This window comes from Eutrema salsugineum, unplaced genomic scaffold (assembly GCF_000478725.1).
Source record: "Eutrema salsugineum unplaced genomic scaffold, Eutsalg1_0 scaffold_20, whole genome shotgun sequence".
NCBI lineage: Eukaryota > Viridiplantae > Streptophyta > Magnoliopsida > Brassicales > Brassicaceae > Eutrema > Eutrema salsugineum.
The window spans coordinates 62,935-126,193 of record NW_006256828.1 but is presented as its reverse complement, the minus strand read 5'-3'; the positions used below and the strand labels follow the sequence as shown (position 1 = coordinate 126,193).

At 36.2% G+C, this 63,259-nt stretch overlaps 13 protein-coding genes across 17 annotated transcripts; 7 read left to right on the top strand and 6 right to left on the bottom strand.

Moving 5' to 3' along the window:
- Positions 1–1,247: 1,247 nt before the first annotated feature.
- Positions 1,248–3,936, bottom strand: LOC18016123 (vacuolar protein sorting-associated protein 2 homolog 2). Its single transcript, XM_006398006.2, has 10 exons — positions 3,720–3,936; positions 3,363–3,407; positions 2,726–2,760; positions 2,599–2,649; positions 2,397–2,501; positions 2,232–2,303; positions 2,077–2,148; positions 1,796–1,912; positions 1,606–1,682; positions 1,248–1,515 (listed from the first exon to the last, which is right to left on the bottom strand). The coding sequence occupies exons 1-10, from the start codon at positions 3,751–3,753 to the stop codon at positions 1,455–1,457; spliced, it is 669 nt and encodes a 222-aa protein (XP_006398069.1). The 5' UTR covers positions 3,754–3,936; the 3' UTR covers positions 1,248–1,454.
- Positions 3,937–4,664: 728 nt separating this feature from the next.
- Positions 4,665–6,713, top strand: LOC18016122 (protein LSD1). 2 transcript variants are annotated; one of them, XM_006398005.2, is made up of 8 exons: positions 4,665–4,801; positions 4,912–4,977; positions 5,127–5,252; positions 5,448–5,558; positions 5,860–5,975; positions 6,055–6,135; positions 6,234–6,293; positions 6,392–6,713. In XM_006398005.2, the coding sequence occupies exons 3-8, from the start codon at positions 5,132–5,134 to the stop codon at positions 6,434–6,436; spliced, it is 534 nt and encodes a 177-aa protein (XP_006398068.1). In that variant the 5' UTR covers positions 4,665–4,801; positions 4,912–4,977; positions 5,127–5,131; the 3' UTR covers positions 6,437–6,713. The 2 variants fall into 2 exon arrangements, with proteins under 2 accessions (XP_006398068.1, XP_024011037.1); XM_024155269.1 differs by having other exon boundaries at positions 5,848–5,975.
- Positions 6,714–7,283: 570 nt separating this feature from the next.
- Positions 7,284–9,134, top strand: LOC18016120 (CASP-like protein 1B1). The gene is made up of 3 exons (XM_006398003.2): positions 7,284–7,550; positions 7,655–7,778; positions 8,662–9,134. Exons 1-3 carry the CDS (start codon positions 7,339–7,341, stop codon positions 8,920–8,922), a joined length of 597 nt encoding a protein of 198 aa, XP_006398066.1. The 5' UTR covers positions 7,284–7,338; the 3' UTR covers positions 8,923–9,134.
- A 521-nt stretch (positions 9,135–9,655) lies between these two features.
- On the top strand, positions 9,656–10,170 carry LOC18016121. The gene has a single exon (XM_006398001.2). The coding sequence runs from the start codon at positions 9,697–9,699 to the stop codon at positions 10,045–10,047; it is 351 nt and encodes a 116-aa protein (XP_006398064.1). The 5' UTR covers positions 9,656–9,696; the 3' UTR covers positions 10,048–10,170.
- Positions 10,169–13,742, bottom strand: LOC18016119 (subtilisin-like protease SBT2.3). Its single transcript, XM_006398002.2, has 10 exons — positions 13,265–13,742; positions 13,026–13,188; positions 12,540–12,946; positions 12,366–12,461; positions 12,203–12,275; positions 11,828–12,110; positions 11,419–11,750; positions 11,074–11,344; positions 10,667–10,948; positions 10,169–10,584 (listed from the first exon to the last, which is right to left on the bottom strand). The coding sequence occupies exons 1-10, from the start codon at positions 13,519–13,521 to the stop codon at positions 10,169–10,171; spliced, it is 2,580 nt and encodes an 859-aa protein (XP_006398065.1). The 5' UTR covers positions 13,522–13,742.
- A 400-nt stretch (positions 13,743–14,142) lies between these two features.
- On the top strand, positions 14,143–16,280 carry LOC18016118 (probable ribose-5-phosphate isomerase 4, chloroplastic). 2 transcript variants are annotated; one of them, XM_024155288.1, is made up of 9 exons: positions 14,143–14,389; positions 14,632–14,759; positions 14,932–15,001; positions 15,101–15,208; positions 15,294–15,389; positions 15,468–15,524; positions 15,587–15,725; positions 15,828–15,894; positions 15,969–16,280. In XM_024155288.1, the coding sequence occupies exons 1-9, from the start codon at positions 14,243–14,245 to the stop codon at positions 16,045–16,047; spliced, it is 891 nt and encodes a 296-aa protein (XP_024011056.1). In that variant the 5' UTR covers positions 14,143–14,242; the 3' UTR covers positions 16,048–16,280. The 2 variants fall into 2 exon arrangements, with proteins under 2 accessions (XP_024011056.1, XP_006398063.1); XM_006398000.2 differs by having other exon boundaries at positions 14,175–14,389; positions 15,608–15,725.
- A 184-nt stretch (positions 16,281–16,464) lies between these two features.
- On the top strand, positions 16,465–20,231 carry LOC18016117 (disease resistance protein TAO1). The gene is given in 6 exon segments (XM_024155287.1): positions 16,465–17,084; positions 17,195–17,966; positions 17,968–18,312; positions 18,412–18,449; positions 18,451–18,664; positions 18,789–20,231. Coding segments are annotated over 6 exon segments (3,234 nt in total). The 5' UTR covers positions 16,465–16,521; the 3' UTR covers positions 20,091–20,231.
- An 18-nt stretch (positions 20,232–20,249) lies between these two features.
- Positions 20,250–22,745, bottom strand: LOC18016188 (small nuclear ribonucleoprotein-associated protein B'). Its single transcript, XM_006397997.2, has 3 exons — positions 21,834–22,745; positions 20,773–21,068; positions 20,250–20,372 (listed from the first exon to the last, which is right to left on the bottom strand). The coding sequence occupies exon 1, from the start codon at positions 22,624–22,626 to the stop codon at positions 21,838–21,840; it is 789 nt and encodes a 262-aa protein (XP_006398060.1). The 5' UTR covers positions 22,627–22,745; the 3' UTR covers positions 20,250–20,372; positions 20,773–21,068; positions 21,834–21,837.
- An 8,297-nt stretch (positions 22,746–31,042) lies between these two features.
- Positions 31,043–34,356, bottom strand: LOC18016187 (putative UDP-arabinose 4-epimerase 4). 2 transcript variants are annotated; one of them, XM_006397996.2, is made up of 11 exons: positions 34,126–34,356; positions 33,321–33,492; positions 33,086–33,210; positions 32,890–33,003; positions 32,691–32,798; positions 32,508–32,599; positions 32,280–32,421; positions 32,109–32,203; positions 31,905–32,034; positions 31,666–31,810; positions 31,043–31,448 (listed from the first exon to the last, which is right to left on the bottom strand). In XM_006397996.2, the coding sequence occupies exons 2-11, from the start codon at positions 33,379–33,381 to the stop codon at positions 31,222–31,224; spliced, it is 1,239 nt and encodes a 412-aa protein (XP_006398059.1). In that variant the 5' UTR covers positions 33,382–33,492; positions 34,126–34,356; the 3' UTR covers positions 31,043–31,221. The 2 variants fall into 2 exon arrangements, with proteins under 2 accessions (XP_006398059.1, XP_024010966.1); XM_024155198.1 differs by lacking the exon at positions 34,126–34,356 and adding an exon at positions 33,990–34,103.
- A 3,544-nt stretch (positions 34,357–37,900) lies between these two features.
- Positions 37,901–39,666, bottom strand: LOC18016186 (FBD-associated F-box protein At3g49020). Of its 2 annotated transcripts, none has more exons than XM_024155199.1 (4): positions 39,590–39,666; positions 38,606–39,473; positions 38,401–38,541; positions 37,901–38,296 (listed from the first exon to the last, which is right to left on the bottom strand). In XM_024155199.1, the coding sequence occupies exons 1-3, from the start codon at positions 39,601–39,603 to the stop codon at positions 38,419–38,421; spliced, it is 1,005 nt and encodes a 334-aa protein (XP_024010967.1). In that variant the 5' UTR covers positions 39,604–39,666; the 3' UTR covers positions 37,901–38,296; positions 38,401–38,418. The 2 variants fall into 2 exon arrangements, with proteins under 2 accessions (XP_024010967.1, XP_024010968.1); XM_024155200.1 differs by having other exon boundaries at positions 38,401–38,508.
- Positions 39,667–46,597: 6,931 nt separating this feature from the next.
- On the bottom strand, positions 46,598–47,334 carry LOC18016185 (probable calcium-binding protein CML43). The gene has a single exon (XM_006397994.2). It carries the CDS (start codon positions 47,256–47,258, stop codon positions 46,710–46,712), a length of 549 nt encoding a protein of 182 aa, XP_006398057.1. The 5' UTR covers positions 47,259–47,334; the 3' UTR covers positions 46,598–46,709.
- An 854-nt stretch (positions 47,335–48,188) lies between these two features.
- On the top strand, positions 48,189–50,199 carry LOC18016184 (alpha N-terminal protein methyltransferase 1). The gene is made up of 8 exons (XM_006397993.2): positions 48,189–48,506; positions 48,661–48,811; positions 48,898–48,956; positions 49,046–49,156; positions 49,249–49,350; positions 49,447–49,501; positions 49,585–49,682; positions 49,775–50,199. The coding sequence occupies exons 1-8, from the start codon at positions 48,204–48,206 to the stop codon at positions 49,898–49,900; spliced, it is 1,005 nt and encodes a 334-aa protein (XP_006398056.1). The 5' UTR covers positions 48,189–48,203; the 3' UTR covers positions 49,901–50,199.
- An 859-nt stretch (positions 50,200–51,058) lies between these two features.
- LOC18016183 (berberine bridge enzyme-like 27) lies at positions 51,059–52,865 on the top strand. Its single transcript, XM_006397992.2, has one exon. It carries the CDS (start codon positions 51,185–51,187, stop codon positions 52,805–52,807), a length of 1,623 nt encoding a protein of 540 aa, XP_006398055.1. The 5' UTR covers positions 51,059–51,184; the 3' UTR covers positions 52,808–52,865.
- The last annotated feature ends 10,394 nt before the right edge of the window (positions 52,866–63,259 follow it).

Genomic DNA, 63,259 nt, shown 5'->3' with positions numbered 1-63,259 from the left:
TGTTTCTGAAAACGCCAGAACCTCTCTGTGCCACCGGAGTATATGAAGAGCCTGGTAATAGATTCACCAATATGCTTGAAGGATCCTTTCGCAATCCACTCATAAAATTCCGAATGAAACGGCTCCTATCCTCTTCTGCAGGTTCAACAGCAATTCACATAGTAAGAAACAAATGTATGTAATACAATATGATCCAGGACTATCATATTGGTAGCGGACGGGAGGAAAAATCACCTTTGCAGACGTCGGGAACGAAGCAGTGAAGATTCGCAATAATTTTAATATGTGAGGATGTTCTTTGAGTGCGTAGGAAGACATGGTGAGGTTATTTTGAAAACTAACATGAGTCTTTTTGCAGTGAGGCTTGATCTATGACTACTTAGAAGTTACAAAGTAGTACAATTTTCAATAAGTATGGAATCTCTGTAAGTAGCAGCGTCAAACCAGTGGTAAGCCTTTCAATTCAAGAAGGAAAGCTCTTTATTTAGGACTACTAACCTCTCTGGCAATTGTTTTGGCTATATGCTTATTTCCTGCACGTGCAACCTCATCAAGAAATGATACACCATCCGCCTCAAACACATGATGCAACTGCAGAAACACAAACCTTGGTGTGAGTGAGTTAGAGACAATAAATAGAGAAAGACGATGCTAAATTACAGTAGACTTACAAGTGAAAGGACATTTGCTTTCATTCTAGACATGGAAGCTCTTGTTACGGAACACACATGCAACTTTCACAACATATTTGAACGATGGTGTAGAGCTATCATAATATTAATTATGACAGGTGCAGGATTATGGATTATAATCAAATGACACCGTCCATCAAAGAGAATCAAAACACATATAAAATGAACAATCTACACTTCGAGCAGCAAATGAACTGAATTCAATTATATTTAATATTAAATATGGGTAAGAAATCCAAAAACAAACGGCGATAAAAATAGTCTTATATTATGAAACAAAAAAAAAATCCTTCAAAACTGTTTATATAACGAAACAGAGGGAGTTATTATACTTTTCTACATGGTTGATTTAATAAAATTTAATCAATATTAAAAATAAAATAATTTTTTTAAAAAAACCTACTGAACCAACCGGATATAACCGGTTGGACAGAGTCAGGATTCTATCTAAATAGAAATTTTATAGCTAAATTTAACAAAAATAAGTGAAAATATATTTATTTCAAAAAACATGGTTTATTAAACTAAATCTTAAGTCAAGAAATTTTTGCTGCATGTAAAGAGAACTCTATAGTAATGTAGTATACATGTCTGCTTCTATTTAAAAGTGTTTGGTTTTATGATGACCAAAATCTTATCAAAGCAGTTTTGAGTTTCAGCAGATTTATACAGAGATCACAAGCAAGAAAAACAAAAGGAAGCTGCGTTTATTTTTCTCGCTCTTCATACATGATGCATTTCCCCTGGAAAACTTGCTGAATCTCAGATTCGTCGCAGTGAAGCCAACCTCTTCTCAAGCTCATCCACTTCACTTGATTCAGAGCTGCAAGTTTAAATTTTACAGAAAAAAATTTCTTCATTTCTTCACTACAATTTTCAATGACCAAACATGATTTTCAGACATCGACATTACCTGTTGTTGGTAGTTGCAGTGGAAGCAGGAGGAGCTGCGCTTTTTGTAGCGATTCGGCCTTTTGGAGCTGAAGATAACTGTTCAAAACAAACGAAAGAGAGACACATTTAGTTTCTTACAAAACCAAGAAAATGGAAAGAAGAAGAAAAATGAAAAGAAGAAACTTTTCCCCTTTGCAGAGAAACCTGACCTGAGATGCAACACCAACACCAATCTCATCAAGAACTTGGTTAGTGAGGTCTTCAGTTTCTTCTTCAGCCTCATCTTTGTCAAGTGTTTCATCAATTGCCTCTGACATCATCTCTATCTGCAAAAACAAAATTCAATAAACAAAATCAAATATCAGACAAAGCCAAATCCCTAAAGATAGGTCATTTGAGATTGCCTGAGATAAAATTTGTCAAAAGAATCTAAATCCGTTTGCTAATCAGATGAACTAAGCTCTTGAGATGAAGATAATGTATTGTTTACCGTCATGTCTAGCTGTGCCGACTGCTTCTGGAAATCCTTAATAACTTTGGCTTGTTTTGTTGGTGCCATTTGCTGAAAACATATATATAAAGTAGGAACGAAGTTAAGCGTCACAAATCACAATGATTATCTTGTTCATTACAAACTAACATTACCTTGTTCATTGCAACCATAGCCTTGGTTGCACCTTTCATGCCTGATGAAATCGAAGTGCTGGCATACAAAGCCTATCCAAAGAGAAACGAAGAAGCATTAAGTGATTTAGTATTATTCTAACCGAACTATGAGTTTAGCTAATGATGAATTAGAGGTAGTAAAACCTGTGTGTGAGTCGTTACACCTCTAATTTGAGCACGGCTTCCTTGTAAGTTGGTAATCTGTTGCCTCAATCGAACAAGTTGTCGAGCTAAAATCTTGGTGGCCGCCTATGTAAAATCCACAGTAAGAGAATTATAGAAATGAGTTTTGAGAAATAGCTCGAGGTGAGAAATTTAAAGTTTTTAGATGAACCGATAAACTTGCCTCGTTTCCAGTCTTAGCTGTTTTCTTGATTTCTGCAACTAGTCTCTTTTCCTGATGAACTTAATCTTAGTAAAACCGTAAGAGAACTTATATGAACAAAGAGATCTCGAGGATATATGTTATCTACCTCCAGCTGAAGAGATGAAATCTCGCGTTCGATACCTGCATTGCCATTGGACTCAAAAAGTGAATAAAAGCTTAGCTCTTTTTATGCTGTTTTGGTTTATTTTACACAAACAGAGAGGTTAAGAATTAGCTTGTAAAATTTAGCAACACCGCCACAACAAAGAGCAGGTATTAATCAGAGCTTATTTTCTAGTTTGAACAAGCAAGAGCATGAGAAAATCCCAAAAGCTAGACTCCAGGAACAATAGCAGCAATAAAGGTATATTTGCTCGCATCATTTGGATACTTTTTGGCGAAAAGGAACACAATTCTGGCTTAAAAACAGAAGTAAAAGTCTCAAAGAGACTGAAACCTATACATTCAGTTATTTTACTAGAAGCAATGAAGCTTATGTGATCATATATTTGGTATTTTGACCGCAATTTTTGGATTTTACTGGCAATTTAAACACAAATCTAGCTTGAAAGCAGATTGAAACCTATACAATTCAGTTCTTCTACTAGCAGCAATGAAGTTATAGTTTATCACAATTCTCCGATTCCAATCGCAATTATGGATTTTCTTGGCAATTTAAACACAAAATCTAGCTTAAAAACAGAAAATTTAAAATTCTCAAAGAGATTGGAACTGATATATACCTCGTGTAGCCACAGCCATTTCTCTCTTACTGGTGCGAAGAGCATCTACATCAATTACAATAAAAACTCAAAACATTTCAATAGAATTAAAAGCAGTATTGCAAAAAAAAAGAAAAAAAAAATCAAGCACTGAAAATGACTAAATCTGGGCAGCTAACTAGTTTCCTTTTCCGAGATTTGGCACAATTACACATCTAACTGAGGAATCATATATACCCTTTTATGGAAAATAAGAACCCAGCAAAATTCACACCCACCCACATTCTAAGATTCAATTTTGAGCACGAAGAACAGCTAAAGGTGCCATTTTTCTTCCAGATTTAGGTTGTTAACATCTCAAAGCGACAATAACAGTACCTTTAGGAGTAGTCTTCTTCTTGAAAATGTTCATGGCGATTAACTTCTCACACTTCTCAATTGAGGTAATGTTGTAAGACAAAAAAAATAAAAAAATCACCCTTTCCCTCGGGTTTATGAAAAGCCTAATCAAAGAAAAGTGATCTGAAGATGTGTGAGGTGAGAAGAGGCAAAAAAGTTGTGTGCTTTACTGCTTTTTCTTCTCTCTCTTTGAGTGCAGATGTGTATGGAAGAGCGTGCTTAATACAATAATAATCAAACGATACTTTGGAACTAGCCGTTACAGAGTCCAGATCCTGCTAAATATTCCTTCTTTATCCACCGTTATTTCAATTCTTTTTTCAGAAACTATTTTTGTTTTTATTATTTTCTTGTATGTTATGGAACCGACAAAAGCTCTGATTAGTATTAAAAACTTGCTGATAATGTTTAACGAATGGAATAAATGTATATGCAACTGGAGAAAAAAACAAAATGTATTAGGCAATTGCGGTTTGTGACTGTGTTAATGGATTTTTTTTTTTTTTTTTGTGGAAGACTGGAATCAGAAAAAAAAAAGAAAACAAACGGCATCTTTCTGAGATTAATGAGAACATTTTGCTAATTTTAGATAGTCATAGTTCAATTTGACAACACCGAACCGAACCAAAACTATCATACCAAAATAGAGCAATATGGGTTGGTTTGGTTGTATCATAGTAAACCATATGGACACAAGGCAAATCGCAGCGGACTGAAAACGCAGCCGCAGAAAATTAAATCGGAAGAGACAATGAGAGACAGAGAGAGATTCAAAAGCGCGTTTTGACAATCGCGGATCGAATCAGCCCCACGCTTTTGACAAAAAGGAGCCTAAGCAAAATCCCTGAAAGTGACCTAAAGAGAGACACGACAATGTTTCAAGCTCAATAATCCTAAAAAAAAAAAAAATCAATTTGTTTATTTCGATTCAAAAAGAAAAAGAAAAAGAAAACAAAGTGAGAGATAATTCGCTGGGAGACAAACAAGAGAGGGCAAAATCAAATCTGTTGTTTTTTCCTTTGTCGATTTCCCAAAACTGTGCTTACTTTTCCTAAGTTAAGGTTTGCATCTCTGTAGATTAAAGAACAAAATTCTCTCAGTTTATCTGCGGAATTTGTGATTTCGATTATTAGTTTCACCAATTTGGCTTCGATTTTTTATTTGGTTGCAGAAGTTTCTGGAATTCGATTCAAAAAGGTTGCTTTTTGTCGTCTCTCTCTGTTCCAAACTTTATCAGGTGAGTTTTCTGGGGAATTAGCACATGCATATACAGAACATGATTGAGTAAAGAAAAATTATGTTTTTTTTTTTGGCTGCAAAATTTTGATTTTTTTGCTGTAAAGGAGAGATTTTTGAACCAATTGTGTTCTTTGGTATATGAATCAGAGAAAATGCAGGACCAGTTGGTATGTCATGGATGTAGAAATGTGTTAATGTATCCACGAGGAGCATCAAATGTGCGTTGTGCTTTGTGTAGCACAATCAGTTTGGTTCCTCATTCTTCTCCTCAAGGTATCTTTATCTTATGATCTCTTAGGTTTTTGTGGGATCTTGTTATGTTTTAGTTATCTATTAATATGATTGGGAAATAGAAACTCTTGAATTGATCCAAAAAACATTGGAGGGATTTAAGTTTATCTTATCTGGGGAAAAGAAGGTTTGAGAGTTACGAGTTAGATAAAGCTTTTAATGGTAACTTTGGTGTAGGTATGGACATGGCTCACATTATATGTGGAGGTTGCGGAATCATGCTTATGTATACACGTGGTGCGAGTAGCGTTAGGTGTTCTTGTTGTCAGACTTTGAATCTTGTACCAGGTAAAAACATTATCTGGAGATCTGAAAGAATCGTTTCTAGTTTCCTCTCAAAGTTGTTGTTGAAAGTTTTTGTTCTTAAGAACTTAATCAGCATTGTTCTCTCTGGAGATGCCCATACGAATATGAGATTGTGGCTTACGGATAAGAGAGTTCAAGTGTGGCTATTTTGTTAACCATTATGCTAACCTCTGAGATATAGTTCTACTTAATTTAGTTTTGAAACTGTAGTCATTTGAAATGTTTTTACTCTGTGTAATCTCATTGTCTGAAACCACTCTTATCTCTTTAGCTCCACACGCAGCACCACCGAATCAAACCGCGCATATCAATTGTGGGCATTGTCGAACAGTACTCATGTATCCTTATGGAGCATCATCTGTTAAATGCGCTGTTTGCCAATTCGTTACTAATGTTAACGTGAGTATTCTTTTCATGATTCTTGATTTCAAAGATCGCTGTCTTGAAGCTTGGTCTCTGATTTACTCTTCCACTGTAGATGAGCAATGGAAGGGCTCCTCTCTCGATGAACCGGCCTAATGGAGCAGTTTCTCCACCAACAATGCCCTCTACATCAACTGTGAGTTTACTAATTACCGTCACTCAGCTATTAACTTCATAGAAACAAATCAAAAACACCTCAAAACATGGCTTACTCTGTTCATTGTCTTTTCTCAGACTCAGACACAAACCGTTGTTGTAGAGAATCCAATGTCCGTTAATGAAAGTGGAAAATTGGTGAGTATTATTAAGTATTCCTTATCACCATTTCTTTGTATTAAAAAGTATATATTCGAAGAAGGATCTTTGACGAGTGATGTGAAAAACACTTGCAGGTGAGCAATGTCGTGGTTGGAGTAACAACAAACCATAAAAGTTAATCAAAGAGGAGACTCATTTTCTTCCTTCTCTGCGTTTGTTTTTGTGCATATATGATTTACATAGCACTCGGAAACCTTTGGTTTCTTTTTCTTTTAACCCCCAAAAATCGGTATTTCTTTATCTCTGTTTTAACGAGTTTGAGAACAAATGGGTTTGGTTTGCTCTTTTGCTCCAATGGGACTGATCTCTCTTATTGAGTTTAGACTGTTGACCTCACATTGCATTTTCACATTCGTGTATTGTTACTCTGGTTTATTCATTTGTCTCGACCGGTTGAACCGGTTCCAAATTTGGGTTGAATCAATCTGTTCTGTGAAGAGTTGGTTTTCATTAAAAGCTCTAAAATCACAAGCTAGCTCAGTGTAGAAACTTTTTTTCTATCTTAGGCTTTTGATTGTTTATCTTATGTCATCTTGTTGTGTTTGTGTATGCTTTTACATGTACATTAGAAGAATTATAGAAGATTTCACATTTTCAAAATTTAAAATAAGTTAAGCTTTTCATGATATAATTTTGTGATTCTCCATGTAAACGCTTATTTACTAGCGTTTACGATTGCACAAAAATGTACACTAAATATAAATGCAAATATAATCAAATAATTCGACTTTTTATTGGAAAAGAAAATGAAAAGTCAATAAGTTAATACTTGTTTAAGTTTTGGGTAGATTAGATTGTCCCAATGAGTAGTAAGTTAACTTGCCACAAAACTACAAAAACAAAAAGAGAAAAATCAAATCTATTTCACTGAATCTTCACAACCACCAAAACCTAAAATTAACCCTCCAAAGTTAGATGGTCAGACAAAAGACCAAACACAAACACTCAAACTCACATATATAAACACACACAACACTCTTTGCACATTACTAACACAAAACAACTTCCTCTTCAAAAAAAAATGGCCGTTTCAAAGCTGGTGTTGGCTGCTACGAGTGGTAAAAGCTGCAAAATACTGTTAGGGCTAAGGGTACTTGCCTTCTTGGCTACGTTATCTGCAGCCATTGTAATGGGATTGAACAAAGAGACAAAGACTTTTGTTGTGGGAAATGTTGGAAATACTCCAATTAAAGCTACTTTCACTGCTAAGTTCCAACACACTCCAGCTTTTGTGTAAGTCTTCATTACTTCGATTAGAATTTTGAGATTCCAAATCTTGAATTTTTAGACTAATCTTTTCTTCTTTTTTGATGATTCTTGGTTTGGGAAAAATAAAGGTTTTTTGTAGTGGCTAATGCAATGGTGAGTTTCCACAACATGTTGATGATTGCTCTTCAAATATTTGGAGGCAAAACGGAACTCACTGGTTTTCGTCTTCTCTCCGTCGCCATTCTCGACATGGTAAATAAATACATATCATATACATACATATATTTAGAGATAAAAATATGGATTTAGTGTTCTTAAAGTCCGTATATAGTTGTTAACGACTAGACCGCTAGTTCATTTTTTAAGCTTATTGTGTTGTTTTGAAAATGACATTAGAATAACAAAGCAAGTAATTTAATTGTTTAATCAATAAATTGGTTTTACGGCAATCGATTAATTGTTGTAAGGCTGCTTGATTATGATTATTAATGCTAGAATTTAAAGCGATTGGTTGGTTGATTAATCAATGTAGTGGTTGGCAGTCAGATTAACGGTTTGGTTTTAGTTCGATTTTTTATAAAAAATCGGTATGGTTTCGGATTGAGTTTTGGTTTAGATTGGATATCAGTTTTTAGTTTTTTTTCCTCCTTTCAGTTTTTAGTTTAAAAAACACCTAACGTAAATAGTATATCTAAACAAAGGCTTTCTTAGTATAACTACTAACATATATAATCAAAAACAGAAAATTTGAATGTTTTTGGGTAAATTCGGTCTGGTTATTCTAAAAAAGGCTTTCGGTTTGGTTTTCATTTATTTTTAACTTTGTTTAAATAATAATCAGATTTGATTTAAATTATTTTTTGAATTTAAATATGGTAAAACCTCTATAAATTAAAATACTAGCTTTTCTTAATTTGCATTCGATCAAGTTTTGAATGACTTTCTAGTCAGATCGTTCCTGCGTTGAGTGATATACAAAATTGCTTGAATATATATGGGTTTTTTATTGGTTTAAATAAAGTGCTTTTTTTTTGCTCACTTTTAATGTTTTTTGTAACCTAAGGATCGATTACAATGAGCATATATGTATTGTGCTGACTTGAAAATAATCACTTCCTGATTGTGCAAAATACAGCTGAACGTGACTCTGATCTCGGCGGCAGCAAACTCGGCGGCGTTCATGTCGGAGGTGGGGAAGAATGGGAACAAACACGCAAGATGGGACAAAATCTGTGACAGATTCGCCACATACTGCGATCACGGTGCGGGTGCATTAATCGCTGCCTTTGCCGGCGTAATCCTTATGATCATTATCTCCGCCGTTTCGATCTCTCGTCTAGTCCAGCCTAATAAATGCTCCTCCTCCACCGCCGCATCCACCTCCGTCGTCCCCTGAAAACATTACACACGGTGTCTGTCTCATTCCTCTGTTTTTGTTTTCTCTTCTTTTTTCTTACTTCTTTGCTTTCTTGAGTTTTCTAGAGTGTGTGTACCTCGAGTGATTATCAGATTGTGTAAGCTGCATCGAAGCATTTGCATTTGTTTGTTACTCTGTTAGTAAATTTTCTTTCTTTGCTTTTTGTTCAAATGTGATAATCCGATTTAATTTATCATTTGCCATGCATGCCATGCACCACCAACGCTGGTGAACATTAAAGTTAATTTACTAAATATGTTTTTGTTGGGAGACTATTATCGATGAGATCGACGAAAACCGAATCGAAATGAATAAATATTACAAACCGCGATCAAGATTTAATAATAGAATATTGTCCATATTTGTGAATATTGTCCTTTCACAACATACTTATATTAAAATTAATTTGAGAATATATCATTAAAAATGTATCTAAATGTTTTGGAGGTTTAAATGTTGATAAAAATGTGGTTACATGTGAAATTAGATTCGGATAATACGTCGACGAAAACCTGTATGCATAAACACATAAAAGCATCACTCATAGTCATAGTCATGCTCAAATCATGAAGCTGTAACACGAAAACTGGTTTAGGTGAGAAGTAGAAACCCAACGTAATCAACACTCGTTCTCATCTAACACATCTCTTCTCTCTAAACTCAATATCACCACTTATAAATAAACCCTCCACTAAAACATTAACACATACAATCACAAACAAGAGCTCGATAACACACACACACCAAGCAACAATGTCGAAAATCTCAAATGCTTCTTCTCTCTGTTTACTCCTTCTCGTCTTCGTCCTCCTCAGTTATCAACCTGCACTCTCAATCCGTGGCCCAACAATGCAATCAGAACCAGAATCAGCTGAAACCATAATCGATGGTTCCTCTGCAATGGGCATGATCGACCATGCAAAATCAATGATTGCTGGTTTCTTCAGCCACAAGTTTCCACTAAAGGGCTGGCCTTTCCCAAAGTACCCACCTTTCACAATGGTTAGCCCTAACATCCCAACAAACCCATCTGGAGCTCAAGAGGAAACAGAGAAGCTACCTTCTTCCCCAAGCAACGGCAACAAAGATGGAGGAAACGCTTGAAAAGATTGAAGTTTACTTGTGTTCGAAAAACATTTCTAAGGTTTTACATTTTCATCAAAAATAAAAAATGTATCTTTAACAGTTGAATGATAAGAGAAAGAAGATATCATCTATCTATCTATCAGCTCGAAGCAACTTTCGCTATGACAGATACAGGGATATTAACAATGTGTCCTGTGTTTCCGAACAATCCTATTCTTCCAAAACTAGAACTTGAACTGTTCTTTATTGCCTTGAGGGTTACGCTTAGTACTTGAGTGTCTCCCATGGCTATAGAGAATTGAGTAGGATCAACTTTCATTGAAACGCCATAAGGAGGACTCCAACCAACATTGTATGTCTCATTTCCGCCTATGTTACGCATCGATCTCTGAACAAATTGTGTGCCATTAAGCGTTGATACTGTAATTGATGGCAAATTGAGATCAAAACCGCTCATTGTTTTGTTGTTATCGGAGCAGCTAATCCCTGTGTAGTTAAATACCACCGAATCTGATCCATTGATCCCACAAAGAAATGACATGTAGTCTTCAAAACCTACACAAGAATAACAATACATTATGAATCAAAAAAGTGAAATGTTTTTATCTGTGTTAAGCCAATTTTGATATACACTTACTAGTATCGAAGATTAGGCCAGGATCTAAAGCTGCGGTTGCGTTAACGAAACCGCTTCCCATATCAAACGGTGTTGCGTTAGAGAGGCTTTGATCTGGATTAGAAAAAGTACGTTGAACCATGATTGGACCTCCTTTAATATCGTTAAGAAGAGCGGTTGTTGAAAGTGCAGATGCGATTGCTGAAGGACTAAATTGCGGGTAAGTTTGTTTGATTAGTGCAGCTACACCAGCAACATGAGGAGCAGCCATGCTTGTACCGGACATCATCGCGAATCTCTCACCTAAAACAGAGCAAAAAAGAATGAAACTTTAACCTGAAAGTTACTGACTTTTTTACAGGAATCCTCTGTTTTCACTTGTACAAGAATCCTCTGTTTTTCACTTGTAACAAGAATCCTCTGTTTACCTTTAAACTCGGGTGAGTCGATGGAAGCGGAACTCCAAGCACCCCAAATAGAGTTTCCAGGAGCTACAAGGTTCGGTTTCAATATGTCTGCGTCGTTAAAAGAGTTGTCTTCTGGATCAGGTCCTCTTGCTGAGTAATACATAACCTTAGGAGCTCTATCACTGAAGCTAGCTTTTAAACCGCCTTCAATGGCTGCAAACGCTCCAAATCCAACAATTTCTTTGGTGGTTACATCTCTTTGAACAGAAGAATTATAGTACTTGAGTAAAATCTGCGAGAAACATATCGTTAGATCATTAGAAACGGCGCAAAAAACACAATACAACATTGCTTTCATTCTCTTACTTTGGAATCTTCTGCAGATGGAATTATGATTCCGGGCATATCCATAGGCGTTGGATTGATCTGAAACCCAAGAACGTATGGATCCATATAGAACACAACACCAACCGCTGATAAGTTCTTGGCAACATCTAAAGCTTGTTTTATAGTCGAAAGCCCGAGAATAAAACGAACAGAGTAGCTACACATGAGAAGACTCCCAGAGACAAGTTTTTGATCGAAATTCTCATAATCTTGACATTCACCTACATACATATCTTTATCTACAGAAGTACTATTGTTCAAGGCATGAAAAGCAGAGACCATCTTGTACATCTTTCCATCATCCGTAGGAACTAATAAAAGAAACATATTACAATAGTTACAAGAATTCGAAATTTGTTAGTGTTTGAGGAAGAATTTAAGGACTTACTTGCGAATCCTAGGCCTGGAATAGTTACATTGTTGCCTAGGATTATGGAGTTGGAGTAAACTCTATCATGAGAAGAAGCACCAACTGTGAAAATCCAAGGACTAAAAGAAGACATGCTTTTAGGCGATGGACCGGTGTTTCCTGCTGCTTGGACTACGAAAATCCCAGATTTTACAGCCGAAAGTATGGCCATATCTATAGGATTAAAGAAAGTGGCAACACCAGGAGGTTTTCGATTCGGTGTAATCGATAAACTTAATATATCTACTCCATCTTGAGCTGCCTGAAAAACTCACATATCATTATAAAAAAAATGTCACATATTGTAAGAAAAGTTAAAACCTTTAGTTACATTTAGTTTGTTGGCTTGTAAACCTGATCTATAGCTGCAACTACATCTGCAGCAAAACCTCCAAAGCTCTTGTACAATGCCTTGTAAACAGAAATACTGAGTAACAAGAATAAAAAAACATAAAAAGTTTAAGTTAGGTTTGTGAAGATTTTTTACCAGTGATTCAAGTATTGTTTAGTTACTTACTATGCACGAGGAGCTATTCCACTAGCGTTTCCGAAGTTATGGTTAGAAACTATCACTGGAACTCCATGGTTACCCGCTGCAATCGAAGCTGTGTGTCTGTATATATATCCAAAGTAACAAACTTTAAATTTCAAGCTCTGTTTTCATATGAGATATTCAGTGATTAGTACTTACGTTCCATGGCCATCCCCATCGAATGGAGAAGCATAATCCTCAGATGAGTTAAAGATTCCTCTAGTTATAGCGGATTGTGCAAAATGCCGAGCTCCGATTAGCTTCTTGTTGCAAGATCCGGATGGAAAATCAGGTGTAACCTCACAAACACCTGAGAAATGCTTAGGGGTTGGATATGATGAATGATGTGAGTTGATGTCATTGTCATTGAAACTAGGATGATTCGGATCGATTCCAGTATCGATAAATCCGATAACAATTCCTTCTCCAGCAATCTTGAATCCACCTTCTTTGGCCCATGCTCCTTCTGGTAAACCCATAAACTGTGGAGTATAAGTCGTAGCTGTTCGAACAGAGAAATCCAACACTATGTTTGCTACTTCACTTCTCTTTGAAAGCTTCTCAGCCTTGAAGAAACAAACAAGTACTCAAAATCAAGAAGTCAAGATTATTCCAACAAAGTGATCAAGAAGTCAGGATTTATACCTGTTGTGAGCTAACAAACACGGCAAATCCATTGATTAGATAATTGTAGCTATAAAGCTTTATATACTTCTCTCCTTTTAATGTCTTTCTCAAGAAAGAATCATGAGTTTGAGCAATAGATGGTGGTCTTCTTGACTTCCCATGACGTTTCCTTGAAATGTTCCTATAAGAAAAATCCAAAATCAAACTCAATACAAAAAGGGTTTTGTGAATTTAGTGACTCCGAAATAAAGAATCACCTTGGTTGCAATTGTGGTATGAATTTAGAAGTGTGGCCATGCTTAGACCTTTGGTGTTTCTGTCTAATTTGTTTAAGCTCTTCTTCATCATAAAGATGAACAATAGGAGGTTGTTTAATTGTGACAATGTAGATAGCAGAATCATCATCATCATCACCATCATCATCGCCTTGTTGTTGTCCCAAAGTGTTTGATAAAAACCCAAAAGAGATCACAAGTAATAAAAACCCAAAACTCACCAACATAACTCTACCCATTTTTGTCTCCCTTCTAAATCAAGAAAGTTGAAAAAGATAGGGTTTTTCTTGCGCTTGCCACTAGTTTTTATACAGAGAATGAATGAGTCATGAAACCACACAAAACCCACCAAGAAACACATTAAAGCATTCATGGTGAAGTAGTGGAATTGACAGAAACACACACAAAAAAAGGAGCTGCCTTTTCGTGTCGGAGGTCGGTGAAAGGAGAGTGCGTATTTATATAGAATATACATATACCGTAGAGCATTAGAGAGATAGAGAAATAGATGAAGAAGTGAATAATCACACGAGAATATGAAAATGAAAACTTTTTTTTATTGGGTTCTGGTAAAATTGTGTGCCAATTTGAGTGGCTACCACGTATTTGGTTCCCACATGAATAAAGCAGAGGAAAAGACTCATAATAAGTGCGATCGAACTGAAAAAGACTCCTTTTTGTTTTTGTTTTCTTTTTGTGTTCTTTCCAATTATTCAATGTTTCTTTTACGGTGAATAATTCGGTTTTATCGTTTGAAAACATACCGGATTACAAAGGGTTTTACTTTTAGTTTAGTTTCATTTCTTCAGTTATTATTATTTTTTTTTTCTGGATTGTCAATTAAGAAAATATATTTTGATGGTAATTCAATATCGTCGTATACTCCACCACACACACTTAACGGGATAAGAGCGGCAAAACTACCGAGTCACGACTCGGTGACGCAATTTTTTCTAAAAAATGGTAGTTGCAGCAGCATCAACTCCATTTTCACTCTCGTCCGTGGCTTTCACGCGCCGTCGTGACTTCAGACGTTTTTCATTACCTAGAGCAAGCGCCAGTCTTTCTCAGGAGGCCCCTCCTCTTCTCCGAGCAGCTCACCACACCGTAAGGGTCAAATATTTGAAAGAATATGTTCCTCAAAAGTCAACCAATTCCTATGAATGCGAATGTTTATAATCCAATATTAGGGTATATCACTTCTGGGTATTGTTTGAATTGTGCTGAAATTCGTAAATTTGAAGAAAGGTCGATACTTTGAATACAAGATGATATATGATAAGTTTTCCTAAAATTGAAGAAAGATTGATACCTGAATACAAAAGTTCTCTTCTCTGGTAATTTTTCAGGTGGATGCTTATGTAAAGAGTGGGATGGTTATTGGTTTAGGATCTGGAGAAGCCTCAGATATGGCTATACGTTATTTGGGTCAGCAACTTCGTTCTGGTTCTCTAGAAGATGTTGTTGGTGTACCAATGTGAGTCTTTTCGATTCTGATTCTCCTATTTATCTTCTTTGAATGCAACAAAGTATCAATCTTTTGCTTGTTAAACTGTTGGAAACTTGGAATCTCTCATTCCTTGATTCTTGGTTCATGATCCATCCATCTTCTCCTACGAGCTGAGTTTTTGTCTTGACCTTTTGTTCAGGTCTGCTCGAAGTGCGAGTGAAGCAGCAAAATATGGAATCCCCTTGAAACATTTCCGGGAGGATTTCCAGGTAACCGCATACATCGGTGCATTTCTAAACAAACCGGTTTGATCTGTTTTTTCTTCATATTGGGATGATATTTTGTAGTGTGGCACCTCTCCTTTGTAGATTGATTTTGCGTTTCATGATGCTGATGCTGTAGAAGAGAATACACTTATCGCAGTTATAGGGAGACGAAGAAGATCACAGGAAGATGACTATATTCTGCGACAAAAGGCTAGTGTGGTTTCGTCTAAAAAATGTGTGGTCTTTGAAAATGGTTTAGCTTTAGGCTTTTACAAAGAGAGTTTTTGCGATGCAGTCTATTGTAAAAGCAGCTGATGAGGCAGTCTTCATAATAAAGGAAGAACAGTACAAGGCTGAACTTGAAGGTTCTATCCCTGTTTTAGTTCAATCCGTAAGCGAATTTCAGACAATGAATACTCGGATGTATACATGGAAACTAGAAATGATTGCTTGAACATTGTGGTTGCAGCTTAACTGGTTAGCTATAGCTGAGGAGATAGATGACCTGTATCTAGGGGATGCAGAGGTATGAATCTGGTTTTTTGGCAAATGTTTTCTTGAGGTTTTGGTGACATTGATTGTGTTTAGCCTTGTGCATATGTGGAGAAGGTGTGGAGAAGAGCTTCTGTAGGAGATGCAGGCCCTCTTGGAGGAGACTTTCCTATAGTCACCAGTGATGGTCACAACATTCTTGATGTTATATTCACAACTCCAATTCCAAGCCTTGGTAAAAAAAAAAAAAAAAAAGCTTTTTTACTGCAACCATTGAAACTTGTGCAATGTTCTCTACTGTTGGTAGATGTGTGTTGATCGATGCTAAACTCTGCAGCTAGTGTGGCTAAAAGCCTGGAAACGATCGATGGGGTTGTGGACCATGGACTCATTACAAAAACCAGGTTAGTTACTCCAAACTATTCAAATCTACTGTTTGGTCGGAATTTATAATCCGTCTTATGTTTGAGCATTACAGATGCACGGTAGTGATTGGAGGAAAAAACGAAGTAAGAACTGTTACCTTGCAGACTAGTGCAGTGGAAGGTGGTGTGTGAACTATGGGGAGACTTTTCAGAAGTTGTTAGTTTCCATAGATCCTTAAGAACAGTGAGAGATTGGACCATTGAGGAACCTGTTTTACAGATTATACACTCATTTAGTTGCAAAGTGAGCTTCTCTACGCTTATAAGGTACATATTGATTGATTGTACTCATTATACAACTCAATCAATTTTTCAATATGATTGAAATAAATCTTAAGATCAAGTTAGAAAGGTTCCAAGAAAAATCCATGAATGATGGAGCATACATTATAGGGTCAATGATTTAGCGTATAACAAATGTCCATGAAAATATCATTAAATAATTATATTTGGTGGTAGGAAACTTACATGATCCTTCTTCTTATATAGTCAGTGTCCACATTCTCTGTCAAAAAAGTCAAGTGTTTACATGTACAAAGCCTCTTTGTTAATTCTTCCTCCACATAGCTCTCCAAAAAGCTTCTTGATCTTCTTTCCATCATACTAATGGATTCTTCTTGTTTACTTGGCACTGTCGCTCCTCCAAAAAGCTTGTTCTATAGAAAATTCAGATTCCTTAGAAAAACCAAAAATATTTCTTCTTCTCTATCTCCTTCATATATTCCTTCTTCTTTGTCTCGCAACTGGTCATACCCCGTTTTTCTGAGCTTCCGCGGGGAAGATGTCCGCAGAGGCTTTCTCAGTCACATCAAGAAGGAGTTTCAAAGAAATGGAATCACACCATTCGTTGATAATGAGATCAAGAGAGGAAGATCCATTGGTCCTGAGAATTTACAGGGGATTAGAGGATCTAAGATCACGATCGTCTTGCTCTCGAGAAACTATGGTTCTTCCAATTGGTGTCTTGATGAGTTGGTGGAGATTATGAAATGCAGAGAAGATTTGGGTCAAACAGTGATGACCATTTTCTATGATGTGAGAAAGCAGAGGGGAGACTTTGGGAAGGCTTTTAGAAAAACTTGTATTGGGAGACCAGAGGAGGTGAAGCAGAAATGGAGGCAAGCTTTAGCCAGTGCCGCAAATATACTCGGGGAGGATTCTCGTAATTGGTAGTCTTTCCCTCTCTAAATGCATTTCATGTCATACTCTTCTTGTATACAGATGTAATATATGTTTCGTTGTCTGTGTAAGTTTGATAAAATATAGTTCATTTTTTCAGGGGAAATGAAGCGGATATGATCATTAAAATCTCAAAAGATGTCTCTGATGTGTTGGGTTTTACGCCATCAAAAGATTTTGATGAGTTTGTTGGCATTGAAGCTCATGTCACGGAGATAAACTCGTTGTTACGACTAGATCTTGATGAGGTGAGAATGATAGGGATTTGGGGTCATGCTGGGATTGGCAAGACTACCATCTCCAGAGCTTTATATAACAAACTCTTTCATAACTTTCAACTGAGCGCAATCATGGACAACATCAAACTACGTTACCCAAGACCTTGTCACGATGAGTACAGCGCAAAACTGCAGTTACAGAAAGAATTGTTGTCTCAGATGATCAACCAGAAAGATATGGTGGTTCCTCATTTAGGTGTGGCTCAACAGAGGTTGAAGGACAAGAAAGTTCTTCTTGTTCTTGATGATGTTGATGGGTTAGTACAGCTAGATGCCATGGCGAAAGGTATACGATGGTTTGGTCTAGGAAGCCGCATTGTCGTCGTAACACAAGATCTAAAACTTTTAAAGGCACATGGGATCGAATATATTTACAAAGTTGATTTTCCACCTTCTGATGAGGCTCTTGAAATATTCTGCATGTATGCTTTTGGACAGAAATCACCTAAAGTTGGTTTTGAGGACATTGCTCGAACGGTTACAAACCTTGCTGGTAAACTTCCTCTAGGACTAAGGGTTATGGGCTCGTATTTACGGCGAATGTCGAAGCTGGAGTGGAGGAAAGCACTTCCAAGGTTAAGGACCAGCCTTGACCCGTGATATTGAGAGCATTTTGAAGTTCAGTTACAACTCCTTAGATGAAGAAGAACAAGATTTATTTCTTCACATAGCCTGTGTTTTCAATAAGGAAACGATTGAGATAGTAGAAGATTCTCTTGCAAAGAAGTTTGTGGATGTGAGGCAAGGGCTCCAAATTTTAGCCGATAAATCTCTCATCATGTCTATGAACTTGGGAGATATAATGATGCATAATTTGCTAAAACAACTGGGTAGAGAGATTGTTCGTCATGAGCCTGGGAAACAGTCCATTTGTGAGCCAGGGAAACGCCAGTTTTTGGTTGATGCGAGGGATATTCGTCAAGTACTCACTGATGATACAGTAAGTATTTGACATTTGTACTTCATTATATTGCCTTTATATTCCTCCGTACATATTTGATAGCTAACAATTCTTCTAATTCTTTGGATCCTTTTTCAGGGTACTAGAACTATTATAGGCATAGATCTCGAGTTATCAGGTGAAATTCATAAGATTCCACTACCAATTTGGTGATCATTGTGACGACATATTGTTCTTACCGCAAGGTTTGAACAATATATCTCGAAAACTTATATTACTACAATGGGAACGTTTTCCACTGACATGTTTGCCTTCCAAGTTTAATCCGGAGCTCCTTGTCAAAATAAACATGCGGAACAGCATGCTTGAGAAGCTGTGGGAAGGAAATGAAGTAAGTATAAGTATCATATAGCTTGTCTGTGTGTGTGTCTGTGTGTGTGTGTGCGGCCTTATAATATATACTCTACTAAATATACTTAAATGTATTCATGTTACCTTTATTTTTACGTGTGCAGCACATTGGAAATCTCAAATGTATGGATTTGACTTATTGTGCAAACCTAAAGGAGCTTCCTGATTTCTCAACTGCAACTAAACTCCAAGAACTGAGACTCAGATATTGTCATAGCTTGGTTGAGCTCCCCTCTTCCATCGGGAATGCCACTAATTTATTAGACTTGGATCTTGCTTATTGCTCACGTCTGGTGGAACTCCCCTCCTCTATTGGGAATCTCACGAATCTTAAATATTTGTCTCTCTCTGGTTGTGTGAATCTGGTGAAACTCCCCTTCTCTATTGGGAATCTCACTAGTCTCAAGGAGTTGTGGCTCAGTGATTGCTTAAGTCTGCTGGCCATCCCTTTTACCATAGGATATATCACTAACCTCAAGGAGTTATATGCCTGTAGGTGTTCACGTCTAGTGAGACTCCCTTCCTCTATTCGAAATCTCACTAATCTCAGGAAATTGTTTCTGTCGGATTGCACGAGCCTGGTTGAATTTCCCTCTTTTATCGGGAATTTAACTAGTATCAAGAATTTGTATATGAGTGGATGGTCACGTCTGGTGAAACTCCCCTGTATGGGAAACGCCACTAATCTCCAAAGCTTGTGTCTTAATTACTGCACAGGTCTAGTGGAGCTCCCTTCCTCTATTGGGAATGCCATTAACCTCCAAGTGCTGTCTCTCGATGGATGCTCAAGTCTACTGCAACTCCCCTCATCCGTTGGGAATATCACTAGTCTCAGGCAGTTGCATCTCAAAAGATGCACAAGTCTTGTGGAGCTCCCTTCCTTTGTTGGAAATGCATGTAATCTTGAAATATTGTATCTTGATAATTGTTCGAGTCTGGTGGAGCTCCCTTCCTCCATCTGGAATGCAACTAATCTCTCACACTTAAGTGCCTGTGATTGCTCGAGTTTGGTAAAGCTCAACCTTGTATTGGAACTCAAGCAATGCAGACAACTCGTGTCACACCCAATGCTTCCAGATTCCTTCTCATCCCTAGATGAAGAAAACCGTGAGTCTTTGGTGGAGAGACTGGATTGCTCCTTTCACAATCCAGAGATTATTCTCAATTTCGCTAGCTGCTTCAAAATTAATAAAGAAACGAGTGACCTCATCTTCCAGACATGGACTTGTACAAATGTGGTATTACCGGGTCAACAAGTGCCTGGTTACTTCACATACCGAGGCACTGGTGATTCTCTAACAGTGAAGTTGAACCAGAGGTATCTTCCTACCTCTTTGAGATTTAAGGCTTGCCTCTTGCTAGTTGAGTGTGATAGCAAGGTCTGGTCAAACCAAAAGGACAAGTGATGAGCTGATGCAAGGAACTTCTGGCATCATGGACAAACCAAATCGCCACATTGTTACGCACGTACCAAACCGCTATATTCGACGTCCACTTTCAGGGGAGAATCTCTACACATTCGAAGTTGAGCTAGAGCTGACTTCCAGTGAGTTTGTTTTGGAGTTCAGAGTCAACTTGTACAACAAGTGTGAGATCATAGAATGCGGACTACTCCAACTCCTTTAACTCCCTCATTGCTCATGAGCATTAGCTTCAGAGGTCTCGGTGGAGGCTGTGATTCTGCAGATCTGAGACAAACACTGAAACTGAAAGCTAGGCTACTATATATGTGATGTTGGGGATGTGTCAAATTCAACAATGAAGTCACAATATAAATGTGTTTTTTTAAGAATCAATGTTTCTGTTGTCTTCTCAAATAATTTCACTTGTCTGCTTCCCTCTTTTCTTTTTAACAAAATTCAAGTGGGTACTTTAAAAGAAGCTAACATTATATAAGAAGTATAAATTTGTATATGCTGTTGTTTCTTGAGTATATACATATTACCTAATTCATCAACATCATTTCAAATCAACCGGTCGGGTTTAGCATGTTAGTTGGTCAGTATCTTTTCTCTGATTTTGGTATTACAGATGCACAGTAGTGATAGCAGGAAAAAAAAAAAACTGAAGTAGGAAGTGTTATCTTACAGTTCAGTGCAGTGCAGAGTGGTGTATGAACCACTGAGAGACTTTGCAGAAGTTGTTGTTTACAAAAATAACCTAAAATGGCGATCAAAATTTCCAGTCAATTTATACATCCAGTTCATAAAGCAATGCCGTAACTTCTACAAATTCACTATTTCTAAAATCCGTTGCTTTTCCATGAGATAACCAACGTGAACCCATAGATTTTCGAGTTCCTAGGAGAAAAAAAGGTCAAGCATTCTAGCAGACGTGCATACTCAGTCCTGTGAATGTGAATTTTGCAGATGATGCAGTGACTCCTGCAATCAAGAAAACTGTACTTAGCATCTCTTCTCAAACAAATATAAAACATTTATCTAATTTCATGAGCCAACAGAGAGCTAGGCATCATTCATTATTCTGTTTGGTTGTTGGGCAAGATGCAGATACAAGTTCTTCCACCAGTAAATATAATGGTGAACCCTACAGCAACCACAGCGTTACGAAAAGGTTCAAAAACGAACAACAAACACGGACCAGCGAGGTTTTACTAGTTGGGAAGATTTTAACCGTTCTTGGAGGAAGACTGACAGGTTAACAGTTCTTGGGAAAATAAGTTTTCATGCTACTAACAGTCAGAGTTACGGTTTTATAACTCATCAGAACAGCGTGCAAGAAAAATGCTAAAGTTAAAGGTTCATAGAGGTGATGATTCCACACTTATGTTCACATCCAATGTTCAGGGGCAAATAAGATGATAGTAAAGTCAAAGGGATCGTACTCTAAGGAAAAAAAGGCACTCATCAACAAGCTAAGAACTTTGCAAGCTACCAGACTAGTCAAGATTGCAGCCAAGTGATGAAGTCTAGTTGCTACACATGACCAAGCTGATCTAGACGAGTTCAAATTTCAATCAAACTACAAATGGCAAAGCTACACAAATAACTTTACAAGCTAAGATAACCATCACCAGACAATAAACTTGCAGATGTATTATAAAGCAATAGCTACGCATGAGTCATGACCATGCTCATCGAGACCAGTTCAATCAAACAATTTCTTCAAGAACTCATGAAACAGCTAACCTCATCACTGTTGCTGAGTATGGGGATTCGGAGGAGGAGGCATGCCAGGACGAGGCGGAGCAAAGACAGGAACACCACCACCAGGAGGCGGCGGCATTCCAGGGCGAGGCGGAGGCGGTCCTCTCATCATACCATTAGGCGGAGGAATCATCGGCCTTTGTCCACCATACTGAGGCGGCGGAGGAGGACCAGGAGGATACTGCTGCTGAGTTGGTCTCATACCATAAGGTGGAGGAGGACCTCTTCCCATCATCGGAGGAGGACCTTGACCGGTAAAAGCTGGAGGAGGCGGTGGCATATGACCTGGAGGACGAATAATCGGCGGAGCTAAAAGCTGTGGTGGTCTAGAGATCTGAGGCTGCATCATTCCGGGAGAAGGACCACCGATTCCACGAACAGGACCGGATAATCCAGGCTGAGCTTGAACGAGCGGAGCAGTCGTTACTCCACGGCCAGCAGCACGGCCGAGTCCGGGACCAGAAACGGCGGTTCCGGAGCCTGATTTCGCTCGGGATTCTTCAGGCGGTGGTGGTCCTTCGACTGTCATCGAAATCACTTCTTCGCCTCTAAGCAAAACCAAGCCGAGCGCACGACGGACTTCTCTCTCTTCGTTGGTCTTCTTACCGCCTTTCGCCGGAGGGAGTTTCCGAAACTCCTCGCAGTCGCCGAGAACGAGATTCGTGTGGCGATCGAACGCCATGAATTTCCCAACTAGCTGTCTTCCATCTTGGATCGTCACTCGCATCCTGTAGTTGATGAACTGAAGCATTTTTGAGCTCTTTGATATCGACATTTTTTTCTTCGTCCAAACAAGAAATCGACTGAAGCAGCGTAATCGGCCGGCGAGTATATTCGCCGGAAAATCGAAACGAGCAGATCAAGTAGTCAAATTTTTTGGAGTTTTGGCTGGGGAATCGGGAAGAAGAGGGAAATTTCTAGGGTTAATTTAGAGAAAGACGCTTCCTTTTTTTGGGCTTTATTTCACTTTGGGACCAAACAGGAGAATTGGGCCTAACTAGGGTATAATATAGGTTATAGATCCGTAAAAATGATGATGAGTGACGACGTTTGAGGAGAAACGATTTTGATGTACTTTTTTATTGCAGAACCAATTTGTTTTTTTTTTTTTGTCGTCTTTGTATTAATTTAAAGCCCAAAAGGCATTACATGTATTTTCGATTACAAACCCAACAATAAATTTGGCCCAAGTAACTCAAATTGTTACAAACCACAAAAAGATAAGATAAGTGATAATGCATGATGGCCACGTGTGATACACGTGTGGGTCAAAGAAATTGAAGAGTAGTCACTGCAAACTCGCCGGCGAAAGTAACAGATCGAAATTCCGGTGAAATGCCGATCAATTGTTTATCGAAAACGCCATCCTCCGAAGAGCAGATCCAATCCAGATTCAAGCAGAGAAACTTCACACCACCATAGAATTTTACTGTCGATCATCAAATACACATGACCAAACACCCAACGCCTTGAAAGGCTTCATTAAAGGGTTGAAAGGAGACATAACTCCTGGTCAGGTAGGATGATGCCACCATTAGAGGTAGAAGATTCTACTCTCTGTCATCGGATCTTGGCCTCGCCACTGCTTCATGAAGAAAAGATGAATGGCCAGCTCTAATAGAGGAAAGAGAAAGACAAAAACAAAGTCCGAACTTGAAAAACCTTTTGCTTGATCTTATATATGAAGAATTACTCTTAGCAAGCAAAGGAGATTCAAAACGAACAACAAAAGATCCGGTCTTTGCCAGAAAACCAAATCCGTTAAACGGAAATTATTGATCCGATATTAATCGGAATATACATCAAAGGAGAAAAAGCACTCTCTCTCTGAAAGATGAATATGAGAGAAGAGAGAGAGGCAAAAAACTCCTATTGTAGAACCAATTTGTAATCTGTTGAGAAACCATTTTCGGGTTTATGGCTATGTTTATTGAAAGTGTAAGAAACAGAGTATGTGAATTGGGCTTACAAAGAGACGAAGGCCCAAGACAGAAAGAAGATATTATCAGCCCACGAAAGAAAGAAGTTACAGTGGCACGTGATACTTGTACGAAAAGCAGAAGAAACAATTGCAGAGAAGAAGTAGATGGAGCTAAAAGACAAAGTCGGAGCATGTCGAACTTGAGCTCCACTCCAGTTGTGAGCGTGTGAATGTACTAGTGTCACACGGATATAGAAAGATCTAGAACTAGGGCTTCTTGTGTCTTATGTATATAAAGACATCTAAAACGATTGTAAGAAGCAGTAGAAAACAAAAAGGAAGATACACAAAGTTCTTGTCTTTACAAAGTTGTCTCCTTTTTCTTGTTAAATCCTTTCTACTTCGTGTTTGTGTTAAGGAAAGTGTCATGTCTGAAGTGACTAACATGGTATCAGAGCCAAGAGGAGAGGGTGTGTCCGATCTCTTTCCGTTTCCAACAAACATCAACGTTGGAAGCTTCGTGTCTGTCAAACTCGGTGATGACAACTACCTGGCCTGGAAGACACAGGTCGAGGCGTTACTGAGAAGTCAAAAGCTGCTCTGTTTTGTTGACGGTGGTCAGAAGCAGCCTACGGAGAAGATCCGTGTCAAGTTTCAGAATGAAGTCAGTGAGGTGAGTAATCCTGACTTTGAAGCGTGGTTACAAACAGATCAACTTGTTATGTCTTGGTTGTTTGGAACACTGTCTGAGGGAGCTCTTGGTTACACTTATGGTTGTCGTTCTGCTCGTGATGTGTGGCTCTCTTTGGCTGAAAACTTTAATCAATGTTCTGTTTCTCGAGAATACGATCTCTTGGCAAGTCTTCAGGTTCTCACCAAAGGAAATATGGAGATGCGAGACTATCTGCGTGAGTTCAAGCTCATCTGCGACCAACTGAGCTCCATTGGGAAGCCGGTCTCAGAGAATATGAAGATCTTTCGGCTGCTCCACAGTTTGGGCAAGCCGTACGAGGCTTTTGCTACCTCAATCCAGACCTCGATGCATAAGCCACCTGTTCCAACCTACACTCAAGTTGTCTCTCAACTGATGGCTTTTGACAGTCGCATCAAGGCCTATACTCCTGCTCCTGTGGATGCTCACATGGCCTTTCAAGCCCAAGCTCAATCCTTTGTGCCTCAAACTCAAAACTTTGGCAACAATGGACGTGGAAACTACAATAACCGTGGTCGTGGACGTGGTGGATACAATACTCGTGGTCGTGGCTTCACTCAGCAAGTCTCCAACTGGTCTGGTGGCAATGGAAACTCACAGCAGACTCAACAACAGACTGGAAACCGCCCTGTGTGTCAGATCTGTGGGAGAACTGGTCACATAGCTCTTAAGTGCTGGAATCGTTTTGATCACTCCTACCAGAGCACTGATGTCCCTCAAGCCTTGGCAGCAATGCAGATTTCAGGCTCTTCTGGTCAAGAATGGTTCCCTGACTCGGGTGCCTCATCACACATCACCAACTCTGCAGCAAATCTTGAGACAGCTCAGCCTTATCATGGTGCAGAAACGGTGATGGTGGCTGATGGTAACTACTTACCAATCACTCATGTGGGTTCTACTTCCCTCCCAACACCCTCAGGTAAGTTACCTCTGCAAAATGTCTTGGTCTGTCCCACTATACAGAAACCGTTGCTGTCTGTCTCTAGGTTGTGTGATGATGCTGCATGTGGGGTTTACTTTGACTCTGATTATGTGTGTGTTGTGGACAAATCTACTCAGAAGGTGTTGCACAGGGAAGAAGGCATGACAGTCTCTACCGATTGGAGAATCCTGGAGCATTGGCGTTCTTTTCTTCAAGGCAACAGTTCACCAATGATGATGTCTGGCACCAACGTCTAGGACACCCCAATGCTCAAGTTCTCCATCACCTCAAGAATAATAACTCCATCCGGAGTAGTCGTTGTGGGTCTATCTCTGTGTGTTCGTCGTGTCAGTTAGGAAAAAGCTCACGCTTACCTTTTTCTTCCTCAGAGTCTGTTGCCTTAGAACCTTTGGCCAGGATTCATTGTGATTTGTGGGGTCCTGCTCCTACTTTGTCAGTTCAAGGCTTTAAGTATTATGCTATCTTTGTGGATAATTACTCTCGCTATGGTTGGTTTTATCCTCTGCGGTTTAAATCCGATTTTTATGAAGTCTTTCTTGGTTTCCAAAAGTTGGTTGAGAAACAATTCAACAAGAAAATCAAAGTGTTTCAAAGTGATGGAGGAGGAGAGTTCACTAGCAATCAACTCAAACAACATTTTATAGACCAAGGAATTCAACACTTCATGTCATGTCCACATACACCACAACAGAACGGTTTAGCTGAAAGAAGACATCGTCATTTGACTGAACTGGGTCTTACCATGATCTTTCACAGTCACATACCATTTCGGTATTGGGTTGAGGCATTTTATACGGCAAACTACTTAATCAATCTGTTACCTTCCTCTGCTTTGCGTTTTCAGTCCCCTTTTGAGCTTCTCTTTCAGCAAAAACCACACTATACAGCCCTACGAGTCTTTGGATGTGCGTGTTATCCCTACCTCCGACCATATACTACATCTAAGTTCTCTCCCAAGTCTCTCCAATGCGTTTTTCTTGGGTATAGTGCTCAGTACAAGGGCTATCGCTGTCTACACCCTGCAACTAACCGTGTGTTTACTTGCAGACATGTCATTTTTGATGAGATGTGCTTCCCTTTCAAATTACCATCCCCGTCTCTTCATCAGCCATCTTCTCCGGACCTTTCCTCTCAATGGTATCAACATCTCTCGTCTGATCCGGACACTGTATCTCAGGTACATCCCTCACGATCCACTCCAGCTGCTGAGACACCTGTTGGTCAAGAGATAACTACTTCATTGGGAGATGAGCGTTCTGAGCGTACGGCAAGCATTGATCTTGATCCTATTGGCGACAGCACTCATCTTCTCAATGAAAGGACAGTTATCACTTCCTCCTCACTGTTACCAGTCTCTCTACCTGAGCCATCCTCTCATCCTATGATTACAAGAGCACAACGAGGGATTACTAAACCAAATCAACGATATGTTCTCCTGACTGATACCACGATCCCCAAGATACCTAAAAACATTGCAGAAGCACTAAAACATCCGGGTTGGAAAGCGGCTGCAGATGAAGAGATGAAGAATATCTATGGAAGTCACACGTTTGATCTTGTTGCAGCAACTGACACTATGAATGTTCTGGGGTGCAGATGGATATTTACGGTTAAACTGAAAGCAGATGGTTCTGTTGATCGCCTGAAGGCTCGTTTAGTTGCTAAAGGCTTCTTACAAGAGGAAGTGTGGACTTTACTGAGACTTTTAGTCCTGTGGTTAAAACCTCTACCATACGTATAGTCTTAGCTGTTGCTACTGCAAAGGACTGGCCACTTCAACAATTCGATGTTAAAAACGCCTTTTTACATGGAGACTTGCAGGAAGACGTGTTCATGACACAGCCTCCAGGCTATGAAGATCTCACTTATCCGAATCATGTCTGCAAACTCAAAAAATCTCTCTATGGTCTTCGTCAAGCACCAAGAGCTTGGTTTGACAAGTTTGCTAATTTTTTGCTGGAATTCGGGTTCTTCTGCAGCCCGGCTGATCCCTCACTCTTTATTTATCATCATGAGAAAACAACTATGGTTCTTCTTCTCTATGTTGATGATATGATTCTCACTGGTAGTTGTCCAGACTTACTTACTCGATTCATTGGTCTGCTTCATTCTGAATTCTCAATGAAGGATATGGGTCAGCTGAGTTACTTTTTGGGAATTCAAGCTTCCTTTCATGACTCGGGTCTGTTTCTACATCAGTCTAAGTATACAGAGGAAATACTCTTCACTGCAGGAATGGCCGACTGCAATCCGAGGCCAACCCCTTTACCTCTGCAGCTTGATCACATTCCCAATGGTGATCAGCTCTTTGAGAATCCCACTTATTTTGTAGCATTGCTGGTAAACTTCAGTACCTGACTCTTACAAGGCCAGACATCCAGTTCTCTGTTAATTTCGTCTGTCAACGGATGCATGCTCCAATAGTGGCTGACTTTATCCTGATGAAACGAATCCTACGTTACTTGAGAGGAACAAGTTCACTCGGTATTAATCTTCCCAAGGATGCTGACTTGTCTCTTACTGCCTTCTGTGACAGCGATTGGGCAGGTTGTAAGGACACACGACGGTCAACTACAGGCTTCTGCACCTTACTTGGTTCCCATCTTGTGTCTTGGAGTGCCAAAAAGCAACCGACTGTTTCTCGTTCTTCTACCGAGGCTGAGTATCGAGCTTTAGCATCTACAGCTGCTGAGCTCACTTGGATATCGGCTGTATTACGTGATCTTGGTATCCCTCAGCCTCGCCCTGCTCAACTACTGTGTGATAATTTATCTGCAGTTCATCTCACTGCAAATCCGAAGTTTCATGCCAGAACAAAACATGTGGAAGTTGATTATCACTTTATCCGTGAAAAGGTGGCTCTTGGTCTCATTGAAACATCACACATTCGAGCTCATAGTCAGCTTGCGGACATATTCACGAAATCACTAGCCAAGGAACCATTTCTACGGATTCGTGACAAACTCGGAGTCTGTCTTCCACCACACTCGAGTTTGAGGGGGGATGAAAGTGTAAGAAACAGAGTATGTGAATTGGGCTTACAAAGAGACGAAGGCCCAAGACAGAAAGAAGATATTATCAGCCCACGAAAGAAAGAAGCTACAGTGGCACGTGATACTTGTACGAAAAGCAGAAGAAACAATTGCAGGGAAGAAGTAGATGGAGCTAAAAGACAAAGTCGGAGCATGTCGAACTTGAGCTCCACTCCAGTTGTGAGCGTGTGAATGTACTAGTGTCACACGGATATAGAAAGATCTAGAACTAGGGTTTCTTGTGTCTTATGTATATAAAGACATCTAAAACGATTGTAAGAAGCAGTAGAAAACAAAAAGGAAGATACACAAAGTTCTTGTCTTTACAAAGTTGTCTCCTTTTTCTTGTCAAATCCTTTATACTTCGTGTTTGTGTTAAGGAAAGTGTCATGTCTGAAGTGACTAACATTTATAGCTATGTTTCTTTAAGAAAAACTGGATAACTACTAAGGATTATTAATTTCCTTTTTAGTACAAATTTACTAACAACCTCCCCAAACCCTTTATAGCTTGTGTTTCAATTTGTTTTTTGTTTAACAAGCTTAGAGATTTAAAGAAGTTTCTCATCTTTTGTCTATAAAGAATGCATACAAAGATTTTTAACCCTCTCAAAATAAAACGTTAATAAATTAATTAAACGTCTACAAAAATTATTTTGAAACTAATAATAATATATACTTTTGAAATCAATGATTATCTACATTTGTTTTCCAAAAAAAAAATTCTTCATTCTGTTTTCGAGAAAAAAAAAAAGATCATAGCCAAATAATTACACTGTCGATAAGTCTTCTAAAAAATTGTGCTACAAATGTGATGGAAACTTTTCATACTTTTGTACATATATACTGACATCAAAAGTTATTTTATAGTGAAATTATTTTTAAATTTTTTAACAGATCAGCTAAAGTAAATCATATACCCGCTGAGTGCATCTAATTTTCTAAGAAAAACTTTTGAATCTTGTCATATTGATATGTAAAATGTTGTAATATTTTTATATGCAGATAAGTCTTGAAACCTCATTATTACTATATGATGATAAAGTAGAGTTAAAAGTTTATTTGAAACATTTTTCAGGAAGCAAATGAAATACTGAATAAAATATATTTCATATTGTAAAAGAGAACATTGTGAGAGATATAAAGCAACAACCAGCTAATGTTAGTGTCATAATGTGGTTGTACTGCACAATAGTAGCAAATAAAACAAATTGATCCATAGTATCATGTCTACAAATGGCTTGGATGTTGCTAGTATATTTGTATTATAAGAAAAGATTATGTAGTTTTCTTAGCTATCAAGTGAAAAATTATTGACACCGAAAACTTACCGAAGAATCAAATTCAACCAGTGTATATATGTCAAATGACTATACAACATATGCAAGATGATAGATTTGGTTCATGTACACATACATAATGAATTATATTAAGTTAGAGTTTCATAAGAAAAAATAAACATTTACTAACATAGACAATTACAAAGACAGATCTAAAAGAATCAAATACAACAACTAGTGTGTATATCAAATAACTGAACAACAATATGCAAGAAGATGAATTGAAGAAATAAGATAACATTTTGTGTGAACTATGCAGCACAACTTGGTTTATGCAATTAAGATTAATGTTATTGGCGATGGTGATGACGAGGATAGTAGTTTAGCTTTGCATGAAGATTAATACGTACTATAGTTTTTCATGCTAATTAATATTATAAATATTAACTTGGACTAGTTCTTCAAATGTTTCAAATACAAACTCCACATGAGTTAGTTATTAAATCTTCATTTGAAGATGATTAATAATGTAAGTATTTTCCATGATAAAGTTCCATAATCCTAATCATGATAATGCTAACTTGATATGTATCTTTATATGACATGGTCGCTTCGAGCTTAAAAGAAATATTGGAACTGGTGTGAGAAACAGAAAGACACATTTTGATCTATTATGATGAGCTGAGGCTAGAGATGATGTTTCTTTCTTCCAAATTTGTATTTTTTTAGCTATTCGAAGGATAATCAATACCGATTTGGTGATTTAGCATCTCCGCATCTATGGCACATGATTTTCTAAACATACGAGTCACTAAAGTAGCATCAGAATCGGCTTTCAGCATCAGAGTTTAGATGTTGGCTCCTATATATATAAACTATTTGCATTCAGATAACATTATAATATTACTTTGTATTCGTAAATGGTTACAAATTTTTTCAAAATATTAAATAAATTTTTTAAAAATTTACAAAAACTGTTTTCACAATTACATATAAGTACGAATTAGGTAAGACACTTTAAAAAAAAAATTGACAGTAAAGATGTTATAACGATAGCAAGTAGTTCATAAGTAAAAAAAATTCAAGATCGAGAGATTCAAATATGTTATGAAATAAATAAATAAAACGAAAAGCACATAGAAAATATATATAAAAATTTAAGTGGCAACTTACAAATTGAAAATTTAATAATATTTATGCTGAGGGTATATGTTGATTAGTTAAATTTTCATAAATATTATTAAATTTTCACTTTGTAAATTTGAGTTAAATTTGTTTTTTAACTGAATACGTTTGCCTGGTTGTGTTGATCTCGACTCATGCCATCAGCATTATTCACCATTATGCTTACACTTCCACCATAAGTACATAACCAGCCACGATATCTCTCCTCTACAGGGTATAAGCTCACAAATCCCTCACAAATCCCTCCAAACATAATGATGAATAAATAAAAAAATTTAAAAATATGTTTCCTCTGTTGTCAATAAGAAGCATATCCATGAGGATGAATCTTTTGCCACCTCCAAGCAACTTGAAGACTATCCTGAAGATTAGTGAATCGTGCAGTCCAATTCAAATCTCTCAAAATCTTTGCCGGATCACTGTAAACCTCTGCGTAATCCCCCGGTCGTCGAGGCAAGAAATCTACTTTGATCTCAACTCCTGTCGCCTTCTTACATGCCTCCACAAATTCCTTAACCGATCTTCCTGCTCAACCAAACCAAGAAACGGTTAAAACTCAGCTTGTACCAAAATCTTGCAGTGAAATCAAACAACCAATAGTCATACGGATCCGTTTCTTGATAACTACATAATTTACATGAAAACTATAGACCGCGGAGATTAGTTTGGATTTTGGAAACGCTTGGTTATACGTAGAAGCAAATAATTTTCTTGGAATAGTAAAAATGTTAAAGTCAAAGACCTTTTCCGGTTCCAACGTTGTAGATGCCGACTTTACGAGGCTGAGCTTTCTCGAGAGCCTTCACGTGAGCATCCACGAGGTCAGTAACATCTATATAGTCTCTAATGCAGGTGCCATCCGTTGTTTTGTAATCTGTTCCTTTCACCTATCACAAAGCATATCATTAGGTTTCTTTGCAAAGAAGCAATTATAAAACAAGATGATACGTTATAAATTTGTGAATATAAAAGTCTTTTTACTTGCAGTCCTGGAATGAAACCACGAGCTGCATCGAAACAAGCACCAGAAATTCGTCCTTGCTCACGAAGCTCTGGTCTTGGAGCTTCTCCAAGTCTGCCTTCTGGATCTGAACCAATCACATTGAAGTATCTGCAGGTCATAAGATTCATTAACATTTGCAGTTGTACTCATTGATCATAGACTTGGAGCTCAAGGAATCTAACCGTAAGATCATAACCGCCATGTCAGAGTTCTTGGAAAAATCCAAGATCATATCCTCTGCCATCTTTTTAGCTTTTCCATAAGGATTAATCGGAACCTGGACACAATATTTTCCATTTAAGGAAAAGTTCATATTGAAATGGTTTACTTCAGCGAAATTAAGGCTATTTTACCTGCGGAGTATCTTCAGTAATCGGCATTTTTTCGGGCTCGCCATATGTAGCACAAGTGCTAGAATATATCAGTTTCTTCACTTTATGTTTAGCCATAGCTTCAAGAACTCCTAATGTGTTTGATGTAATGTTATGGTAATATCTGCAACAAGCAAAACATCAAACAATGAGACCGGAAAACAAATTCTTGCAGAGATGTTTAGAAAAATAGAAGAACTAAGACAATACTTTAGAGGATAAAGAGTGCTTTCTCCAACATAAGCAACCGCAGCAAAATGCATCACAGCGTCAAAAGCATTCTCTGAGAAGATTTTATCGACCTGAAAATGTATCGGTTAAAAAAAAAGAAAAAAAAAATCAAAACGTTTATGCTTCAAAAGTTAACAAACTCCAAAGGTTATAAAACCATACAGCTATGGGATCTCCTAAATCAGCATAAATGAATTGGAGTCTTCCGGTTTGCGGGAATAATCGCTGTAAAGTCTTAACCGCGCCAAGATTCCCACGGGAAAGATTGTCCTGTTGATAGATCAAAAGTTCAAATTTCATTAACTATATAGTTCTTGAAAATCTTGAAACTAGTATATACAAGAAATAGAATTTTTGTTACCACAATGGTTACGCGGTATGAATCTTTTAGCAGCCTTAAAGCAGCATGTGACCCGATATAACCAGCACCACCAGTGACTAACACATGAGTCACTCCTTCCTCTCGTTGAGAAAACTGAAAGCAAACGAACCGCAGAAAAACATTAACAAAATGTAAAAGTTATATAAGGTTTTTGCGTATGAGTTGATGGAGATACCACGCTTGGGGATGTGAAACTTGAAGCTTGATTGATCACAATAATGGCTAAGATTACAAGTGAAACTAGTAAGAGAAGCTTTCCCATCAGATTGCTCTTTGTTTTGGGTTCTAAGTAATCCATATCTGCATTTGTTTTTTTTTTTTAAACTAAGAGATCAGAATCCAAAGTTCCTCTTTCTCAGAAACATGATATGATCTAAAGAAAGTTTTGTTTGAGTAATAATCTCTCTTACCTCCTAGAGGCAAAGTTCTTGTGTTTCTTCGTTGACTTCTGACTCCAGACAAACTTAGCATTGAAAGACTTCAAAATGTTCTGTTTCTCAAACAGAGACTTGAGACCAAAAACAAGAAAAAATCCCAATAATCAGTAGCTTGCAACCATGAAGTTTATGTTGCTGGAGATTGCTGCAAAACAAAGGAACCAGTAAAAAATATTATTAAAATTGATTATAAACAGAAGAATACAGGTCAAAGCTACCAAATTCTGCAAACACTTATATAATTATATGCATGGAAAAAAAAGAGAGAAAGACCAAAACATATGTTGGAAGTGGGACCTGAAGCATAAAAGATGAAACAAACCAGAAAAAGTTTAGATTTATTAAAGTTTCATATAAAATAAGAATATTTGACTATTTGTAATGCTCATCTATATATCTTCTAATCATACTTTAGTCAGAAAAAGTAGCATAGAAAGAAGAACCAGAGTTAAAACCAAAAAGAAAAAAGAGGAATAAAGAGTTAAAAAAACTGTAAGATTAAGTCATCAAAATTGACTAAAACTCCGATCAGTTTCAACTTTCAACAAATAATATTATGGTCCGAATTCGATTCCGATCTCGATTTAATATAAAAGAAAAATCAGAGAAAAATGGTCTTAATCAGTAAGACAGAGTGAAAACCAAAAATAGATGATTAGTGATGGTGATCATCTAAATCAGCCTGATGATTCCCCAGAGACGAAACGGATTATTAACATATAATGTTGTCAGAAGATTACAGAGAGAGAGAGAGAGAGAAAGAGAGAGATTTGTGCACCTGATGATTGTGAGAAGACAAGAAACAGAGGAAGGCGTTTAAAGATGGTTAAAAATTAAAATCATAAAATGCGAAACGCGCGATGTTTTGTTAACGTAGTGTGAGAGAAACTCGTGAGGAGAAAACGTAATAGAGAGAAAGAGAACCAGAGAGAGAGAGAGAGAGAGGAAGAAGACGAAGAAGCTTAGAGAGGAAACGTGAATTGCAAAACGAGAGCACGACTATGACCTAGTCGCGACTCTCTTTCTCTATCGCGTCGGTTATGTGTTTTTAATATATCAATATATTTGGTAATTTAGTTTCAAAGTGGAAATAATTTTTAATATTTATCTCCATTTTTGAAAAACATTTTTTTCTATTAACTTAAGGTCTATCTCCTTTTCTTTATCGGTGTTTACTAATTTTTAATAGTTATTTCCTTACATATGCAATTTTTTTTTGTAATCAAACTCCATTTTGGGCTGTATCTTTTTTTTTGGGTACAATTATTAAGTAATTATCATCTAATATGGAAGCATTGAGGCAAAGTGGAAATATTTTCGTTGACTTCAAAACATGACACTGTTAGGTTTTTATTTCATAAATGTGGAAGTAACTTTTAACAAAAAAGCTCCTAGGATTCAACTTTTTAGAATCTACTTATTTTAAATTAGTTATTAAGAAAAAAGCAGTATTTCATTTAATAAAAGGGGAAAAATAGGAAACACTAAAAGAAAGAGAGAATCTTATGTGTTGTTTATTATTATCATGATATAATAATTCTAACAAGAATAATGGCGATGTTTGCAACATGTAATTTTTTATAGTATATATCATTTCCAACGTAATAACATACGTTACATCTAAATATCTAATTAAGGATATGTGGGTTTACAATCCGATATATATTTAATGTTCTTAAAAAACAATTGCTTTTTTTCTGTTCTTGTCGCAATATAGTACCAACTCAAATGGTTTCTTGTGTAGGTTACTAGGTTACCTAACCTAATTTTAAAGGCCGATTATTTAGAATTTAGAAGCCAATGTAGACGACTAACTACCCTATTGTTTAATCAAAGTCAAACAAGAATTATGAACCTTTTCTTGGAAATTTTTAAAATAGTTTAACTACAAGTGAAATATAAAATATATGTAATACAAATAATTGATGATAAAATTAGTTGTAGTGACTGCCCAACTATCTAACGTGTTTAGCCATCGCGGTCAAATCAAATGATTTGATCCTACATTTTGCATTTTCTTGTCAACTATTTTTTGCATTTACTTAACAATTTCACATATATACGTGACTACTAATTTAGATTCAAGTAAAATGTAAACGTATATTCTATTCTTTTAGTGGTAATAAAAACAAATTCTTATCTTTTTACGCTATCAAATGAAAAACAATTCTATTATAGAGTAAAGTTTTTCTTACCTACGGGTCATTCACCTAACTAACAAACTCATGAATATTACATATATTGAAAAAAACGAAAATACAAAGCCCCCTTACTTGCTCTTTAATTGATAAACAAAGAAAATAAATAAAATAAACTTTTCGTCAGTCACCTAATTTTGTTATTAATTACTCTTCCACTCTTTTTACAATTCGAAGCGAACGAAAAGAGGCATGCCAATGTTATAATAAGTCTTACATAACTTAGTTCTTACTTAGGTACTTGTTAGGTAATGCTTAGTAAAACGGTTATCAATTCGTCAATTGCTTCCAATAGCTCGTACCATATTTTAAAATTGTCGTGATTATTGTTTACTTTTTAAAATATGAATAGTTCTTTAGTTATATAGTTAGATCAATCATTATATTGGACCAAAATCGTTATCAATTAACCAAATGCAAAAGGGAAAAAAATATCTAGAAAATTCGGATAAAAAAAATCAGACGTCGAACACAGTTCCAACTATACAAACTTACAAACCCACCATTCTCGGTTGTTTGTTTGACTACAAGAAGTAAGATAAAGTTAAATAAATTCCAAAATTTACAAACTTGCTTTATAAAGATATTTTTAAGACATTTAAAACTCTTTAATAAAAAAAGATATACCTAAAATACATAAAAGATATATCATATTTTTAGGAGATATAATTAAATTATAGCAAATGCAAAACTCACTTATTATTATTTTAACGATTCAAAACTTTAGTTAGAGGAAAATAAGGAAAACGAGGAAACATAAAATAAACAGAAAATCATAGTTTGCATAAAAGGCTAAAAACAAAGAAATTTAAAGGGCAAAAGAGACTTGGCGTTGGCTCATGGTTCGATTTTGGATGTAGGAGAACAAAAAAAGTGATACAGCTTAAAACTCACATTTATATTGACCAAAACGACGCATGTTAGTATACAAAGATCGAGAGGAAGAAAGCTATAGAGAACGGAAAAGTGTTTCTGTTATTCAACTGAATTGTGTTTACATGATTCATATGGTTTTCTTTAACAAAAAAATGATTCATATGGTTTTGTATATGAACCAAATTACATCCGGTTCAATCCTGTTACATATAATATCTGATTTACTTTAATAGGCCATAAGAGATTTGAACTGAGTAGGAAATACCGGCTTCGTGAATACATCGGTCAGCTGCAAATCCGTTTTGACATGAAACAATTTGATTAAACCACTGTCTACTCGATCACAAACCATATGACAATCTAACTCAATGTGTTTCGTCCGTTCGTGAAACACAGAATTTGAAACGATATGAATTGCCGCTGTAGAATCACAGTAAAATGCAATGGAGTGTGACTGAGAAGCATCAAACTCATGAAGCAAATGAACTAACCATTCAACCTCCCTAACGGCAAACTCCACAGCCCTATACCAGCTCTCGTGATGTTGGCTCTTCGCTCTTCCATAATTGGTTCACAACAAGTGGGCTTGTTTGCTAGCTTTGGATACTTTACTATTTCTGACCCCTTCTTTATAAACAATGTCTCTGGCAGGTGTAGAGCGAAAGGAGTTTTATCCGATGTCCTCATGCCTTTCTCTGTACCAGGTAAAGCAAGCCTTAAACTATAAAACAAGTAAATGTTACTAGATTTTCTGTACTAATTCGGAGCTACTTGTGATTGGCCACTTCCATTTACTGAGTTATATTTTGAATAAAGGGTTCTCTCGTAATGGTACGAAGGGATTAGGGAACATGTTGTAGCACCTTGCAAACACATTACCAAAATTGTCATCATCCCCCTCTCATTGGACATATATTGCAATTAGTTTGTTCTTTGCCTAAAACACCTGAAATCAAATAGTCAAGTAGATTAAAAAAATCTCATATGGATCATATGTTCTGCCGGTTTTTTCATGCATAAATATGTGTATAATTTCTTATACATACCTTCACAAAAGTAATTATTTGGTAATACAACTATACCTTTGAGATAATATTGCGTTAAACTAATTAATATAGGTATATTAAAATGAGCTATAAAAATACAAGTTAGTTATAAACATCCTGAGAGGTAATACAATGTTTTTTTGGTCAAGTTTGCATAAACGTGGTCATGGATACTTTTGAATGGATTCAAGCACATGATAGCTAGTTAAACCAAACCCAAGAGTGCTTACATTTCTAGAAAATGCAATTGAAGTGCATCTATGAGCGTGGCTGAAGAGGTACCCATCCAAGTCTAACGGCTAATGCGCCCAACATTTGTATCAACTTGACAATAATTCACTTCACAGAAAAAAAAATCTCTGCTTACTTCGTTTATTAAGATTCCAATTGGTGTCGTATTCTTCTCTTGCTATACCTCTTTGAGAAACTTAAAATAGGTTTTTTATTAAATGCATCTCTTCTCTAAACAGTTTTCTAAATTTAGAAAATAGAAATCCTAACTGGAATCATCCTCATCATCAGAGTAGGTATCAGATTCTAACACGAGGTGACATGAATTTGAAGCCTTGACCACACTAGCCAACTCATTGAGCATCTCACGTCTCTTTTCCAGCTTCTCAAGCTTTTTGCATTCGATGAAATCTGTGGAAAGAGTTGCTTTCTTCAGCCGTCTTGCGTTCTTAAGGATTTATGTAGCCACTTCTTTGTCAGCTTCTCGTTGCCATTGGTATCTTGTCCACACAAATGTCTCAAGATGATACAACAAACATTCCGGTACACATTTCGGTTGATTCCACTTGTGGCAATCTTTAAAACCATACCACCATGACTGAGATCAATGAAATTAACGTAAAATGTTCAGATCATCAAAAAGTATCTCAAAGCAGAGAGCATTGGAAAGAGAAAAGTAGTTTGACTAATGAAATGGCTTACAATTAGCTTGAGGACTTGTTATTTAGGAGAAGCATCAAGCATGTGCAAAAGTAGACTCCACCACTCTTTTTCATTTCTACTCATCAGTTCCAGTTCCAAAGATAGAAGCTGATAGAAGATTTTACCAGTAGGATGCTTAATCTGTATACAAAACAATGTAAGTCCAATTGCAAACCCGTGAAAATTCTTAAGATCTTGAAATTACCTTTAAGGGTGATATGTGTAAGCAAAGACGTTTGGCTGAAGTTATGGATTCGAGAATGTTCTCATTGACTAGATCAGAAACGTCTTTGATTTTTGCCTCCACCAACTCTGGCGCATTCTCAATCAGAAGAAACTCAAGACCAGCGAACCCTGACCCATCAATGTTCAAGTACTTCAAAGAAGGTGTATTTATCACATACCCTCCTTGCCCTTCTACTGCTTGGTCATCATATATGGTTAGCATCTGTAACGATGGCACCGCAATAGTGAAAGTCTCCACATCGAGATTGGTTGTTCGATTCACGACCAAATCTTCAAGAACAGGGCAGCCACTGAAAAGGTTGCAAACAGATGCTTCGTCTCTGAATTGCATATAGTAGAGGTGCAGCTTCCTAAGAGAAAGAAAACAAACCCGAGTAGGAAAGTCTACAAGAATGCAATCCTTGAGTTTCAAGATCTCGAGTATATCATTCCAGCTACATAAAAGACTTGGAAACGTGACCTCTAAGTCAATATCAAGTACCAATCTACGCACATGGCGAGCAAATGCAATCCCAATCCATATTCCAATATCGGAAGCATCAGATTCATCACTGATTGTTAGATGCAAACTCTCCAAAAACGGAGATTTGTGTGAGATAAGAGACCTGTAAACATTCCCTGAAAATGTATGATGATCTTCAGAATCAAACTTGAGCCTTGGCACCATCTTCCAAAGAGACCTCCAACGTTTAGACAAAACACTCGTGGCTATGACATTTTTTGTTGCAAGTGAAGATAGTATCTGCAGAAGCAAAACTTCAGGCAATTCGCTGATTCTGTCCTCATTTACAAGGTTTTGATTTCTCCGATTGTTACCACCGATTTTGCTGTCGAGAATTAGGGAAAAAAAAAACAACCATAACGAATTTTTAGGGTTCAAAGAAGAGTAGAAGACCATAGAAAGGGATTCCAAGCAAAACATAAACCAAGTAAAGAAGCGTACCATTTTTGTTCCATCTTTCATGTTCCAATCGCAATCGCAAAGGCAGCCTAATACAGATGCTTATGGTGAAGACTTGGGTTTGTCGGAAAAAATAATAATAATAAAGAGAATAGCAGGTGACTATTCAGCTTCAATTGTGCTTTAATGGTTTTTGATATACAATAGAATCTCTATAAATTAATAATATTAATATTTTATTAATTTATAATTTTTTTTATAAATTGATAATTATGGATTTCGAAACCAAATACCATATAAAAAATTCATCAAATTCAAAAATATTATAATAATGAATTATTAAAACTGTATGTAAATATATAATTTTAGCAAAAATTATTAAAAACTGTATGTAAATATATAATTTTAATAAATTTTAAAACTGTAAGTATATATAAATTATTATTTTATTGTCAAATAAGTTAATTTAGTGTAATATTAATAAATAATATATTTTTAATTTTTATTTTAATATAAATCCAAAATTTTAAATTTAAATTTAGATTTATTATTGATTTATTTAAATATATATTATATTATTTATCAAAAATCATCAAATAAGTTATCATTATATCTTTACAAAATAATAAACTGAATCTTAATTTAAAATTTAATTTAAATAATTAAATTTAAATAATATTTCTACTACAAAGATAATACATTATTATATATTTTTTATTAAAAGCCATGGTCGTTTGTTCATCTGGATGATCCATTCAGATGATCAAGTCAACTGATCTTCGTTTATGGCATAAAATCATCATCATTTGGATGAATCAACCAACTGGATCATTTAAAGCTATGATCCAATTTTTAATATTAGCTAGCTGATCTGAATTGAACCAACTGAATGAACCAACTGAATGAACCAGCTTTAATCGAAACTTAATAATGACTAAAATACCTTTGAGAAAATAAAAAAATTACAAGAGAAAAACTAAAACCTAAATCTGCTTCTCCTCTCTTCTGCGACTCCTCCATTTCTCCGATTGTTCTTCCTTCGAGCTTTATTTCTCCAGCGAGACAACTCCATTCTCCAGCGTCTTCTTGGCTGCAAGACATCTCCATTCGCCAGCGTCTTCTCGGACTCCTCTCTTGTCCAACACGAGCTCACTCAGTCGACTCGTCTCTCTTTCTCTGAAGAAGCTTCGATCTCTCTCTCATGTTATTCCAAGCTCAAGCTTTGCTTTTTCCGATGATTCTTGTTTTCTCTCTCCGCTGAGATAATATATTTCTAGGTTTGGTTTAGAATTCTAATTTTTCTTCTCTAAACTACAAAACAGCTTTGAACATCATTGAGATTAGCTGCGTTTGTGATTTGCTAGTTAGTGATAACTTCGCTGTTAGCTTCGTTTGCTGTGTCATAGAGGATAATTTATGCTTGCTACTTGTTCTGCTCGCTTCTTGTTGTGTTTTGATTCTCTCTTTATATGGTTTCTGATATTGACTTAGAATTTGATAGTGAATTGAAGATTAGTTTAGATTGTTTATGTTGTGATCTTTGGATCTTTAAGTATCATTGACATGGTCACTAAGCTAGATGGAACATTCAATTAATCGGTTTGATGTCTTTGTAGTGAAGATTTAAGCTTTTTTCTCCTTCCAGCAATGGTAGATATTATGCTGCATCATTCAGTCATGATGACATTGTTGAATGCATTAAAACATCTACAACCGTATTGATTAATAGTATGTGGTAGAAAGTCTGAGACTTTCAGGTTTGGTTACCATCTGGTCGGTCTAGTTGTACTCAAAACTGTTTTTTACCAACATCAGTGTATGTGATCTAATTTTTTTTGAATCTTGAATCGTTGTTGATGTGAGAAGTGGTTTTTGTTGTTTGAGATGAACATAAAGTCATGTTAGGGATTGGTAAAAAGTACATAGACTTAAACGGATCAAATCAATGTTATGGCTGATGGTTAACGAAGTTTGTTTGAGGTCTTGGGTCCCATTATAACAATAAATATGATCAGGTTATAGTAAGAAAAAAGATGTATATTAACACCAGAATGTCTTCTTAACATGCTTTTCTGTGATGAGTGATTGTGGATGAATGGTGCATTTTGGATATTTTTCTTTGAACTAAACACATTTTCTCTCTTTCTAGAGCTCCTTTGGCAATTGTGTTTGGCACTTAAGCGAGAAAGTTATAGCTAATAATTGACCCTTTCTTTTGGTTTCGTGGTGATGCAGAACTTTATTACACATTTCAGCGACTTATAACTCGCCTGCATCGGGTTTGCTGAGCAATTACAAAATCCAGGTTTTTGCCTCTTCTTGTTCTCGTGATTCAAGGGTCTTTAATGTACACTTGTAGCTTTGATAATTTGTTCATCTTTCTGATGCCATTAGCGAGTAGCTTAATGAGGAAAACCTTATAAAGTAGTTGTTAGTTTAATGAGAAAAACCTTAAAGTAGTTTTTTTTTATTATTTGTGTGGTGAGAGTGTTAAATTGGTTTTGTGGTAGCATCAGTTAATTCTGATGTTGCTTCTTGTAGATAGTTTCTGAGCTTCCCACACGTCCCTCTTGTGTCTTCACTTTTCACCACTTCCTTTTTACCACACGTCCATCTTGTGTCTTGCCAGTTAGTGATAACATCGGTTAATTCTGATGTTGCTTCTTGTAGATAGTTTCTGAGTTTTCCACACGTCCCTTTTGTGTCTTTACTTGTAGATAGTTGCTGCATCTTTGTATGTTTGTATGTTTGTATCTTTGTATCTGAGCTTGCTTTGTATGTTTTCTGAGATTGTATATGAGCTTGCTTTGTATGTTTTCTTAATATTTTTTGTTCCTGATTGGTTTTCCCGTATGTGTTTTACGGATGTGTCTTACTATAATGTTCACTCTTCCTTCTTGTAGATAGTTGCTGGCACTTCTTCACAGACACAATGTCATCTATCTGTAATTCTGATGTGAGTATCTTTCCCTCTAAACTCATATATTACTGTTTCAATGTATTTGATTTTTTAGAACCAAGAGTTTCAAACTATTATAAGGTGAAATTATTTTCTTCTGTGTTGTGTGTTTGTTGTTTGGTATAAGAATCTTGTGTTTGTTGTTTGGTCTAAGAATCTTGTGTTTACTGTCTGGTCTAAGAATCTTGTGTTTGTTCCTAGGTCTAAAAATCTTGTGTGGAGTGATGAACAAACTGTGCACGAAGCTGCAAGACAGAAAATTATAGAGAAATTGAGTGAGAGATTTGGGGAAAGACATCCATGGAGGAAATTCAAGATCAAGTTTTCTACTTGCAAGAAACAGTATGAATCTTTCAGAAGACTGACTCACAACAGAACTGGACTTGGATATGATTCTAATAGATACATAGAAATATCTGATGACTGGTAGAATGAGCGAACTAAAGTATACATATGTTCATTTCACTTGTTTTTTTTTCTTTTTTTTCTGAGTATTCAAATGGATTGTTGCTTATACTCACTGCCTTATATCTTTTTATGATTTCAGGAATGGTCGAGAGCTAAGAAACTAAAAAAAAAACCAGTTGCAAACATGGATTTGATGGAACAAGTCTTTGGGGCAATTCATGTTAGTGGGGTCGAAGGTTGGAGTGCTCAGCAATGTAAAGAACATATAGACACATTACATTTTGATCAAGATGTTGAGGCTGATGCTGAGGCTGATTCTGAATCAAGGTGAATCCCTCTTACTCAAGATGTTGATGCTGATGCTGAATCAAGGCAAATTCCTCCTACTCAGGGCAATAATAGCAATGGACCTTCATTTTCTAATATTGGTGATGGTCTCTCATCTAGTAAGCGGAGGACTAATAAAAAAAAAAAAGAGGGTTGTACAAGTAGGACAAGCTGTTGCAGATATGATTAGGGAGAGTGTTCAGTCGCATGATAAGATTCTTTCATACAAGAATCACCTAATTGAGAGCCATCCCGAATTTCCTTGTAGTCAGCGTTGAGCTATGGAGATTCTACATTTGCTGTCTGCTATAAGCATGTGGTCTCCTTTGTATAAGGCAGCAATTCAATATCTGAAACAAGATATTGCCAACCGTCAGACATTCTTGTTTTATGAAGATGATGAGAACAAGGTTCTCTATTTGGAGTTTGCAACAAGTGAAAACAGGAATGCATGAGGATGATTTATGCTTATTATGAACTATGTTTCTTATGAACTCTAGTATCTAGTGTCTTTTAATGTTTCTTATGAACTCTAGTACCTAGTGTCTTTCAATGTTTCTTTTGAACTCTAGTATCTTATTTTGTGTAGGAGAAACAGGTTTATTTTAAGTGTATGAGAATGAATTATCTTATCTTTTTATTTTTTACTAGTTATCAGTTATAATTCTTATTTTTTGAATGAGTGAATATGAATGAATTATCTTATCTTGTATTCTTTGTTGCAGAATGGACTAAGCTTGCAACTGTAAAGAAGATCCTCAGACAAGATGAACAGTAAGGTAATAGTTTTTCTTGGAATATTTAGAACACAACAAGAAAAAGCCTATGCATGCATTTTCATATCTGTCGTATCCGGTATCCTGGTATCCGTCTCTTGCTCAGTGTTTGTGTAGTTCTAGTTTGTAACATTATCTGTCTCTTGAAGATGATGACATGGTATCTGTCTAGTTCTAGTTCTACGTAGTTCTAGTTCTAGTTCTACGTAGTTCTAGTTCTAGTGTTTGCGTAGAAATCGATTCGACACAATAGAGAACAAAGAAATGTAACATTTATCTGTCTAGTTCTACGAAGTTCTAGTTCTAGACAGATACAGTTTGTAACATTTAGGAATAATGGTACAAGCTTAAAGAGAACAAAGAAATGCAAATTTTTGATTTGCTTCAGTGTTTGTGTAGTTCTAGTTCTACGTAGCTTGCAAAAGGTATCCTGGTATCTGTCTCTTGCTTTAGTGTTTGCGTAGTTCTAGCTTGTAACATTATTATCTCTCGTTCGATGAAGAGCTGCTAAAAGTATTTCGTTTTCTATTCTGGTTTTGCAGGAAACATTTAGATTCTTAATTGAAGATGATGACATGGAATTGGTTCTTGAGGAGGAGAAACACATGTATGCTCTTATAGAAGACATGTAAGGAGTGGAGGAAAGAAAAGTTGAGAGACAAATGGTGAACACAAAACGAGGAGAAGGTTGGCAACGTGTGCAGCGATTGATTTTTGAGTCTAAGCTACAATGTTTTGATAGTCTACGCATGCACCAGTCAAGATTTAGGAGTTTGTGTAAGAGGCTATCTGAGCAGTATAAGTTAGAGGAATCTTGTCATATTTATATTGAAGAGAGTGTTGCAATGTTCATAGAAATGGTTACACAAGATCTAACTGTACGAGCCTTATCTGAGCGGTATCAACATTTACTATACTCAGTAAAAAGGAAGCTAGATGATGTTTTAAGTGCTCTTTTAAAACTCGCAGCAGATATAGTGAAACCCGCAAGGGATGAGTTTGCAAGTGCTGATCCTTTTCTAGTAGATTATGACCGGTATATGCCTTATTTTGAGGATTGCATTGGTGCTCTTGATAGCATATATGTGCTAGTTTGTCCTCCATCAGGGAATGTAGAGCCATTTATAGGTCAAAAATCAGAGCCAACTATGTAAGTGCTTGATATATGTTATTTCAGTATGAAATTCATATATGCTTATGTTGGAGTTCCTGAGAGAGCACATGAACAAATGTGCTAAACAAGAAGCTTCTTTTTCACATCCTCCACCTGGAAAGGGTTACTTAATTGATTCAGGTTATCCCACTAAAACTGGTTATCTAGGTCCACATCGCAAAACTAGATATCATCTAGATCAGTTCAACATAGGACCACCAACAAACAGTAGAGAGTTGTTCAACCGCAAGCATTCTGGTTTGAGGTCGAAGATTGAGTGCACATTTGGTGTATGGAAAGCTAAATGGCGGATTCTGGAGAGGAAACACCCTAAGTATAAGCTTAAGAAATGGATAAAGATTGTGACAGCAACAATGGCTTCACAACTTTATCAGAGATTCAAGGTAAAAGGATAGAGACTTTGAATATTGGGAAAATGTGGAGTCACATAAACAGCATGGTGATGAAAATGTTGGACATGTTCCATACTTACCATCAGGTGATAGAGTTATGAAGGCAAAAAGTGATGCCATTACCTTAGAGATATCAAAAGAAACTAGACTTCTATATTGACAAGTATGTGAATATAGAAGGGAGGGTTGGTGGTTTAAGGATTATGTTTTTCTAAAAAAACTCTGTTTTGTATCTTTATAAACATAATATGATATGTTTTTTTTTTTCAATTTAATATTATGTTTTGTATGATGAAACTATAATTCAAGAAGAAGATATTATAGTTTGCTTCACCAATGAGAAAATATTTGTTTTGAATATCTTTATTGGGTATGAATCAACCACTAAATTAATTGTTTTTTAATCAATTGTTATAAAACTTTTTTATAAACAAAACTTTTAATTTCATGAAAAGAAAAATTTTCAAATGTTTAAAATAATCATCTGAAAATTATTTAGTTGTAAAACATTATTTATATTAAAAATTAATAATAATATAGTTAATATTACACTGAAAATATGATTAGATGAAAACATGAATATTTTAGCCTTTTTTAATGGTGTGAAATGATCAAACAAACAAAACTTCATTCAGATGGATCAGCTAAATAAATCAGTTGAATGAATCATAAAATTTTATTAATAAAACGAACATCATTCGGATGGATCTACATGCACCAAATTGAAAACCTCATGTAACCTTGTTTACATTAATTTGCATATTAATAATAAATTACATTTATCGGGACTCGAACTCTAGATCTCTGCATTAATATTAAATTTTAAGTTTATGTTGTAATTTTATAAGTAGATTCGATAAAATCTTAAATGTATTAGTAACCGGTAACCCTAACAAAACTAATGAGACTGATCGGTTTTCTTTGGTTTTAAAATGAACCGAATCCAACATCTTCACAAAATGGCTTAAGTTGAAATGTTAACTGAGCAGTTCATTTTCTCTGCCATTGGCTTTGTTTGATTTAAATCAGAACATAATTTGATTTTTTTTGTAAATAAACCATTACACAAGAGATTATCTTCAGATTGTTTTGCAATTCAAAAGAGAGAAATTTCTTGTCTCAAGATTTAAGAGGAAGGAACAAGAACGGTTTGCATCATGTTCTTGAACTCGAAAAAGTCAACGCGACCATCGTGATTGATATCAACAGAGACAATCATCTTCTCCACTTGTTCGATCTCTCCCGCTTCAGGAAGCCCAAGTTTCTTCAAAACATTTTGCAACTCCACGGCGGAGATAAACCCGTCACCGTCTTCGTCGAACACGTTGAAAGCTTCTTCGAGATCTGATTCCGGAGATCCATCGCACTCGCAGCCTACTCCGAAGAAAGATTCGTCCAAGGTTCTGTGGAGTGCTGCGAAATCGTCGAACCGGAGTCCGGTTTGTTCCGGTTTGATGAATGATTCGACTGTTGATTCGAGCTCGGAGAAATCAACGTCGAGACCGAGTCGTGAAAGGGCTTGACTCAGTTCTTCGACGGTGATGAATCCGTCTCTGTTTTTGTCAAAAAGGTCGAAGATTCTGTGGAGACGAAGAGCGTTTAGACTCGGGCTCCTTAGTCTGAAGGAAGAAAATTGTCTCGAGAGTTTCTTCTTCTCGTTAGTGATGATCTCCATTGTTACTTTTTTCTTTCTTCTTCTTCTTCTTGATACTTGCTCTTTATATAATCGGAGACTGAAGAATCACGCGGCTGAGACTGAAGAATCACGAGGCGGAGACTAAATTACTCTGTTTTTATATAATTAAAGACTTTGAATCACGAGGCGGAAGACTATTTTATAAATCGTCCAATCAGAATTAACACATCATTTTCAGAAAATAAAAACAATCTAAATGATAATTTTAAAAAAAAATCTACAACTTGCAAAAAATAAAAAATAGATCGACCCAAAAATTTTAATTTTTGAATTGCTGATATCCAGTTAAAATATCTGAATTTTTAGTTATCCGATTAGTTGGAGTAAAAAAAATTTGTATTTGTGATCCCTTTAGGTATCTGATTAGTTGAACTAAAACGAACATTTAAACCAAATCTATGTATATTTTTCATTTTGGTTGTTTTTGTGATCTTTTTAACTTTGTTTAGATAGAAAATGTTGATCCAAAAAGCTAAAAGGATCACAAATACAACAGTCATCCAAAATATTCCTTTCATGCCCACACCTTATAATATCTTACATTAGATTTGGGCACTGAAATGATGGAGTAATTACACAGAAAAAGAGATTAAGGAATATATAATTTTTAGGCAGTGTTGACCGTTGACGATTTACAAGTCATAGTATAAGGCACATTATGGTTGGTGTGATATGTTTCACGTTGGTAACGTTCCCATTGGTTCCATCGTGTTCTTCTTTGTTTTAAAATTGAACAGAAAAGACATGTTACTAATGTCAGAGACTCAGAGTTATGGTTAATAAGCTTGATTATAACCAGCAAACAAGTATGGTTTGACTTTGACCCGTTAACATTCGAGAGCGAGTCGGGTTGAATTTGGATAGTCCGAGACTTGGATTTAAATTACAAACCCACGAAACCTTAAAAAGCCCAATAACAAAAAAATGTCACTTTCCTTTTACAGCCCATTTGTTTCCACTGGCCACTTCCATTGCAACCACCAAAACCACATCTCGCCGCCGTCGACGACGACGACGACGTCTGCTTTGTCACCGTCACTGAATCGTCGGAGAAAAGAGAGAAGAAGCGTTTTAACTCGCTCGTTGGATCTGATGGATGTTTGTGGCGTTGATTCCGAAGGGAAGGAGTTTAATAGCGCTCAAGAGATGTGGAGGGAAGAAATTGGAGAAGAAGGAGATGAAACGAAGAAAACTCAATGGTATCGAGACGGAGTTTCTTATTGGGAAGTAAGTTTCCTTTTCTTTGATTAATTTCGATTTTCTGGTCTCAAATCTTAATATTTTTTTGTTCCAAGTAAAGATTCAACACTAAACACGTTTAGTGAGGATTTCTAAAACTCGAAATTGGGTTTTGTATGTGTGTTTATGTTCTTGATTTAAGGGTGTTGAAGCTTCTGTTGATGGAGTATTAGGAGGATATGGTCATGTGAATGATGCTGATATTTTAGGAAGTGAGGTTTTTCTCAAGACTCTTATGCAAGAAAGATTAGTAAATGTAAATGGAGGAACAAATCAGCATCTAGTGGCTCTTGGTAACTCTCCTCTCATTGCTGTTCACTGTTTTTTTTTAATGTTTATTACTTTTGTTTTTCTTACAAATCACACAAACCATTTGCAGATTGTGGATCTGGCATTGGAAGGATCACCAAGAATCTTCTAATACGATACTTTAACGAGGTGAGTGTTTTCTGTGATTCTATAACTTAGATTATGTTCTTCTCTGTTTTATGTCATAATTTGTGATGAACCCTTTTCTTGATCCACAGGTTGATCTTCTTGAGCCTGTAGCACAATTCCTAGATGCAGCGCGTGAAAACTTGGCATCTGCGGGATCAGAAACGCACAAAGCAACTAACTTCTTCTGTGTCCCGCTTCAGGTATAGTTCCTGAAGTGTGTTTTCTGCTTTCTTTAGCTTATCTTTGTTTTCAATTCTCCTTCACCTTTGCTTTGTGGTTTATATGATCATAGGAGTTTACTCCAGCTGCTGGAAGGTATGATGTTATATGGGTTCAATGGTGCATTGGGCATCTCACTGACGATGACTTTGTTTCTTTCTTCAACCGAGCAAAGGTAAAGATGATTACTTTTGCTTCTTTCTTCAACTGATCAAGAAAGAAGAAAATTCGCTGCATAATTTGATGAGATGTTCTTCTTGCTTGATCATAGGGCTGCCTTAAACCTGGTGGGTTTTTTGTTGTGAAAGAGAATCTCTGTAAAAACGGTCTCTTTCGCTCTCTCTTCTACATTCCTATGAAATTTATCTCTGATGCAAAATTTCATATATTAATGTTTTTGGGTGCGCAGGGTTTGTCTTGGATAAAGAGGATCGTAGCATCACCAGATCGGATCCGTATTTCAAACAGCTCTTTCGTCGGTGTGGGTTACATCTCTATCAAACAAAGGTCGAGTTCTTGTCTGTATTTTTATCTTGAGACCGTATCTAAGAACTGATAATTTAGACATTTACAGTCTTTTTCTTGAACTCATCTTCCAGGATCAAAAGGGTCTTCCGCAAGAGTTATTTGCTGTAAAAATGTATGCTTTAACGATTGATACACCACCCAAAGTCCACAGAACCAGATCAAAGACTCGTAGCAACAGACCACAGATTATCAAATGACATGCTTCTGTTTGGTTTTTGTGGAGTCTTCAATCTTTTTGATTGAAGAGAGAAGCTACCAAATGTGTTGTGAGATCTGGTTCAAGGCTTCATTGCTTCAAGGATGGGTTCACAGTTAATCGTCTGATCATTTGTCCGAACTTACACATGAGTTAGAGGATACACTTCAAATGGTGGTTTGTAATTTGAATCTTTGTTGCTTTCAAGAATCATATTTACAGTTGATGAGCCTTTTGTTGAGTTGTTGCATTCGTCTCGAAATTTGAAACATAAGATAAGACATCACATATTAAATTAAAGCTTATTGGTTGCCCATTTGATAAGTAAGACAATAAATTGTAAAAATAAACTTGTACAATCATGTCTGTTTTAATAATATAAAGTTAATAATCATGATACTAACACACATTTAAATTATATGGTTATAGTTTAGTGGGTGAATTAAAAATAATACAAGGAAGCTCTTGCATTCGTGGCCTTGCCCGTATCCATTTGATTTATAGTCACAAGAATGTAAAACATATGGTGTTGAGCCACAAAAATTAATATAAAACATATCACCACGTGTTTTGGTAATATGTAGATGGTTATCACGATGATATACATTTTTTTCAGAGAACATTTTATAAACAAAATCCATACCTACCGAGTTTGTTTTCTTTTCTTTTGCAATTATACATACCATACCTATTACAATTTTTTTAATAATAATGTTTGGACAAATTTTAACCGATCTAAATCGAAATAGTGATGTAAATTCGTGATGACATTGAAGACGGACCATGAGCCAACGAATTAAATCAATGTCGAAAGCAAAAACAAGGCCTACATAAAGAGACAGGACCACCAAGCATGACATGATAAAAAAAAAAGCATGTTGTAACATCCAACTCCAACCGTACGGCAAATTATTGTTTTTTTAAACAGTTCAACTTTAATTAATAATTTTGAAATAAATTCTTTCATTAGTTGGGTAAATCAGTACTTGGCATTCACCATGTTATTAAAAAAAGTTTTGAAGTAAAAGAAAAAATCAATTGTCAGAAATCTCTGAAATCAATCATGTTCTTTAATAATAGAGTACATCATTATTGTAGCTTGTTGCTTAAAACGTGATCTTTTTTTTTGTTCTTTTTTTGTGGTCAAAATCGGCTTTATTTAAGAAGATGATAGAGGCAAGGCAAAAACACTATCCGGCTATGCCTGACTATAACCTTGTAGCCTAAACCCACTTCAGAAACATCTTATCTATATCCTCAAATTCCTCAGTCTCTGCATCAAAAAATGGAGTTTGTGAGCTTTTTGCTTTCTCTCTTTACACATTTTCTTCTGTTGAATCTTTCTCTTGCTCGTTTTGCTTCAATTCCAGCTCATCGGACTAACCACGACGACTTTCTGAGCTGTCTCTCTCGCCGGGTAAACAACTTCACCGGCGAATCTAGAATCATACACACCTCTAGTGACTCTTCCTTTTTCTCAATCTTGAATTCTTCCATACAAAATCCAAGATTCTCGGTTCTTGAAACACCTAAACCGGTCTCAATCATCACTCCGGTTCAAGCCACCGATGTTCAATCCACGATTAAATGCGCACGGCTTCACGATATCCACGTCAGGACTCGGAGTGGTGGTCATGACTACGAGGGCTTCTCGTACATAGCCAAAAGCAGACCGTTCGTTGTCATTGATTTGAGAAATCTCCGGTCTATTACATTAGATGTTGAGAACCAGACCGGTTGGGTTCAAACCGGAGCTACACTTGGGGAATTGTACTACGAGATTGGGAAATTGAGCAAATCATTGGCTTTTCCGGCCGGTCTTTACCCAACCGTTGGCGTCGGAGGACAATTCGGAGGTGGAGGGTACGGTACACTGATGAGAAAATACGGTTTATCAGCAGATAATGTAATTGGCGCTCATATAGTCGATGCAAGCGGAAGGTTTCTTGATCGACAAGGCATGGGTGAGGATTTCTTTTGGGCTATCCGTGGAGGTGGTGGTTCAAGTTTCTGCGTAGTTTTAGCATGGAAGATTAGATTGGTCAGTGTACCATCTCTAGTAACGGTCTTTGACGTCACGAAAACATCGGAGAACAAGGCTATCCAAATCATCAACAAGTGGCAGTATATTGCGGATAAGGTACCTAATGATCTTTTCATTAGAGCTATGTTACAAAGATCAAACAAAACCACGGTTTATGCTTCATTCCCGGGACTTTATCTTGGTCCGGTAAGCGATCTATTGGCGATGATGGATGATAAGTTTCCGGAATTAGGTCTTGAGATTGGAGATTGTAGAGAGATAAGTTGGATTGAGTCTGTTCTCTGGTTTATCAAAGGAGAATCAATGGACACTCTTAGGCAACGGAAACGTACATCTAGATCTTTCAAGGGAAAAGATGATTTTATCCAAAAACCACTACCTAAAACCGCAATTCGAGAGCTTTGGAGACGATTATACGCACCTGAGGCTCGGCTGGCAAAGATCATACTCACTCCATTTGGTGGCAAAATGAGTGAAATTGCTGATTATGAAATACCATTTCCACATCGAGAAGGGAACCTTTATGAGATTCAGTATTTGGCTTATTGGAATGAAGTAGAAGATAAGAACAAGATTGATACAGAGAAGTATTTGAGATGGGTCAAGAGATTATACAATTTTATGACTCCTTATGTTTCCATGTCACCAAGAGGAGCTTATGTTAATTTTAGAGATATTGATTTGGGGACTTATAGTCATGGGATAAATATGAAGACAAAGTACGAAGAAGGAAAGATTTGGGGAGTGAAGTATTTCAAGAACAACTTTGATAGATTGGTGAGAGTGAAGACGAGTATTGATCCAATGGATTTCTTCTGTGATGAACAGAGTATTCCAATTCTGAAATCTGTTGATGATATATAAAAATAATTTAAATTTATTTTATTTCAAATAATCTGTGAGTTTTTTCTTGAGAACCTAATTAATTTGAAGTAAAAAAACACTAATGTCACATTTTAGTATAGTATATATCTTAGTTATATATATATGAAAAAAATTACATAATTATTAATGTATAATATATTGGAATTGTATATTTACGTAGGTTTTTCTAAAAAAAGTAAGTACCTATTATTTTATTACATTTTATTATTTTGTATAGTTTGAAGAAGCATAATTTATTATTTTACTATGGTTATCAATTTATTGAGATTTTAGTGTAGTTCCCAATTAGATGGGAGTGGGATTAATTTTATTTTCGTTTAGAAAATGAAAGTAATGTTTATAAAATGAAAGTCATATAAATAAATGGAAATAATTGACATGTCCCACACTCCCAGCTATAAAAAAGTTTCTGGCGACTAAAATAAATATGCGCCACGAGAGCCTAAACGGCATTTACTGAAATATGTATATTGAGTTACTTTGGTGGTGTCAAATCCAGAGCCTAAGCGGCATTTACTTCAAAAGAGACTAATTATCAGCATTGTTTTTTTCTTACAGAATTTGGCCATAAAGTTTCTGGCCGATTTGCTAGAGGAAGAGAGGTTACGAAGGAAAAATTCGTTAGCCAAATTCTAGTAATGTGGACTAAGCAGTCTGCTTGAGACTACAAAAAAAGAAGAAGCAAGAATGGGGGAGTGAGCCTGGAGTAGACCAAATTTGTGAAAAAGGGTAGGATCTGTTTTCTTGTATATGAATTTTTATTTAGAGGTGGGTACGGATTCAGTATCCAAATTTTTTTTGATATTCCGATTTGGTTTAGAAATAATTAAAATAGTAATATATAAATATGAAAAATAAGATGACAAAGAAAGAATTAATTTGTATTTATGCGTTTGTTTAGTTTGTCAAGATCAGTGTTTCAGTTTGATACACTTATAATTAGTTTTCTTTCTAAAAAAAAAAAAAATATATATATATATATAATATAGGGACACTGAAAAAAGGACTAGTTAATCATTTAAATTTTTAATACCTTAAAAACTAATACATATTTTCAAAAAATTTTAAATTCACATTTACGAAGAATATTTTCATAAAGTGTTAGAACTTAAAATAAAAAATAAAATTTTAAATATATTACATAAACCAGCCAGTCAACTATTGCCAGTCCAAATGACTTCAAGGACTAACATTAACCTTGCTTTTGTAGTTACTATAAGACTATCTATAATAGTGGAAATACTCAACACTTTTTTTTTTTTTCATTTTAACACTCCACATCATCTTCTCTTTCTTCCACTTAATAATTCAACATTCATTCAACTTTATACTCTATAATATTTTTGTTTAATAAAATTCAATACTTTACTCCATTACTTTTATTTTATATTTTTATGTTTTTATTTTTTATTTAATATTAATTGTTAGGATTTGGGTAATCAAAATGATAGTTATTAGAATTTTGGGTGTTAAAAGGATTATTATGATTCATTTCAGTAAATAAAAGATATAACAAGAGTTTATTAGAGGCTAATAGGAAAAATATAGTAAAAAGATGATTTTTTTTTATCCAAATCAAATGAACTAAATTTCTATTTATAGAGTATGAAAAATGATGAATTTTGATAATAATATTTTTTTTTAAAAAAACATTTACGATCAAATAATTGATATCGAATAATCTGGATAAGATAATAAAGTGTAAAATCTTATTCTTGATTCTTGATTCTTAACAACTAATAACAACACAGCAAATGTCTTTATTCTTGATTTTATTCTACGCTATTTTTTTAACCAACATTTATATGCCACATGTTCCTAATTTTTTTCTTCTGCCCAAATCTTCAATTTTTTCCTACTTTTTTCGCTGAGTCAGCAACATTAACTAGTTAAATGGTTTCAACAAAATCCATGTCATTTACAACAATTGTTTCAATGGTTTCAACAAAATTGAACCCACAATATTTTCAACAATTGTTTCAACTCTCCATTACATTAATTAAATTATTCAACTAGCCATTGGAGATTGTTGAAAATGAATAAATATGAATAATTTTACTTTAACTAGAGTAAGGGCATTATAACCCAAATTACAAGACTATAGCAGTATAGCATCTGATGTTGTCATGATATATAAGTTCTTTCATTAACAAACAATTCATCAATTTCTCATAAAATAATATCTGATGCACTTGTAGATCCCTATATATAAGTTTTACCATCATTTTGTCTATTTGTTGGTTGATTTTCCATATTTCTGATCATCTTTAGCTATCTATGCCTCCAACTCCTCTCAACCTATGATAAAAACAAAAAAATCCTCTCAACCTTTCCATATCCTTAACATTAGGGATGGCCAATCCAAGATTTGGGTTGAATTTCTTACGTTTTGGATTGGGTTTAGAGTATTTAATTTAAGATTTATTTGACCAAATTTGATCTACATAGAATTTGGATTAAGTTTTTTAAGTTTTAGATCAAAATTGGGTTATTTGGATCATAAATAATTTGATCCAAAATAGACTTATATCTAATTTTATTTGGATTATTTAAATTTTATATTAGATTTAGTTATTGAATGTTTATAAAAATAATAACATATAAAATAAATTCTTAATGCCAATTGCAATAATTTTTTTTATATAAAATCTAGAAATAAAACAAAATCATTACCTGATATTGTAAATATAAAATCAAGAAATGAAACAAACACATTACTATATGTCAAAGGTGAACGTTATTTGAGTTTTTTTGAATATATTTAATGACCAATCCAAATAACCCAAACCCAAATTAGTAAAATTTATTAGACTTAAATAAGTTTTTATAAAAACCTATATCCAAACTAAATGAGTTTAGTTGGATTAGATTAAGTTGGGTCAGGTGGATTACTTAGATTGGCCACCCCTACTTAACATACTTATGGCAGATGCTGTAAAAAAATTCCCAGTTTTATCTTCTTTTAACATATGATTTATGAGTAATTGATCGATTAAACCAAACATTATATAACGTATTATATATTTTTTTAATTATGTATTATTTCCATCCAACATTTTTCTGATGGAAAAATAATCCACCTGATATTGAAAAAAGCTATACTCCCTCCATTTTAAAATATAAATCATCTTAGTTTGATATTTTGTTTTGAAATATACACTTTTTACATTTTTCAATGCAAATATTTAAGAAAACTTCTACTGCTATCCTTATTCTTACAGCTAATTAATTAGTATGAAAAAATATATAATATATTAGTAAGAGGTAAAATAGAATATTAAACTGTTTTTTAATATGTGTAAAAAAATAAAACAGAGGGAGTAATTTTTTTAATTTTCAGGTCCAATTTTGCTTTCTTATTTAGATATGGGAAACTAGGTGTGGTAGCAACAATCCAAAAGCAAATTAGCTTGATAAAATAACATTATTTTATTGATGAGAAAATACCTCTTATCCCCTCATCACAACAACACGGTAACATATTTTTTGAACGTTAACCAAGACGTTTTATACTTGCTTCTTTTTCTCTGACAAACAGCGTTTTCTCTTTCTTACTTTTTTCAAATTTCGAATTACAAACCCATTTCAACACAGAAGCTTTACTTTTCTTCTCACATTATCGGTTCAAACATTTCTTCTCTCTCATCATTTTTCCCCTTTCTCTGTTTCACATTTTTCCGGCGAGGCAGAGATATTCTTCCGGCGAACCAGAGTCATTTTTTCAGGCGAAGCGGACCATGGGCCCGAATCATTTGCTTCGACGATGATTTGTGGAAGGCAATCTGTCGATTTTCACTTGGATTTAGTTATTTTGCACTTCAATTTTCGCTTTTCGTTTTTTTGCTTTGACAATGAATAGTTGATACCGTCATTGTGCTCCACTGTGTCTTTTTTTCTAGATCTACAATTCTCAGGTTATCCCTTCTTATTTTCGTAGATCCACTATTTCCCGTAGGTTTCGTTCCATCGTTTTCTGCTGCACATTTAGGGAACCCGCACATTTACAGGCTTCTTTAATTCTGAAACCATTTTAGGTTAATAGGCGTCTATTAGTAGTTGACTATATTTTCTTGTTTTTGTCTTCAGTGATATGCGTAATCTCCGACTATCCGAGCCGGACCCCTTTACAAATGAATTGTTTCCTCAGATCCGCGATGCACTGGTTGATATTTTTGAAAGAGTTGCTAGGGAGTCTGCAAAAAACGCTTGCTTGTTTGCTTGTTCATGTAAGTTCCTCAACAAAACTTTCAAGGAACCATCTGTCATTAGGGTTCTAAACCTTAGTGCCTTCGTCCAAAAACCCAGTTTGATGAAGCAGTACCCTATGTTTCTTGAGGCGGCGATTAGTTCCGGTAATCCGACATCATTGTACCTCCGCAGCATGACCAAGATTACAGTTGATAACGATATCGAGGGTTCCGTTACATTTTTTAGCAAAGCGTCTAAAGCTGGAGTCGATACTGCGACTTTAATGCTTGCAATTTGCGGCACTGCATATGGTCTGTATGAGAGAGGGCTGGTAATCCTTGACCGTATAGTTGGTTGGAAGTCACGAATGGAGTACATGGAAGGGATTGCAAATCAAGTGATGGATTTGATTGAAGCTTGCAAAGAGCCGACGGTGCACGTGATCTTTCCCAATCCTTTTTCCGAATTCCCCAAATGTGGTTTCAAGCATCAGATGATCTGTGAGCATTGCTACCTGTATGTTCATTACCAGCTGGCAAAGAGTGTTTTCAATCGATAGACGACTATGTTCGTCTTGCCTCATATTGATGTTGTAATGAAATACTAGTAGTCAGCTATTATGTTATTGTAGTTGTTATCTTGATATTATTAAGTTTATGTTATAGTTGAATACTGGTTTCGTGATTTCTGGGAAAAATCTTATTCTTATGGTTTCCCTTTTGAATTATTAACTCACTTTTAAATACATTTGTTATTATAGAATTAGAATGTTTTTGTGTCAACTGTTTTGGTAACCGTTAAAATTTTTTTTTGTAAATTAAAAAAAAAACTTCCATAAAGCCATCTTTAAATACCCTTCATCATGTCACGTCTGCCATTTTCTTTAGTTTTCTCTCTCACCTCCGAACTTCTTCAGCAACTGCCCTGCCCTTTTCTTTTCTCTGTTGTCGTTTCACTTGAACTCTCACCGTCCCCCTCCATTTTAACCTATTTCAATTTCCGCCTGACATCGAAGTTTCTTTTCTGGTGAACTTCGACTTCGTCCGGCGTAATCCAAGAACTCTGGCGCATCGCTTTCGCCGTCGCTGTTCTTTAAGTTAGGTATAACACGGTCCGCCGTTCTCTTTCTTCCGCATATCTTTATTTAATTAAGTTCATACCATTCGTACATTTGAGATCTCTTATTCTTCTCTGTTTTCGAATAAGAAAATGAATTCTATGTCAGGCACCGATAACAAACTATTAGTACACAATTACTCGGTCTGTATTTTTGTTGAGATGTTTGGTCGTTTATGTTTTTTTATTGAAGTGCTCGCAGATCTGTCATGGGGTGGCTAGGTATTCGTCTTTTTGTAATCGATTAGGGTTTCTCCCTGGGCGACGGGGTCATGATTGTCTTTTCACATCATAACTAAATACTAGTAGACAAATACTGTATATATTCATCATATAAAAATCTAGATCCAACGGTAGTGTTCCATGAATAATCAACTACCCATAAACAAATTTTTAAAAACGTTGTTTAGATCTCAGCGTCGGTGTGTATTTCGTTTTTTTTGTACTCGAATGGGTTTCAGTTTTTCTTCCCTTTACGATTATAATAGCCTTTTCAGGGAATAATTAGAAAACTTCTAAATGTACTCGATCATACTAGACTACTAATAAAAGAAAAATACCTATGCATAATCAACTACTTTAAATTAAAATTGTTTTTATTGGTTGTTTTTAGGGCAGCGATGAGTATGTTGCCGGATAGGCTGTTCGCCTTAGGCAATGAACCTGAGAATAAGAAGGTCAACACTTACTTTCAGCTGAATTATATTGACACAATCACTTGCGCTTTGGAAGAAGACCATTTGGAGAAGCTTTCCTCTTCCCAATTTGGCAAAATTATAGAGACTGGAAACAAGATTGCATCTTCAGTGAGATTCCTGCATTTCATGTTATCTAGGCAGTTGGTTACAAAAAAAAAAGAGTTGTGGTGTCTCTTTGCTGGTCAGCCCATTCGGTTCTCAATTCGTGAGTTTGCAATTGCCACCGGCTTGGATTGTTCAAAGTTGCCTCCGCAGCGTGAATTAAACGAGAGGAAGCTGAAAAAGCATACGAAGAAGTTATTTGGTTCAAGTGCGAACGCAACTCATGGGTGGATAGCGAGCACACTTGCTGGCAGACCATACAAGGACAAGGAAACCAGATTTAACCTCGCATGCCTACTCCTCATCAACGGTGTATTGTGTCCCACGTCTAGAAACGCTAGGATTAGTGGCGAACACATCTTAATGGTTAAAGATGTTGACAACTTCCTTGAATATCCTTGAGGTCGTAAATCATTTGATTTGACCATGGACTGCATCAGAAGTAAGACAAATACCCCTTCAAATTTTCTCCAGCCCATTTGTGCTTTTCAGGGTTTTTTACATGCACTACAGATGGTGATTTTGGAGTGTGCGCCTATTATATTGGTTAAGGATGTTAAGGGTAAGGGTAAATCGGTGGGGGACGATGAAGACGAAGAGGATGAATCCCCGCTTATACGTCCTGGTGGTGCGAAGCCAGTGAACATATCAATGCCTCATGTGAAGCATCTTGATAAGGACGTAAATGTACCACTTTTGCTGAATTACATAATAGTCACCTACATTTCATTGAATACATACAATGTTAGACATATAATTGTAATCCTATACTAGTAGTCACACACTACTTATCATTCACAATGTCACAATGCTGCCTTATATGTCTATTACTATGGAGTGAGTGTATTGAGACTAGTATATATAAGTAGTTGATTACATGTAGGTGTATTGTTGTAGTTGATTACCTAACATTTTCTCGGTATATCAGGTGAAGGTGAAAGCAATTTTACCTGACGATGAGAACTTGTTTGCTGAAACCGATTTGGGAATGGATGATGATGTCTCCGACGAACGCGTAGACAACTTGCTTGCAGCAATTTCACGAGGTGACAAATTTACAAGGAAATAATGGAATGGTGGTCAAAAATCAAGCCTTCATAAAAAACAGGAGAAGACCCAAGCCTCATCTTCCCGTAGCACACCTTGCGAGGGTCCTTTAAAGGATTCTGATGCCTCTGCAATTCTTGACAAGCTCGATGTTTCACATTCTTTGATTTTACAGGAGCTGAAAAACCTCCGAGAAGATTTCGGCAATCTCCGTTCAGAAGTTTCCACAGCATTGTCGAACTTCAAGCTTGCAATTTCTGATATACAAGGGTATAAACCGAAAGAAACTACACCAGGGAACCAAAAAAATCTTCCACCGGGCAAGCAAAGAAATATTCCACCGGGGAACTGAAGAAATCGTTGCCTACGAAACCTACGCCTCCCAATTTTCTGCCGAAGAAATCCACCCATGTAAGGTTCGCCCAGGTTTCTTCTTCTTCTGAAGAAACAAAGTCATCTGAATCAAACGAGATCACAGCTAAGGGCAAGCCTTCGGGCAGTGGTGACAGTGATAGTGATGACGGCATTGATAGTTATGTTGGTGATGGAGGTAATGAAGATGTTGACTTTAATGAAGAAGGAAACCATGATGGTGAGGAGAATGTTGAAGGTTAGTTATATATTAGTAATTCATCACTAGTAATCATTTACTTTATAAGAGGATCATGTTGTAGGATTAGAGCATGATGGTGAAGGCAACGAAAACGAAGGAAAGAATGACGATCATAATGACGCAGATGGTTAGTTGTATACGTATAGATAACTATTATAGTATTCAACTACTATTATACAATTCTGAGATGAATTTTCAATTTCTCATATTTATGTATTCAATCAGAAGAAGTGAATCTCGATGGTGAAGAAATTGAAAACGAAGGTCAGAATGACGACCAGAATGACGATGATGGTTAGTACTTACAATTATTACCCGATTATTAGTTTATGTTCACTTCTCATTTCTATTTATTGAATCAGATGTTGAAGGACTAGAGCATGGTGGTAATAGAGTGCATGAAGGTGATGTAAATGCACCAGCTGACCAGGCGAAGTCCCTGATGGACATGGTCGGTTCTCCTGCTTTGGACCAGGCGACCATCGCTCATAACCAGATAGCTTCGGTTCTTTCAGACTTAGCGAATAACACTTACGAGGTAAGAAGTTGATTACTAGTAATCAATTACCTTAGTGTGTGATCAACTACTGACTTACCTGTAAACTTCTATTGTAGGCATATACCACAGTTCCTTCCGCCGTCAACTCTGGGATTCCCTTTACGGATCAGGTGTTTGGCGAGGATGACCAAATTAGAGACGTAAACCCTTCACCTGTCAAGTCTGTAATACTATTAAAAGATCGTGCAATTGTTAGTAAGCTTTTATATGTTTAATAGTCGTATAATTCATAAACAGATGTAACGTAGTTTTCTTTTTAATTTGATGGTTAATGAGCACCTTAAAGCAGTGGAAGAGCCCCCTATCCCAGCACAAACCAACAGTGAACTCCCACAACAAGAAAAGGTTTGTGCTCGTCGTCAGATAATTAGCTAATAATAGTTAACTGTGTCAGTGAACGACTATGTCTTCTTGGTGGTAGGTTACGGATGTTGTAAAGCCCGACACAAATAGCGAAATCCCTGAAGGAGTTGAACCTCTTGTTTGGTCACTCGGTCTTACACAAGAAGAAAAAAACATGGTAGAGGCCAATAAGATTCCAAGCGAGGAGCCTCAAGCTGTCCGTAAAAGTAAACGAGTAGCCCAACCTTCAACCACAATGTCAGACTACGTGGTTCCTCGCCCAAAACGATCTAAAAAGAATGACAATTCGGTGGACTTGAGTTATTTATTCGCGCCACCCACTCCTAAGCAACTCACTTTCCTTCAAGCAAGGATGGAAGACAGTCGGTAATAAACGACTGTTGATTAATTTCGAAAGAACGTAATGCATATACATATATATATTTGTTTCATTTGTGTAGGAAATTGGATTGCTGGGATGTGATATTCCTCTCGGTGAACATACTGAAAGAGATAGTATCCCTGAAATTCCCCATATCTTCCGTGGTAATCATTTACTAGTAGTTCATTTATTGCAACTACTAATATCCGTTTACATATAGCTGAATACTAACCAACTCTATCTCTCTTGCTAGTCTATTGACAGCGTCATTAGGTTGTTCCGACATCATATTTCTGAAATTAACAAAAGCCATTCGAAAGTTGACTTCGTTGAGTATGCCTTCATTCACCAGATTGAAGAGCTCCATCCGAAGTTCATAAACCCGGCTAAAAAGAAACCAGTCACACTACCGACTGGTGCTCTTGAATATGTCAAATCTATGCGGTCGTGGTGCACTCAGATTGGTCGTATATACTGCCCCTACGAAGTGGACAGTAAATACTGGGTTGGTTTATGCATCGATTTTGAGAGCCATGAGATATTTGTCCTCAATCCTTATGAGACTTTTAAGGAGATGAAGCTTAAAACCAGTGTATCCCCTCTCGCTCAGTGCCTAACTCATTTCATTAGGAAAGTCGCCTACAATACCGAGATGAAATCAGACATCCTTACCGCGTTCACAATCAAGGTCGTCAAACCGATGTTCCAGACACTGAACCTAGGTGTGTTATCATTTTCGTAAGTTAATAACATACAAGTAGTCAATTATATGTTTATCTGATTACCTTTAGTTATCTATATCGGTATCACTTACAAATAGCTAACTCTTATTTGCAGGGCTACTTGGCTTGATGACGCTCATGTCCCTACAATTACACTCTTCCAATATATCACTTGATTTGGATATCGGTGATGATGTTGTTCGTGATGCTGCTCTTAAATTTGCTTACGATCTCCTTTGCCTGATCAAACCGTCTTCGTGATTCCCAACCATGTCAAACCGACGTACTATGTACGCTATCATTGTCATTTTTTTAAAAAGTTGTTGGAATGTTGTTATCTTGTTGGAACTTATTCTATGTTTGAATGTTTATTTCGCATCGTTTTTATGGTGTGTTATTTGACACCTTAACAACTTGAACTTATTTGTGGAATTATGAAGGTACTCTTTGTTTATATTTTAATACCTACGATGAACTCATGTTAGTTTAGCTACTTATTTGGAGTACGTACTTAATATTATGTAACTACTATAGTAGACAATTACTAGTGGTCGTCCATGTATTACGAGTAGTTCTACGTGGGGTTTAGTAGACCTACTATGGCAATTCATGAGGATCAATTTAGAACTAACTACTTAGAATACTTAGTTGACTATTAGTAT

Coding starts and splice junctions, on each gene's coding strand:
- LOC18016123 (XM_006398006.2), bottom strand. CDS start 3,753: ATGAACATTTTCAAGAAGAAGACTACTCCTAAAG. Junction 2,650..2,725: donor TTTCATCTCTTCAGCTGGAG/GTAGATAACATA, acceptor TAAGTTCATCAG/GAAAAGAGACTAGTTGCAGA. Junction 1,516..1,605: donor ACTGCAACTACCAACAACAG/GTAATGTCGATG, acceptor TTAAACTTGCAG/CTCTGAATCAAGTGAAGTGG.
- LOC18016122 (XM_024155269.1), top strand. CDS start 5,132: ATGCAGGACCAGTTGGTATGTCATGGATGTAGAAATGTGTTAATGTAT. Junction 5,559..5,847: donor GACTTTGAATCTTGTACCAG/GTAAAAACATTA, acceptor TTATCTCTTTAG/CTCCACACGCAGCACCACCG. Junction 6,294..6,391: donor TTAATGAAAGTGGAAAATTG/GTGAGTATTATT, acceptor AAACACTTGCAG/GTGAGCAATGTCGTGGTTGG.
- LOC18016120 (XM_006398003.2), top strand. CDS start 7,339: ATGGCCGTTTCAAAGCTGGTGTTGGCTGCTACGAGTGGTAAAAGCTGC. Junction 7,551..7,654: donor CAACACACTCCAGCTTTTGT/GTAAGTCTTCAT, acceptor GGAAAAATAAAG/GTTTTTTGTAGTGGCTAATG. Junction 7,779..8,661: donor CCGTCGCCATTCTCGACATG/GTAAATAAATAC, acceptor TGCAAAATACAG/CTGAACGTGACTCTGATCTC.
- LOC18016121 (XM_006398001.2), top strand. CDS start 9,697: ATGTCGAAAATCTCAAATGCTTCTTCTCTCTGTTTACTCCTTCTCGTC.
- LOC18016119 (XM_006398002.2), bottom strand. CDS start 13,521: ATGGGTAGAGTTATGTTGGTGAGTTTTGGGTTTTTATTACTTGTGATC. Junction 12,462..12,539: donor GATGGGGATGGCCATGGAAC/GTAAGTACTAAT, acceptor ATATATATACAG/ACACACAGCTTCGATTGCAG. Junction 12,276..12,365: donor GGAATAGCTCCTCGTGCATA/GTAAGTAACTAA, acceptor CTTGTTACTCAG/TATTTCTGTTTACAAGGCAT.
- LOC18016118 (XM_024155288.1), top strand. CDS start 14,243: ATGGTAGTTGCAGCAGCATCAACTCCATTTTCACTCTCGTCCGTGGCT. Junction 14,390..14,631: donor TCCGAGCAGCTCACCACACC/GTAAGGGTCAAA, acceptor GTAATTTTTCAG/GTGGATGCTTATGTAAAGAG. Junction 15,726..15,827: donor AACTCCAATTCCAAGCCTTG/GTAAAAAAAAAA, acceptor TAAACTCTGCAG/CTAGTGTGGCTAAAAGCCTG.
- LOC18016188 (XM_006397997.2), bottom strand. CDS start 22,626: ATGTCGATATCAAAGAGCTCAAAAATGCTTCAGTTCATCAACTACAGG.
- LOC18016187 (XM_006397996.2), bottom strand. CDS start 33,381: ATGCTAAGTTTGTCTGGAGTCAGAAGTCAACGAAGAAACACAAGAACT. Junction 31,811..31,904: donor GTTTCATTCCAGGACTGCAA/GTAAAAAGACTT, acceptor GCTTTGTGATAG/GTGAAAGGAACAGATTACAA. Junction 31,449..31,665: donor CAACGTTGGAACCGGAAAAG/GTCTTTGACTTT, acceptor TTGGTTGAGCAG/GAAGATCGGTTAAGGAATTT.
- LOC18016186 (XM_024155199.1), bottom strand. Junction 38,542..38,605: donor TACACATATCACCCTTAAAG/GTAATTTCAAGA, acceptor TTTTGTATACAG/ATTAAGCATCCTACTGGTAA.
- LOC18016185 (XM_006397994.2), bottom strand. CDS start 47,258: ATGGAGATCATCACTAACGAGAAGAAGAAACTCTCGAGACAATTTTCT.
- LOC18016184 (XM_006397993.2), top strand. CDS start 48,204: ATGTCACTTTCCTTTTACAGCCCATTTGTTTCCACTGGCCACTTCCAT. Junction 48,957..49,045: donor TAATACGATACTTTAACGAG/GTGAGTGTTTTC, acceptor CTTGATCCACAG/GTTGATCTTCTTGAGCCTGT. Junction 49,351..49,446: donor CTTTCTTCAACCGAGCAAAG/GTAAAGATGATT, acceptor GCTTGATCATAG/GGCTGCCTTAAACCTGGTGG.
- LOC18016183 (XM_006397992.2), top strand. CDS start 51,185: ATGGAGTTTGTGAGCTTTTTGCTTTCTCTCTTTACACATTTTCTTCTG.